Source organism: Glycine max, chromosome 19 (genome assembly GCF_000004515.6).
Source record: "Glycine max cultivar Williams 82 chromosome 19, Glycine_max_v4.0, whole genome shotgun sequence".
Lineage (NCBI taxonomy): Eukaryota > Viridiplantae > Streptophyta > Magnoliopsida > Fabales > Fabaceae > Glycine > Glycine max.
The window spans coordinates 43074005-43126137 of record NC_038255.2 but is presented as its reverse complement, the minus strand read 5'-3'; the positions used below and the strand labels follow the sequence as shown (position 1 = coordinate 43126137).

Below are 52133 nucleotides of genomic sequence, written 5' to 3'. Positions count from 1 at the left end.
GAAAATAACAGATACTGAAAACATTGTTAAAGTAAAACCTCGTAAATGGATCAAACCAGGTATTAAAAAATATATATATTATATTTGAAGATGCGTCACCAAGGAATTAGAAGTCCGGTTTTAATTCTAATAATAATTAACGTCTTAGCATTGTTTTTTTTTTAATTGAGAAATGTTAGTTGATTAAAGATGTCAGTCTTAACGTCATATATCTTCTTTGTGTTGATAATGTGTGAAAACAATACTTGTGTGTTTCATTTTAATTTTTAAAATCTTGAATAATTTTTTTGTAAAAATAACATACTTATGCCTTAATACATGGAATATTATGGATGACTCATATTTGAGTTAGGATTATAGAATATATAGAAGAAGAGGCTGATGAGAGAACATTCCAACAGTTTGGTTTTTAAAATATATGTTAATTTGTTTTTCCATAAAAAAATGCTTGTTTTAAAAATAAATTTTAAAACTTAATAAATTTTTGGTTGAGACGTTGACTAACCTACAATTGTTTTAGAAAACAGTTTAAAAACTAAAAAATAAGAAATAAATGAAACAACCCCTATGTTAATTATTCCATTCAAGTTTTGGTACGTTAAGCTTAATTTATATCCTTAAATTTTCTTTTTTAATTACTCTGCAACTTAATCAGTTTAATTGGAGCCTCCAAAACAGCCAAACCCATCATCATGAGTTTTAACCGGTATTATTATATTATGTTACTATAACTAACTTGTAGTTAGTCCGAGCAATAACATAATGACTAAAAAAAATACTATGTCACCATTAAAATTGTAATATTTTAGAAGGACATGTGGAGTATGACTGCATCAAATTAGCTTTATTGTAATGTAATACTCTCTCTTTTTAATCAATTATTGGTTCTTACGTATAATAGAATTAAGAAGTAATTAAGGAGAGTCCGTCTCAAATCCTCACCTTCACATTCAAAGTTCTCAAACGCGGACAGATATATAATAAAAATAGGTATCTTCCGTGTCAAGAAGAAGCTGCATGGGTGGTGAGGTCTAGTTCAGACGCCAGCATAAATCATTCTTCAGCTCCAGTACTCCTGCATGGGTGGTGAGGTCTAGTTCAGACTCTCTCACTAGTAAAAAATTACATTTTACAATAATAAAATGAGGTTCCAAAAATTATCTTAAAATGTATGTGCAGTGATGATTTTGTAATATAATCGATTTCGACGACGATGATTTTATAAAGATTGTTTACTTTTCAAGACAATTTTATAATCAATTAGTTTGATCACGATGGTCTTAGAATTGATGATTTTTTTAAAAATCATGTTAGAATTTTTAATTTTTTAAAGAAAATAATTCTAAAATGATTTTGAGATAAAATTGTCTTAAAAATTATATTATTTTAAAATAAATTTTGAAAATCATTATGTTCATGGTAGTTTTAATGATGATTGAAAATCATCATAAAAAACATTTTAAAATCATCATAAAAAATAATTTTTTTAATAATGTCTCTTTCTATTGTGATCCGAGTTATAGTGTAAGACCCTAAAAAAGCATTAATCATATTGTTTTATATAATAGATCATATTAGTGAGGTAGGGTCTAGAATTGAGTTTGTTAGGATTATGTTTAGTATATATATATATATATATATAGTGTAATGCTCTATGAAAAGGATAATGAATTCAGTTTAATTTTTTACTTTATGATATTTCTTGGAGGTTTTTTTTGCCGAAAAAGGTTCGCAACACTTTCTTTCCCTATGTCCACATTAAATAAATATAAAAGAAATTCACTAATAATTAAAAAAACTCACTCACAAAAATAATGTATTTTTACTCTTATATATTCAATATTCATTGGGAAAAGGCAAGAAGAATGTGACTAAACTTCGAATTAAAGATTAATCTCATAACTGATTTAAGAGTCAAAACTTATGAAAATACATGAGATTCCTCCAAAAAATCAAATATCCTAATTAAGATGGTTATAAAAAATTCTTCAAAGTTACATCCACATTATAAACTAAAATATACAACTTAAGGAGTGGGGTCTCACTCTTCCCTAGTACCTCACTCTATAAATTATAATATCTATATTGAACAAGAGTATTTTTAATTATTATTCTTCAATGATAGCATTTTCAGGAGCTTTACTTCAACGAGCATTTTATGAAATTTTTCTTAACTTTTTATCTCTTTTAATCTTATCATTTCCAATATCTTTATTTTTAACTTGATTTTTGATAATTAAAAATAACATTAATTGTATCACAATATAAAGTATTTATCATAAATCTAAAATATAATTTATATGTTCAAAAATATTCATTTATTATAAATTTCACTTATAATATAATATATTTAAAAGCATTTATTAATTATAAATATATATAGTGATATAAAATAAATATCTATTTGTTAAGTCATACGACGAATTATGATCCTCAATTATTTTTATTAGATACAAATTAACATAAATAAAAAAGATTAAAAGTCGTATTTATGCGCACTCAAATGCAAACTATTTTATCTGTTGAGTTTGAAGTTTTAGATAGAGACATGCATATGTTATAATTTGATGCAACATATAAGATACCTTTTAAAATTTCATTTAATACTTAGTGTCTGGAATTTATTTTGCAATAATTATCTTAGAAACATTCTCCTATGATTTGTGAAAATTCTAATAAGCATAAAAGAATTATCAGCGCCTTCAAGTTCAAACATTATCAAAAGATGTGCTTTGACAAAAAACACATAGTTTTATTTTGAATTATGCTTCAAGAAAACTAAAGAGAGTTCTCAACATAGAGACAACATGCATTTAATGCCCAAACAAATATTTCCTGATAAATAAATCTATCCGTTTAGAAACAACAAACATCTATTGAAAAAGACCTACAAATACATTAAGCTTTGAAGAGTTGAAGTAAGTAACGAACCTATGCGCAAAAATTTGAATTCTCTTGTTCTCTCTTCTTAAGCTCTTTATGTGTATTTTGTAAAGTTGTAAAACTCTCAAAACATATTGTATATCCTAAGAGAAGAAAAAAAGTGTTTAAGTTATACATTCGTCTTGTAAGATAATTAAGAACTAGTCACTGAATAAACCAACAACAAATCTTCTTATTTGTTTTATAGCCACTAGTGACTTGGTAAAATAACAAATACTAGATTTTAAAACTTGGTGATAGACATGGGTTGTAAGAATTAGAAGTGAGAGTGAACAATACTTGTAACTTTTAAAGTTGGTAAAAGCTAATGATTTATCAAGAACGAGATGTAATCTGGGTAGTTGAAATGAACCAATAAAGTCTTGTTACTTATATCTCTATATGCTATATACTAATTGACTTTCGGTTTGAATTTGATTTGTTGTGCTCAAAAACATTTCTATAAAATTTGTCTCTATTATTTGATCGTGTCTGGTATGAAAATTTGTTATTTGTTTTCAAAACTGTTTCAAAAGATATCTTGGTGTTTGTAAAAAAGATTTAGAAAAATTCAAAATTTATAATTCAACTCTCATTCTCGTGATATTTATTTACACTATTCTATGCTATCATATACTAAAATACTAGTTCTTAATATTCTCCTTCTTTATTCTAGATGTACATTGAAAATTATTGGTATAATGTATTATTATTTTCGTTCCTAAATAAAGTTTAATTATTTTTGCATATTTGTTTATTCCTTTTTATAAGATTATTTTTAAGTCATCTTTGTATTAATTATTTTTTGACCAAAATATCTTTTATTATTTTACAATAAATGCTATGAATTAAATAGACAAATGCATTCTCTCTCTTATAAGGACCGAAGAAGAAGATTAATACACATTCTAATAATTTGAAGGATAATTTTAAAAAAAAAGTATAAATTGTTAAACAATCCAATGTTACTAATTAATTAAATTAACTAATTTTCTTAAATGATGTAAATGAATTAAAAAGAGTCTTATATTTAAGAACAGATATAGTAGTTCTTTTTTTATTAATATATTTTTATATTAAAATAAACTAGAGTATGACACTTTTTCAACAATGAAGTATATATGTGTTATTGTTTTAACGGTTAATCACACAAGATGCTGAGTTTTTTTAACCCTATATCACAAATATTTTTTAATGAAGACAATTCTGTTTAAGTTAAGTAAAATTACTATGTGTGATAAAATTTCCACTATAAATATTTAATGTAATTGTATACCTAAGAAGCTAAGACTTAAATTTGAGATTACTGTTTAAACTGGAATAACCTTACACTAGTTAATTTCGATAGTAAATGTTGAGTTATTTAATTATATACATTTCGTAACATATTATTTGTCAATAATAAAATATTTATTCGACAACATTAATTTAACTGATCATACCATGGATATATTTGAGCATATATATAATAAAGGATTTACATGTTAACTTTTTAATCCCTAATTTTTGTTATTTTTGGTTTTAGTTTATCATACAATTTTTGTTGGCCTTAGTTCTTATTTTATTTTTTTCATTTTTAGTTCCTAAATTTTTTTTGTCATTTTTATCTCTAAAAGATTCTACATTCATCAGGAACCAAAAGCCAAACACATTTTTTTAGGAACTAAAATCGAGAATCCACAAAAGATGAGGGAGAAAAAGATAACAAACCCTATAATAAATATGCAAATACAATATTATAATTCAGTATGAATGTGGTAAACTGGTACTTGAGTACCAAATCGATCAATTGACATAGAGTTACTAGTTTAATAAAAAAATTTGAGTTTGAAATATATATATATATATATATATATATATATATATATATATAATTATGTTAAATATTTAATATTTTTTTCATTCATATTAATTAATGGTCTTACTTCACTTGAATAAAATTGTCTTCCGTAAAAGATATTAATTTTCGGTCTATAAAAAATAAGTGCTACTTGAGTCCATTGTTAAGTCACAGATTCAAGCCTTATCATGCTGGTTCAATTACCTACACAATTAATCAAATAGCTTACTCAAACAATTTGCCGTCCTTAATTAATTTTTATCATTCAACTGGTTTAAAATTTAAATGGACCGAAAAAATAGTATACACATATATATAAAATTTAAATACTTCACCCATTGTTAATTCTATAGAACATTCCAAAATTTTAGAGATGTTGACGCTTAACTTAATGCGAGAGTTAAGCTTGTAGGTAGTTGGAGTGTTAGGCATATTAGCAAACAGTAAGGGAGATTGACGTTTTTCTTAAACAATTGCATATATAAATTGGATATTACTATTTTAAATTGTTCCATGGTAATTAGTGGACAGCGCAGCCTTTGAAGACATTCATACCATGCCCTCTTATGGGAAACATCAAACTTAAATGTATGGTTGGTTAACGTACATTTTTTTATGATAATTTTGAAAGTTTTCTTTAAAAAGTTTAAAAGAAAAGTTAGCAAATTAAAACAGCTAATTCAACCATGAATTATAATTATTTGTGAACAGTGCAAATTGGCAATATATATGATGGTTAATAACTACTATTTGACTTCTGTAAAAGAAACATTTATGAACGTGTGTGGTTTTCATATAATTATCTCAACCTATAACTCATCATTTACTGATCAAAAACCCTAACTCATCATTTGGGAATAATTATATATTGCTCAGAACGCAAGGATAAGTGATAAGCCCTGGGTTATCATGCTTGTGTGTATATTTATTTAGCTGTACGCGTCAATATATAGCTCTATGAGCTGTCTGTGATCAGAAGAAAGAAGTTGAGAATGAATATGAATGGGTTGTTAAGAGTCCAACCTAAGAAATTGACGAGAAGACAATGACTGTTTGCAATTGAGACATGCAATATGCCTTCTATGTTTTTTAATATATATCTTTGGCATATTAATTGTGCAATTTCTAATTTCTGTCATCTGTTAATTAAGGTGCTGTTGTGGAAATTACACAGTTTGCTAGCAGCTGGATTTGTTTGTTCTTTTTAGCCCTGAATTTCCAATCCTTTGGAGACATCCACATCTTAACCTATTTGAAATCTGAACGAAGAAACTAAAAATAATGCATTTACATTGAAAGCTCTCTGAACTTTGAAGCATCGCTGAACTCAATATAATAATTGCTCACATTTGCATTATTCGTTTTAGTCTTTTTTTTTCCCCTTCTAATTGAAAGATGTAACCCTCTACAACTTGCACACATTTTTATAATTTCTGGATCAACTACAACTTGTAGACACATTTTAATAACATAATATTTATCTATTATTTTTTTTAATCTTTTGAAAAAGAAAAAGAAGGATATGAAAATTAAAATAGTAGTTCTTACATGCATTTTTGCCATTTTGACAACGTTAAGATGGATAATTGTTTGCACTTTGCAGGATAACCAATTAATTATCCAATGTTTAATTTTTTTTATAAATTATTTGTTATATTATTGTATAGGGAAAATGGTAATATACTAAAAAAATCAAGTCCGAAATTTAGGTATAGTTAAGTCACTCGATATGTTGCTGAAATTGAACAATAATTGACAGGGCGAAATCGCTGCAAAATCAGGCCCACGATGTTGGTAGGTGTGATGTCGCATCAAAACCAAATACCCCGAACGAAAAAATAAATAAATTCAGCTATATTTATATAAATTATAAATCAGACCCACGATGTTGGTAGGAGAGTAATTCATATTCTTGCAAAAAAAAAAGTAATTAATATTCTAGTGGTACGAAAAATAAAATAGTTAATTCCAAGATGATTCAGTTACAGAAAACAGGATTCAGAAGGATTCAAATGTAAATTGATGGAATGCAAAACTAGACAAAGAAGCTCCAATAATAAGCTACTTATATGTGGCGCATAGATATACGAACATGGTGAAATGGATGCTGATGCTGCTGCAAATGTATAGAAAGTAGAAGGAAACAGCATGTATAGATACAATGACATAAATACCATTAATAAAAATAAGAAACATGAAAAACTAAGGATAGTTTAGTATTTTAATTACAAAAAGCAATTGTATTTGTAGCCCTTTCTCTCCAAAATGGACAAAATATTCAAATAGTTGCAGGCTTTAACTACTTTTTTAATTTATTTTTTTCCCCTCACGAAGTACCAAACAAAGGAATAATTTGTTTTTAAATTGTTTTGATTTTGTTCCTCTCTGTTTTCCTTTCTTTCTATCTTACTAAACTTGAGCTTAATCTCATAAAAAAACTTGAGCTTAATGTATGGGTGTAATTAGGTTTGTTGGTTGGGTTGTGCTTTGGAGAAAAATGAGTTCAAACTAATTAATTTAATACCTCAAGTTGGATTAAGTTTGACGTGTGTTTTAGACAACTTTATTAAACTTCTGTACATTATAAATATTTAATTGAACTATAATTGGATGAATTAGGACACCACAATAATTAGAATTTAGAAAAAGGTCAATGGGTACTTACCTTTGCTTCCTATTATTGTTTCCTTTGATGGTGTCCTATGAATGACAATAAATATCTTAGATTTGTAGTATATGATCTTCTTTTACTTATTACTCAAACTTGATGCGGGCCCGGGTAACTATATATGTTGACCAAAAGTTTCAACTATATGTCCTAGGACATATATTTATAAGAGAGTGAAGTTAATATGCCCTCTCATGAAAAATCACAATATTGGTTCCCTCATATCCCTTCATCAAGAGTTTTGTCCATTCAAACTATACATTTTCATGAAAAACTACAATAGTTTCACTCATCGTAATTTCATAATTAGTCTGTAGGTTATATCATTTAAAGTGAAAGTGATGATGAGGAAGATTATGATGATAATAATAATAACTAAAATAATAATAATGATAATAATAATTATTATTGTAGTTTTAAGTGAGTCAAACATCCATTTTAATTTAATGATTAAGATTAATCATTTTTATTTTTATGTAAGAAAAACATTTTCATAATATGCATCCTCTCTCTGTTTCAACAGTTTTCAAGCCAATTTATAAATATTTTAACTTTTACTTTTATATACATAATTAATTCCAAATTGACGGACACATATTTCTTTGCAACTTGATCTTAAGTAATTAATTTATACATATCACAAAAGTTTAAACCCATAAATATGTGTCGCTTTACACGTTACATGGATGCTCATTTACCACTAAAAGTTAACATATGAATATATTATTGTATCCATATATATATATATATATATATATATATATATATATATATATATATATATATATCCCAAATATGTGGTTTTGTTTTACTTCGGAATATGAATCAAATAATTCTGGAGGCTTATATTCAGTTTCAACTTAACCTGTAGTAACTATCCGATAAAAGGGCCACTTATTCATCCGGAATAAAATGCCTTGATTGATTGTGCTCTGATGATTGATTGTAACCCGTGTGAATGGTTTGTCAAAATATGTTGCTAGCCAATCATAATTCGATACGAATCATTCTGCAGCACAACACCAACACTGTTGCATGTGTTAGTATTATCATCAATTCATCATATAAATCCTCTCCAATCCAACTGGTTGGTAAACTGATATTGTCTTCCCGTACAAAGAGTGGTGATATATTGCATTCTAATCGGAGTACACGCATATCCCTTTCTCTGCGTGACTCTGATTATGTGTATAAGTATATAACCCTAATTACAGGAGCAACATTAATTGCATATTTGCATGGCTTGTCTGTCTCAGTCCCCCAGTATGTGTAATTCCTTACTTCTGGATCACGGGTTCTAATTAGTATCAGTCTCTGATAGTGATAGAAACCCTCTTGCCCAACCTATCTCCATTATTGAGACATGAATTAAGAGGTAAATTTTAATTAATAGTTTAATATACCATATGTAGCCCACTTAAATAAATAATATAGTTCCAAGGCTGATATAGTCAAATCAATGATTAATTATGAGGCTCTATTAGTTAACCTACAAAAATTCTCAAGCTTTTATTTATATTACTCCAGAAGACGGTACTTGTGTTAGGGTTCAAATCCACTCATGTCGGTAGTTGGTGATCAAGATCAACTCGCAAGGAAGATCTGCTAGGCCAAGTAATTAATTAGCGAACTAGTTTCGCGGGATGACCTTTTCTAAACATAACTAATTATTAGTCCAATCGCCATTTTTTATGCTTAAAATTTTTAAGATCAAATACATAACAATTTATTTATTTATTATTATTATATATAACCAACAAGGTCTATCTTAAATATGCTGATAGGTTTTACTTCAAGGATCATTTAGATATTACTAGCTAAATGGTTGGTATATGACAATTTGCAAACTAATTTAATGATAACTTTGAAAAAGTAACGATGAAAAACACGATCAAAATAAGACACCATGATAGTTTTTATTAAGTATATGTTTGAATTTTTTAAAAACAAAACCATAACAGTTTAAGTCTAGATGAAATGTTTGTTTGAAATTTTCAAAACTTGCAAACAAAACCCTTCCATATATAAGTTAAGAAAATCATTCATATTTTTCCTATCACAAATAAAACGGGAACTCATCCTTATGTCAAACGATCTCCTATGTCGAAGAGTCTCCTGTTTGGTGATTCTTGTCGAAGCCTTGGGAGTGTAAGTATCCAGTAGAGGGGAGGCGAGAATACCTGCAAAATATACTTCCAACGCTCAAATGAGGGTTCGACTCAAAGCTATTAATAATATATAATGAGTAGGTGAGAATGAATCACTCTTTTTACATAGGAATTTCATCTTTTTTATACTAACCTTGTTGGGTCTAAGGTTTGTGGACCTGTTACATTGAACAATACTTTTTCTAATCATGCTTAGATATCCTATATATAATGAGTAGGATGTGTTTGATTTGAGTATGTCAGGTGTTCCTTCGACTTAACCGTACACTTTATTCGGCATACATATTATGACCTTAATAATTGAAAGATCAAATTTATCCATATTATCTAGATGAAATTAAATAAATTTCCTTAATTTAGTTTGTTTTTTAAAATTAATTGGTATTGTCTTTCATAAATTTACATTAAACCAACAAAGGATAAAACTTTAGATTATTTTTTGTCAAAGATAATACGGATCACAAATGACTATCTAATGTATTACTACCATTTAGTGAATATAATGCAAAGTTTTTAAACAGGGTAAAGTTCATGAACTGATGAAAGTGTTGTTTTTCCTAAAATAATTACTCCCTTCGTCACATTATATAATTATTGTGTAAGAAAAAAATTATCTCAAGATATTTGTTATTTTAAGTTTTTAATATAGTATTAATTATCTTTTTTTACTTATATATTTTATGATATTAAAAGTGGAAAAAATTTATAAATAAATTAATAATAATATAAAATTAATTTTATAAAATTATTCTTCTCTTTCGTCTATTTATTATTTTTTTTCTTTGTAAAACATCATAAGACAATAATTATAATAAAACTTGGAGAGTAACTTTTACAGGGGACAATTTTGTGTGTGATTATGTGAACCTATGATTTTCATATTTTTAATATAAATTAATCACCTCTGAGATACTAAAATTATCCCTCTGAGCAATGTAATATCGAACCGCTGAAAGAATTGTTTTCCCTAAAATAATTCAATTTTATAGGGGCCAATTTTGTGTATGACCTTTGAGATGCTAAAATTATCCTTCTGAGCAAGGTAATGTCAAAGGGTCAAATCCATTACATTATAAAGAATTTTAATCACTTAAATTACTTAAGTTACAGCCTATTCGTATCGTGATAACGGTATTTAATTACCTAATGAAGAAACAGAGGGTAGTGCTAACTGGTAAGTCCTCTTATAATAATTTTCTATTTATTTTTAATATTTAATAGATATATTAAATAAAAAAAATATTTATTATATTAACAATATAAAATATATTTAGCATTTCTAATTTACCAAATGAAAGAATTTGTAAGAAAAAAAAGAATTTTTCAAAATATATATTTTAAGGCTGTGACTATCTCATGGCATGGCCAACTCCTTAAGGGTCTTATTCATTTATGTTTCTAAACAAAACTATATCATACAAAATTAATTTAATTTATTAGATAATAAATTTTACTATATTATTTATAGTTATTCTTATCAGTAATACCTCCAATTTAAAAATATGCACATAGATATTATTGTAGATTATTTAAGAAGTCTTATTACTCATTTAAAGAGTTATAGGAAAAATTGTTTTACATTTTTGTTGAACACTCAAGCAAAAGAAACTGACATTTAATGTATATATTGTTTAAATTTCATACAAAATAGTATAGTCTACAAAAAAGAAATTGATGAATTATAATGATGAACTCACACATTCAATGAAGATTAACTATTTTGATTCTGATTAAAAAATTAATTATTTTAATTTTAATTATTTTGTATACATATCAAATCAATTCACTTTCTTTTATTAAGATCTTATTTGAACAATTTTAGAATATAAAATCACGTTTTATTTATTTTTTATTTTAATACCAAAACTGAATTTTAAAAGTGGATGAATTGAAAAAATTATTACTTTAATCTTAAAAAATATAAGTTTTAGTGGGAATTAATTTAATATTGATGGTCTTAATTTTTTTCTTTCCAAAATTGAATTTTTTGAAACAAATTCTAACAAAAGAAGTGAATACCCTATTAAAAGATTGTTTCTTTTTTAAATTCATGTAATGTTTATAAAATATCATCAAAAATGTGAAAACTAATTCTTAAAATTACTTTTCTAGATCTATTTTATTAACTAAGTTGCTAGATAGTGGTTAAATAAATTACAATAGAGTTAGATGTTGAAAATCAATTATAAAATTTGTATTCATAATTTTACAATTCAAAAAGTTTGGAGAAAATGAAAATTCGCAATTACGTTCGATTATTATTCAAATATAAAATTTGTCTAAAGTTAAAAAAAATTTCCCACGGCTTTATATATGCTTAATTATGATAACAAAAACAAATTTTATATCATTTCTTATGACAAAAGAAAAAAAATGCTGCAAAGAATATGATTCAAAATCAAGTTATGTAGCAACGAGTGTGTATCACATAGTGTACACCAGGTGCAGAGAAAATAACTATAATTTTCAGAGATTTAACTTTCAAATGCTGCTCCACATTGTGATCGATCAGGCGGATACAAACAAAATTAACGGTAGAAGCAAGTTGAGTAGGCCTAATTAAGTGTTTAGTCTCACCAACCAAATAATGCAAAGTGTTACAACTATTACCCAGTGTAAAAACAACCATACATTCTATCAATAGGTCCACGTAAATGGATTCGAGAAGTCACATTAATAATCTTTCCAACGCGTTAGGATCCTCTCCATTTCCCCTCAGAAGTGGACATTTCCACCATACACGAGGCATAGAAAGTTTGAACGACTGAGATTTTTGGTGCTTTAATTCGTTCCTTGATGGCCCTATGGTGTTTCATTCTTCAACAAAAAATATAACTATTCTCATTTCTCAATTCTCACCGACTCACGCACTTCTGGCGATTACTGTAGCAGTTATCTCATGTTCTGATTTTTAAATAAAAAATTATGTTCAAAACACAACAAGTACTTAGCACTGCTCAAATAGATAATCCAACAAAATGTGAATAAGTTTGTATTTGTATATAACAAAGTTATTTTCTAACTTCAACTGAGAGAAATGAGTTTTGTATTGTTCAACCAAAGAAAAAATGGATTTCCAATTAAAATGAATTCAAAGAGAAATGAATGTGTTTTCAGTTAATGTAAGTTTCAAGATGAACCGAAGAAATGTAGAGCACAAATGGAGACTTGTAGAATAAATGGGAAGATGAGTCTTTGCTTATGGTGGGAAATGTTTGGACTGTTATGATATTTATTTTTTATTTACTTACGTTTTTCATCGTTTGTCAAAGCGAAAGTTGCATCCCCTTTTATATTCATTTCATCACTTTAAAATGTAAATAAATTTCAGTCGTTGATAAATCTTCTAAACCACGTGTCAGTAAAAGCCTCGAGGGACTGCATATGTCCATTTGTTCACCAAAAGTATTTTTTGGGTGAAAAAGTATTTGTCGATATGTATTTATATTGATTTATTGAGTTAAGATTTAATTTTAGTCACGATCAAATACTTTTTTAATTAAATAATATAAGTGTGTTGTTAAGTAAAATTATTTATAAGTGATTCAACAGAAAATGGATATGGTTGCCTGAATATGGCTCAACAAGGAAATTAATGATGCAAAAGACATAGTGAGTTTGGCGTGACAATTGGATCAATTCAAAGCAATCTCTCCTCATTTAAGTTTGGTCGAGTGGTTGTCATGAATTGCCATGAACTATAGTATTAGTAGGTCACCAGTAAATATGTAGCTACTCAAGTCAACGGAATTTTAAGCAAAAAGATTAATTATGTTTTTATCCTTAAAGTTTTTAAATTTTTCATTTTTAGTCTCTAATTAAAATCTTGACTAGTCTTTAGTCTCTAACGTTTTTGTCCTCCATTAAGTATCACCATGATGTGGTGGCGGCAAGATATGTCACGTGTTAATACTTTGCGGCATTCATTTCTGACGGCCTAAACCGCCAGAAATTGCTTCTCCTAAGTACAACCCAGTCACAACCCCGGTACACAGTTACGCACATTCATGAATCAAGTAGAGAACTCAAACCCGCGACTCCCAAATCCCTTTCCCTCTTCCGCCAAGTCTGGATCTCCATCGTCATACTTCGCACTGGGGACACCTTGCGCCGCCGTCCCCACCATATCGGCATCGTGTACATCACTGTCTCAAACAACACACCCACCGACTTCACCTCCTCGATTATGGCTTGCCTCAGCTTACAAATTCAATAGCCTAGCAAGAACCCCGAGAGGTTTCCATTTATTCCAGTGAGTACACTGTACCGCTGTGACCAAACTCATGAACCCAGCAGCACCGATCACAATCGTCCTTCCCCGTTCAGATCCATTGGTCAAATTAACAATGGCGGAAATAGGCGCCAGCTCAGGTTTTGATTTTTATTTTTTTTTATTTCACGCTTTAATATTAGGATTTGAACTCCTTGGTTTCTCTTAATTTTTGATTTCGCAATTTGATTTTTGTATTTGATGAGATTGTTGAGTTAGGATAAATAGTCACTTTTTGTTTCTGAATGTGTAATTTGCTGACAAATGCGTATTTAAAAGATGAAAATACAAAATTTAATCTTCAAAGGTGTAAAAAGTGCAACAGATATATTTATTTGGTCGTTAACTTTCTGTTTATCACTGTTGTTAATAAAATAATTTACATGACATAGGAACGAATTTTTCACTAAAATGATGGTCAATGTGACAATCTCTAATTGTAAGCATATGAACATATTTGTCATATAATATTTTCTTGACTTTTTGTCTTTTTATTCTCTGGAAATATGAATGAATAAATAGTCACTTTTGTTTTTTAAAGTGTAATTTGTTGACAAATGTGTCCCTCAAAGATAAAAATACAAAATTTAGTCACTGAAAGTGTAAAAAGTACAATAAATATATCTGACCGTTAACTTCCGACCGTCACCGTTAATAAAATAAGCAAGATTCAAAGAAGTGAAATATGAGATATATTTATCTTTTAGGGTAATTTGGAAAAATTTATAATGATTACATTGTTATAATATTTTATTTTAGTAAACTGGTACAATATTTATTTTGAATAATTTCTATTGTGACAGATCAATTATGATTGATAATCAATATTATCGTTATTATTATGTTTGTCAATATATTTTTTTAAGTGATTATTATAATGTTATATTTGTAACGATAAAAAATGACAAAAATTTATCCTAAGATTATATTTTAGTCTTAAATAAAATGAAATTCAAAGTCTAAGAAAATAGTCCAATAGAAACAAACTGATATTTAGGTCCAATAAAAAATTACTGATATTTTCGCTCAATAATGATAACTTATTAACATTTTTTGTCCAATGAAACTTACTGACATTTAGGTAAAAAAAAATTATTAATATTTTTCTCCAATAAAAAAATTAACATTTTTGTCCAACATGACATTTACGTCCAAAAATGATATCTTACTGACATTTTTGTCTAATCTAGTTAGTATGATCGCGTTGATAATCATTTTAGTGACAAATTCGTTCTTTTATGTTACGTATGTTATTTTATTAACCGTGATAAAAAAAAAGTTAACGACCGAATATATTTATCGTACTTTTTACACTTTCAAGAATTAAATGTTATATTTTCATTTTTTCAGGAACACATTTATCATCTAATTACACATTTCTTTAAATTTGGATATTTCTTGGTTACGCGTTAGTTTCAATGTACGTGAATGAGTTTAGCGTGAATTGGTTCAACATGGATGTTTCCGGATTACACATTATTATGATTTTTCTTTTCAGTTATTAGAATTGGATATGCTTAGCTGTTAATTGGATTCATGTGTGCGTGAATTGAAATTGTTGATTGATAAGCTGCAACTAAAAGGGGAAAAGGGAAGAAGCAAAATGTGAATTCTTAGTGAAGTATTTTCTGGCGGTTTCTAAACCGATAGAATTTGTTTCATAACCATTGAAATGCATGACAAATTATTCAGCCCCGGCCCACAAATATCATTCAGAAATTAATGTCGCATCAATTTAACAACAAAATTTGAAGACAGAAACTAAAAGGATTGACGGATAAAAACATTAAAGATTAAGATCGATTAGTTTTTTATTTAAGGATTAAAAGTAAAAATATGAAAAAATTTAAAGAATAAAAATATGATTAACACCAAGTAAAATAATAGAGTAGCAAGAACGAGTGAGTTCATGTAGGAGAACTTCTCAGTATTTATGGATGAGAAGTGGTGTTACATAAGTATAAGATGGATAAGGGTGATAAAATGAGTTGCATTCAGCAGGGCGACTTGTTTAACATTTTTTTTTCCAGAACCACACCATCCCATTTTTACCTATCCCGCTTAATTTGCCAAGAAAATGGGTTAGGCTGGAGTTGGGGGCAAGTTGACCAACCAAATTCCTCCTTTTTTTAATTAAGAGAGCAAACAATGTTCTTAATTTGGAAGATGATTAAGATTAATTTACTTAGCTTTATTTATTTTGTTTTTATGGAATGACTTAAGGTATTAATACTACTATTTGAACTTTGTTTTATTTATTTAATATTTTGACTTTGTGGATAGTTGACTTTTCTTTGGTTGGTGATAAGTTGATAATATACTATAGTGATGTAGTTATGACTTTTTTTTAATATGGGTTTCATTAGAATTGCTTTAGAAATGCTTGCATGTCGTTTATTTTCTCTTTATTATTGTTGTTATTTTTAGGGGGTTAACATGCTAACCCATTTTTTTCATTAATTTTTGGCGGGCCAATTACTATACAGTAAGACAAGTTAATTAGGATCTTCAACCTACATACTTTGTCATTTGTCAATGTGAGTTAACTTATTATTCCTTGTTTTTTCACAGGTAAATGGCAGAGCAAAACATAAAAAATCAATCCATTTTACCACCTCTAACAGCGTCTAGGCGTTTAACATGCACCTTACGAAGTCATTCCCTTAACTTTTGGGTCTTTAACAAACTCATCCCAAAGCATACTTTGAGACACATTACCTTGGCCTTCCTATGCATACTATATTCATTTTACGAATTCTTATATTTTTTAATGAACAAGCTTAGTAATTAAATTTGTAATCATGTAAATAAAATAATATTCATTTTTAAATTCTTAAGATATTTCAACATTTATTTTATTTAATATTTTTAAATACTTAGAACAAATTTAGAAACTTATTATTATGTAAATATAATGTTACTCGACTTTTATTAATGTTATTGCATTATAATTTTTTATAAACGATACCATTATTTTCAATTAATCATCAAATACTTATTATTAATTTTTACTAATGAATATTTAAATTTCATTACACTAGATATCAGACCAAAAAATATATATTTTAAAATAAATTGTGTACTTCAAAATATAAATTATAAAATTAATACTATTGATGAGAAATAAACAGTTTAAATTTATAAAATAACATAATACATCATGAATACATACAAATTTATTTCATAAAATTTATTGCCACAAATTATTTACTTATGCTTAATTTTAAGAATACTTTATTTTAGAAAGTGTTCCGCTTATTTTCATGTATTGAAATCCCTTGCAAATGAGAGACATGCCACATATATATTTCTTACTCCATTTTCTCCTTTCTATTCATACAAAATACGTATGTTTTAATTGTATTTTTGTCGTACCAATGATTAGTTTGTGCACCAAATTTGTATAATAATTTTTTAACATAAACTAAATCATTTAAGTATTTCAGATCTAATTGTTATGAAAAGGACTCATTTGTTATAAGTATTTTTTTTTCTCTTTGAATCAGTATGATTTTATTTATATTTTAACAAAAATTAACAAACATTAACTGGTAAAAAAAGTGTGGTTTTATTTATATTTAACCTAAAAATGTATTTTTGGTGGGAATACTCAAAGATGAATTATTTTGGTAATGGAAAAAAGACGGACAATAGACTTTGAGGTTATAAAATATTTTACTATTTTTTCTCTCATAATAAAATGATTTCACCTTTTTAGTTAAACATATATAAACTTAAAACTAATTGTCAAATTATACTAATTAAATTATGAATTTTTCTAACGAGTGTCTTTAGCATATTGATTAAGGAACTAAAAGTAAAAAAAAAATATAAATCATAAGAGAACGTAAAAAAGAAAAATCATTGAGTAATATAGTTTTTTTTTATCTTCCAATCAAATATTTGTACTTTAAATTCTTTAATCAATGATTTTAGGACACCGATTAACATTTTTCTTAAATTATTTTGTTTTTGTATTCTTGTTATCATTTATTAATTTCGACGGCCTGCCACTAGTAAGCTTTCCATACGGTGTCGTCTTTCGTCGACTTGTCAAACTAGTTGCTTGGCAAATGATTAACGTACTTTGCCTTACCCCGTGGTTCCAAAATTGCAACTAATTAATTAAGATGATTATATAATATGTATGATTATATGGTTTCCTTTTAAAAATATGATGCTCGCGTTTCTTAATGATACTTGAGGTCTCTGTACGTGATTGACGATGCTTATGCTTGTAGAAATCAATTTCCTACGTTTTCAAGCTATCACAAGAACCTTTCGATGAGGTTCCGTTTTATTTTTTTTCTTAGTTTATATTTTTAAATTGTACCAAATTATTAAACAGAAAATGACATAACGTCTTAAAATGTGGGTCACAATCATTTATCCATTTCAGAGAGCCATCGATCTCATTCTCAAATCATCAGTTACTGTAGTTTGTAGGTGCATTCGTGAAATTTATATGAAAATAAACTTCCTCACAATGTTACTGAAAAACTAATAAAGGACACGCTACATTAGCTTTGTTGACAAAGAGGAATACCTACTGATTCTGAGGCTAGTCTGGTGCCTTTCATAGACCATATTACCTCTTAACAAAATGACAATGATCAAATCACACATATACAACTAGAAGAAAAAAATGACATAATTTTTATTTTCACACATCTGTCATGTGAACGAAATGTCTAGTGATACATACTTTAATATATTCTTTTGAACATATTTTACAATTAATTAAAATAAAATAATTTATTTCTTATTTAATGAATCACTTTACTAATTTTGTATTTTTCAATAAGTTTGAATGAGTGATAAATATGTGTTAAAAATAAAAATATGTTGTTCTCATAAAAGAAAAGAAAAAACTTGTCTTCTCTAGCTTGAGCAAATGAGTTTTTAAAATTTACACCATAGTGTGCATGAGGAACTTGAGTAGTTTGCATGAGATCATAAATTTAAAATTTCATTATCATTGTTGTACTGAACATTCATTAACTTGAAATTAAGAGAACTTTTGCTTAATTTCCATTAATGAATTTGCTTGTGGATAAATAATATTGCTAATCAGCTATTTTTCATAGAAAGGTACGCTTATATGATCACCCAAAGGAAAACATGAAAAAGGGAGAAATCCTGTAAGTTAATCCGCGAGAGAGAACACACTATATTGGATAGTTTTCTTCTAAAACAAAGCAAGTTACTTTCATGTCGATAAAGTAAGGTAAAAGTAATGGAGAGTCATGAATTCCCGATCAAATCAGGCAAAATAACAAGATTTTCAAAAAGCGACAAATATAAAGTGAACAAGATATTTCTCTTTTTAAAAGTGGGTTTTGGGATTGGAGTGCGAAAAATGCCATTTTTATGGTTAAAGTTGTTGTGGAAACGCTTTCTCATTAATACGCATTCCGGTTCAACGTATCATCAACTGCTTTCTCTCTCTTTTTTTTTTTGAAAAAATGTATGATATTTGAAGTTATAACTAATTAATATAAATTATTTAAACTCCCAGCTAATCATTTTATTCTAATCTATAGATGAGTTTGAATCATGGTACAAATTTAAACGTATATAAAATATTTATTTTATTGGGTATTGACAATTTAAAAAGAAAAATAAAAATAAAGTTAGTAGCTTGACAAAAATTACAGGAGAAGCTGTATGTCTGTCTTTCACGGGTCTAGTGAGCATGAGATTGGATAATGTGAATTTGATGTAGTGCAAATCGTGAATTAATATTTTGAGTACAGGATTGATATTTCTTTTTAATTTATTAATAAAAGTTAATTCTTAATTTGTTAATTTTTTATTAACAAAAAAATTTGAATTCACAACTTATTTTTATTTCTTTTATCACCAAGTTAATCTTATATCTTCATACAAGTTTGATTTCTAGCAATATGTTTTATTTTTCTTATTCAAATATGCATCCTTTCCATTCTCTCTACTAAGAATTATAACGCTACATAGCATCCAATTGTGTATAAAAATTGGTTAATTTGTTTCACAATTGATATATTGGATGCAAGGGTTACCTTAATTTAAGGAGATGCAGTACTGTTCAAGGGTTATCCAGGGTATAATCTGCATTACAGATGATAGAAAACTGCTAAATAGTGCTTGCAGCGATGTTTATTTATTTTCTATGTAGTTTCAAGACAAGTACCCTTTGATGTTTATGCTTTTAACTGCATGTATGTTCCTTGTGTAAATATGTTGGGTACCCCTTGTACTCCCATAAAAAAATAAAACTGGATGCAAGATTGGTCAATGTTTGTGGAGGTTGGTCATTATTTTCAAAATTGACTAATTTTAATATTAATAGGACAAATTTGAGAACATATATATTAACTAATCTTCATTTATATTGATTACTATCAATTCACTAATTGTAAACAAATTATCCAATTTCTATATATCCTTAGATATAGTGTATACATAATTGCAATTTTTGTTATATAGCTAGGGAGGATTCGAATTGTTCACATTCCCTTATCCATTCTTCCTTCTAAAACTTACTATAAACTTCAATTTAATAATATAGAAAAATTTATATATATAATTAAAAAAGTTGATAAATCTCTTTCTCTCTTGTCCCACGCCCCTTGTCTCTCTCCACTATCATATCCCCCTCCTTTCTTTCTTCTGAATATGAATATGATCTGAGAATCATTGCCAGTGTAAAAATATAACTTCCAAAGAATATATGCTCTATATAATTTTCTTTTTCTTTATCTGAATATGATGTTAAGAAAAGTACATGAGAATCCTACGTACTTTTTTTGCTTTAACGTTGAGCCTGGGCCGGAACTGGGAATTTTTTCAGCTATGCCGCCTTAGAGTGTAATAGTTAATTAATAAATTAACGCACTAGTTAATATACTACTATAAACTACTAACAATCATGGAATAGTATTAAACTAAATGATTTGTTTGTCACGCGAATCTTAGGACAATCGTTGGAAATAGTTATTTAAAATGTTAAACAATAAAAATAGGCTGCAAATAACATACTAACACTATTTGCGGGACCTGGGAGAAGTGATGTTGATAATGATATCCCACAGGAAAGAAAATAGTAGGCCATTGAAAGTGGGAGAATGCCACGTGGGTGTGTGCGCAGCTTCATGCTTACTTGGCTATAATTGATTGATTACTGTTTATAGGCTAAGCCGATACCAAAAAATTAAAAATCCTTCGAGACTGATCAATAATAATCAGCCAAGCCCCACTTCAAATTAAATTGAGTAAATGATCATATACAAATAATGCAAATTAGAAAATGAAACATGGTTTACTAAATAGCTCAGTTAATACAGGGGCTAGCTATATAGCTGGATTCTAATCCAATATGTAATGTAACTTAAGCAAGTAAAATTAACTATATTAGTTAGCTTGCTATGCCAAAAAGACTTGAAAGACACACCTTGGAAAGAGGTAGCTAGCTATGGATGAAATTAAATTATTGGCCCTAAAGAGAGGAGAGGAATATTAAGCCGTCACTCATTCTCCAACATCAGCCTCCTCCACCCAACAAAAGTTCCTTCATTAGACTAAATCCCTAACCTTCGCAATCATTTGTATTATCTTTTACTTTGGCAGGGATAGTCATAATTTTATTTTATAATAATAATCTTCTGCATCACGCTCTCCCCATGACGTGTATATTCAATATGTGGCACTCGTATTACATAGGTGTCCTCTAACGCGTGCGCAACTCCCGTTGATTTAGGGTTTCGATTTCAAAGAAAATATATTGTGAAAAGAAAAAAAAAAAAGAAGAAGAAGATATTGTCGTTAGATTTTCTGTGTCCCCTGTCAAGACCCTCATTGACATCCTCTATCCATGTTTATATAATAAAATATATGAAAATATAAAATTATATAAAATAATTTTATTCAATAAACATAAAAAAAACTCACATAGATAAAATGCTTATATTCGTGTTAATCATAAAATTAAAAATTTATCAATTAAGGATATGAAAATATTTTCAACTCAAAATAAAATTATTAAAATTTATAAAAGAATTCAAGTTAAGTACAAGAATAAAATAAAGTAAAATGACATGTTTGAAACATCATGCAATTAAAACATAAATTCATGTCCCAATATCACATCCTATCAGAGCATTGTATTTTGATGTCCTTTAACACGAAATTCCCTAAAGTAAGGTTTGAGATCATCACAAGATCTAAACACAAACAAATAAAGGGAGTGAATTATCATATTCCTAAACAGATAAAGATAAACGAAGACACAAATATATAGTAAAATTGTAACAAACTCAACTTAGCATAATTCGTATCACTTTATCACTCATTGCATAACATCACTTGTCTGAAGGATTTAATCACAAAATCACATTAATCACGTGTTTAGAGCAACAAATCTCAAGTACAACACAACATCTCACACTCTCAAATTCATTACCCACCATCACGTAGCAAGTCACAATGATCATTACACAGGTATTATGCGACAGATACACTAAGACTCAATCCTATATGCAATACGGTACCATGTCATTAAGAATCTTGTCGGACGCCTAGGAGTACATGACAAGGCATACCACACACTAGTAAGTCAGGTCACTCTTACTAGGTAAAATCATAGGGAGACTAGTCAGGGTCACATTGTTTTACGAGAATGTTCCAATTATGTGGGATCGACACAGGTTTAAAGAAACATTCAAGCCAAGTGTATTTACCCCTAAGGCCTATACTTCAAATAGTCCATCAATGTCTCTCTCTCCTGATTCAGGTCCAACCCAAAAAATATTTTAACACACGGACTCTATCTATGAACTATATAAAACATATAACCCCTTAATTATTCTCAAAATAATTTTAATTCGTCACGCCTCAAAGTGATTAAACTCGTTGGGTTCCCACAGTGGATTCCATCACAATAATCGTTGCACATTAACTCATCGCCCTTAAAGAGTCTTACAGTCGTGTGATTGTATGATTCATAGCTCAAAACTCAATGCACACAACATTTCAATACATGCATGATTTCACAATTTAACACATACTTAACTTATCACATACGCCCAATCTCAATCACAATGTTATAATCCCAAAGTAATATATTATCACACCTCATGAATTATATACACATCACACAATATTAATATATACATGACACAAACACAAACTTTACCTATGAATTATGCAATGCACACAACTACTCAATTATTTTCAAAATCATTTTAACTCGTCGTGTCTCAAAGTGATTCAACTTATCGGGTTTTCACAGTGGATCCCATTACAATACTCGTCGCACAAAAATTCGTCGCTTTTAAAGAGTCTTATAGTTATATAATTGTACAGTTCATAACTCTTAACTTAATGTCATCACTTCTCATACATCATATATATATATATATATATATATATATATATATATATATATATATATATATATATATACAATAGCAATCTTTCAACATTTAAGACATATAATCATTCACTTATTCATTCGGTAAATAACATAGAACATGTGATCACATCATGGAGAACAAAACTCTTCAATCAATTTCAAGAGAACATGCAAGAATTAAGAATTCTCAAATTTCTAGGTTTCTAACATTCAAAGTAAAAAATTCAATTAAACCATCCAATTCACATCAGTGACCCGTCAAATATGAGTAATTTGTAGTTATCATTGTACAAGAAATATTAAAACGCATAAAACACCCAAAAATTAACTCCAATTTGATTCTCTAAGGATCCCTACACATGTTCATTCTAATTCTAATTGCGATAAACTCATCCCTTACCTCTAAACGGACTCACGTGTGTAGTCCGACAGCGATAACGGCGTCTCTAGCATTTCCCTAAGATTTCTCAAGCTTTTTCTTTGGTTGTTTTGCTAGAGTTTCCAAGCGTTAGAGAGAATGAGAAGAAATTAAAACCTCAATTTTATTGTCTCCATGTGAGGGATATTTCTCTCTCTACAGACATTAGTTTGCAAATCCCAATAGTGAGAATGTGCAAAAATGAGTTTCCAAGGTGGTGTCCTATTTTCAAGATGATCCAACGATTAACATGTCCATAATTATAGTTTTACTAAGGCATGTTTGGATGTATACGAGTTTAAGAGAAGATTTTGAAAAAGAAAGAAGAGAGAACGAATTTGAGAAAAAGGAAAAACGTAAAAACCTTTTTCTAAAATATCATTATAGTCTATTTATTTCCTAAAACTATGAAACCTTTATTTTAATTAATAAAAATTATTTTTTCTCATTTATTTAATTTTTAAAAACTCTATTAATTTTTAAATATTTTTTTTATTTTAGCAAAAAGAAGTGTTACATTAGTCATTTTCACTTTGCATTGAACCTAGCTAGCCTGTCATCAAAAGGATTTAGTGAGACAAAAAATCTTGATTTAGCCACGGTTTACAAATTAATGTTATGCTGCTACCTCTAACTATAGCTATGGAATAGTAGCATTTATAAACCTTCATTATTTATTTTTAGCTTATATCATTAATTAGATTCATATTAACCATAATAATTATTTGATGGGCCCTAGTGGTGAGTCCCCACTTACAACAATATCACTGTTTCTCCGGCAGGGTCATATTAAACGATCAATGATCAAGTTCTCATTTCATCAATAACTGTCTCATCGTCCATGCCATATATAACTTCACAACGGGACCACACTGATCAGTTCCCCTTTCTTGCAATGGCGAAAGAGGCCCGTCATCTGAATGTGCAAAGTGACCAAATTTGCAAGTAATCCTGGTAAATCTAATATCTTCCTCGGTTAGATCACATTAATGTAAGATTCTAAGTCCTTTTTCTCCCCTTTTGTCACACTCATTTATACACAAAGTTGATCTTGCATAAGCTTAAATGAATGCGATATACTTAAAGAGACATAATAATTAAAAGACAGAAGATTTACTCGTACATATTCTAAAGAACATATATAGAACTTTGACCTATTTATATAAACTAACAAAGTGTGTAAATAAAAATGTTTTTTAGTGTAATTAAATGGAATACGTAAATATAAATATTATTACTCATAATTGATATGTGTGGTCAAATAGTAGAAACGAAAGAAAAGATCAGGAAACTAGGAATCCAATTGTTGTCATCATCATCTATCACATAGGCTCCCCTAATTATTATATAATTTAGATGATACATGTTTTGACAAATATTCATTTTGTCCTCATCTAAATTATTATTATTATTATCGTTGCGGGGGCTTGCATCCCTCATCACCCAGCCAGAAAAATATAAAGCAAAGAAATCATCCATTAGAAACTCAATTTGAGATCATAAGTGTACAAAGTACAACAATAAAATGGCCTTATTATAATTCACTGTTGGGTCCTCCATGACAAGGGTTAAGGGTCCCCAGATAGAAGACAATTAACCAGATTACCCCACACCACCCCGCATCATTCCAAATTATCACTCTGTGATCGAAAACGGAACAGATGGGACCTGCAAGTTCATGATTGGCATTAAATTCTATTTCCAGCTACATGAATTATTTCCTCTCTTTTCATATATGGAGCTGTCCATGTTAAGCTCTGGGCTCAGAAATTTATCATCAAATACTCACGTGCGTGCCCAAATATTGAATCTAGGAACTCCCATAATTAATTTATTGCAAAGCAATCAAAGACACACACACATGGATAATTCTAAATTAATAAACTAGTTCTCAAACTTTTCTACTATGGTCTCTGATTAACATCCCTGTGGAGCTTTTTATTTGTTTCCTAACCTACCATGTGGAACAAACAAATACAGCCACACTTGTCCATTGTGAACTGGAGCGAATTAAAAAAGTGCACAACAGAGGACTTAGGATATATATATAAAAGAGTGCATGGCAAAAGTACCGATAGGAAAAAAAGACGAAAAACGTGATTTTAGGACGATCTACAAGTTATAAACTTGATTCAATGTATGTACCTTATAAAAATAATTAATACTTAACTAATTGATTAATTAATAAGATGCGTCAATCTAAAAGCCAAAGCCATCAAACTGATCAAAGTGTTGGACTACTTCCAAGTTCCAACTAGGTCTCTTAGCTTGATATTTGGACAAAATTATACACCTCAAAAGTACTTCCAACTAGAGACAATAGATGCTGAGATTAATGAACCTCGTTTAAGAAAAGAGAAGAAAAGTTATTGAAAAAGTATTGGATAGATATAGATTAGGAAACTCTAGTCATAGAAAGGTATAAAAATGTAATGTAAATTTATATAGTTTTAAAATAAATTAATATAATTATGCTAATAAAAGTCGATAAATGTGTAAGAAAAATACACGTCCCCTTGATTAAAAAATGACATGTTGTAAACATGTAACGTTTCCTCCTGATTATTTTAGGCTGAAATATGTTTTTTTAATCAGAGGAACACCTTAAATAAGATAAGGAACGAGAACGGGGATTTGGTTTTCTATACGAAACGCAAGTGTCTTGAAACCTGTCAATGAAAAGTTACTCTCTTTAGTTTCTAATTAGTTATAGCCATGCAATAGTTTTTCCCCTAATTAAGGGAAGATAAAGGAGAAAATTAAGAAATTTATCAAGAATAATAATAAAATGATAAAGGCATTTTGGATGGTGTCTGTCAGTTATATTATTGTTCTACCCTTGTTTGTCAAGGTTTCTTGTAACTTTGGTTTTTCTTGAAACTTCCTACTATAACTAACCACTTGCACAAGCATGCCCCTGCTGGAATATGTATCAAGAAATTCTAATTAAAAAGCAAAGTCCGATATCTTTCTAACTATATATATATATATAGGCGACACCAACCTTTCTGCCTCTATACCTTAATATTTCAAATACCCAGAGGGAGTAACCCCTCCAAGCTTCAATTATCTACATTATCCACATTCCTAGCTAGCTTTATCCACATCTACAAAATAGTCCTTAGATTTCCCTCTCTCTTTCTTTTGTATAACTGTGTCATATCTTAGATCTCCTTTCACTTCCTTCAAACAACAAAATCATGGGTCTGAGAGACATTGGTGCTTCACTGCCTCCTGGGTTTCGGTTTTATCCGAGTGATGAGGAATTGGTCTGCCATTACCTCTACAAAAAGATCGCAAATGAGGAAGTTCTGAAGGGTACCTTGGTCGAAATTGACCTCCACATATGCGAACCTTGGCAACTTCCAGGTAAATATATATTCATTCTAAATTATATATATATATATATATATATATATATATATATATATATATATATATATATATATATATATATATTCTTATAAGCTATTCTGAATTATACACCTTCCTATAGCTTGATCTCTTTGGTTTTAGTTTGTTTCTAAAATTTCTGAAACACCTATGTTTGTTTACGTCGTTTCCCATTTGTTGCTTCCTTTCTGTTTGTGTCTTTGTTATAATTAAGGAATGGAATGATTTCATATATGGGGTTACTTCACATTCACAAAAAGTCCTTTTTCTGCTCATAAACCTGTGTCTATAGCTATTCATGTGTTGGCTGCGTTCATAAACCTACATATATTGTCAAATTAATACGGAGAAGTGACAAGCACGCTTGTTTGATTCCTGTAGAGAAGAGAGAGATGAGAATGCAAGAAAATGAAAGGGTGAAGGTAAGAGGAGGGGGTTATGTTATGAGGTTACAGGAGATATATGATTGGTAAAATAATTAAAAAAGAAAAAAAAAGGAAGTGGTTGAATTTTGTCTTGTTAATAACAATTCATAAATTAAAATAATAATTAATATTTATTAATAAATAAAAAACAAAAATGTTATGAGGTTATCACATTCACAGACACGACAGTGGATTCAGTTCTTCAATGATTAACGCAAAGCCAACTTGTTCATGAATACTCTGCCTCTGTCAATAAATAAAATAAAACATCCGGTACTTCATACTATTAATTAATTTATTTATGTAATTAATTTATTTATGTAATTAACATATTCCACTTGATATATTTGCCGGTATTTCAGTTTTTGTCTTTTGCATGTATTGTTGGGCCAGTTTTTTTTTTTCTCTCATTGGCTCATACCAAACATGTTTTTTTCTTTCTTTCTTTGGCAATTTAAATGAAGATCCAAACGATGCTGCTGAGCTCTATATGCTACTTATAATTAATATTAGGATACATAAATTTTTCTATAAATATTAATGAATCAAAAATTTAAAATTAATTTCATATGCAAATTAAGAATCAAATACTTATTTTAATTCAAAAGTCTCGTTAACTTAAAAATTAATCCCAAAACTAGGCAATAGTCTTATTTTTTTATTAAAAGATATAGGCATAAACTTTTTAATAAGCACTTACAAGAGAAAAATTAAATTAAATTTCTCAAATAAATTAAAATAATTCTATTCATAAACTAATTAATAGAAAATTTCTCATCTAAATTCTTCGTGAATTAATTTTAACTTACAAATAAATTAATTTAACTTGTGGGAATATTTTAGATCATTTAATTTTTATTTATCTTCTGATTTTCTTATAAGTACTTATTGAAAAGTTTACTTAAATAAAGTCATACTCTCTAATCTGTTTTTTTTTTCCTTTATTCATTCCATTCTCTTCAATTCCCTTTTTTTTAAAAAAAAATAAGCCCGTTCTCAAAATTCCTTTGTTCCTACTATTTTCTTCTTCCTGTTTAAATTTCTTCTAGCTACAAGCCTACAAATCAAATATAAACTATATGCACGCATGCACTCTGCTGTACGTAGTACTCTTCATTTCATATAAAAACTATTTGGGTTAATTCTTTTTGCATCAAGATGAGTCAGTCTGGGCCATATATATTTTTAGAGTTATCATATTTTTTTTATATAGAATATACATTGCACATAGCTGGATTCGTTTGCTGCTAATTCTGCGAGTGATAATTAGCTTTCCCCCTCGTCCTGAAATAGAGGACTCCAACCCCTAACACAATATAGAGCCCTAGCTGGCAGCTTATAATTTGTAGGGTGGCGTGGAGCACAACTCTTGATATTCTAGTAGTTTATTTGATTCATGCATAGAATCGTGTCCTTTCATTTATTTATCGATCTTTTGGTCATAGTTTCCCTTTAATTTTACGCTTAGGATAAATATATAAACATTCTTAGTGACTAGTATTTTTTATTATAACAAAGTTGACAAAGCAATACTTTTTCACCAAGCAACAAACACTGCTGATGTTAATATAAACTGTTGACACACACTTACGTGTATACATATGCGCCTCAGTTAATTACCTTTCTCGGACCTGACTCACCCTAGTTAATTGATTTTTAGTCGTTAGCATTATTATATTGTGTATGTAATTATTAATAATATTTTCCCTCGTGAAATATAAGAAGAGCTACTATTTTTTTATGCATGAAAGGGCATACATCATGATCTTTCTTGCGTAGATTATTTAGTCCTCTTTTCATGCACTATATTATGAAAGCTACGAAAGGCGGTGATAAAGAAGAGAGAGTAAAACGGGCTACGAAATCACAAATATAGCAAAACAGTAGCCAAATACGTTGAAACTTCTAAGAAGCAATTACCACTACTGTATGTTGGTGTCATCTTTGTCGGGTAGGATTGGAAAAATTGAAATTAATTAATTAATTAATTCCATTTCATTAATGAACTAGCCGACACGTGATAGTGATTCAACACAAGACCTAACAAAGTGTAGTATTAGTAAATATGTGGATCAACTAATATATGTTTGTTTTAACTTAATTATGTGTCTCAAATATAAATCTAAAATATTTTTATAAAAAACTTTATCATTTAGAATAATCTTATTTGAGTAAAAATAATTGATTCCGATGAAAGATACATCTTATATAAACAAAAAAAAAGAAGAAGAAAGTATTATTAATTCCGGGACACAATTGATTGCACATGCATCCTATTTTAGCTTACCTTAGTCATGTGTTGTCTGGTTGTTGGTATAAGAAAATTGACGAGTCATGCATGTGTTGATGATGCATGCATGCGCAATATTAATGCACAGAGGTGGCTAAGCTGAATGCGAATGAGTGGTACTTCTTCAGTTTCCGGGACCGCAAATATGCGACGGGGTTTCGGACCAACCGGGCAACTACATCGGGGTACTGGAAAGCAACGGGGAAGGATCGTACGGTGGTGGATCCAGCCACGCAAGAAGTTGTAGGGATGAGGAAAACACTGGTGTTCTACAGGAACAGAGCTCCAAATGGCATCAAAACCGGTTGGATCATGCATGAGTTCCGTTTGGAGACCCCACATATGCCTCCAAAGGTACGTTCGTTTCTACTTTGCCTTTTTCAGCTTTGCTCGTGGGGTACAACTTGTTTAGTTGTTTGATTTCGCTTTTGTCCATTTCATTTTAGTACTATAATTTTTTTAGTTCATATTTTGGTTGAATTTTATTTTTAGCTTGTTGGATTTTTTACATCGTATGATTTAATTCCTGAATTTTATAAGAAAAAGTTTTTGATCCTTGAGCTTTACTCCTATTTTTTGCACATTTTTTAACCAAATTTTGAGGAGCAACAAAACAAAAACATGTTTCTTTATAACATTATGTACTAAATTACATGATATGTATGAAAGTTTGAAAATTAAAAATAAGATTCAGTAAAAAGATATAACAACTAAAAATATTATTTATCCTTTTTTAAAAAAATTATGTAATTAATTTGTATAAAGTTAGTTTTAGAACATGATTTTTAAAAAGAAATTAAATTGCTCTTTTTAGAAACTTGTTAAAAATAAAAGATGGTTTTTACTATTGATTTGACACCTTATAATATTACTAAATAAGTCACTACCAAAAACAATGTTTTTTTTACTAAAGATTTGTTGTTAGATTAATCTTTGTCAATATAACTTTTAACAAACAGAGATTAAATGGTTGTCATGTGGTTGGTTTGATTGATGTAATTAATTGAGGTCAAATCTTGAGATGATTTGCGGCTAAAGCTAGGAAAAGATTCTTTGCCCTATAGTTGCTCAATTCATTTATGAGGAAGTATATTTCCAGAGCAGTTTTGCTAATATGAGATGTCTAATTACTGAAATTTATTATGTACATGAGTTATATACTCTATTAATATTATTTTTCTTATAAAATATTAACATAGATGACATGGTTCATCTATACTAATTTAAGATATATTTCAATAGTAGTAGATTTATCTAGTTAGAAAGTTATATATATAAGCAATGATAATAAATCTGTAGTCATAATATTATATATAAATAATCAAAATTTAAAAAGTAATTAAGATCACACGATCATATATATAAAAGAATCATGTAACTTATTTATATTAATCTTGATTCTCTTCATCATCTATAATAAAAATTTGTTGTTAATATTATTTCATTAATATTATTCTCACATAAAATATTCTTTCACTAAATACATTTTATAAATACATCAAATGTTAGTAAAAATTCATCATACTATTTAATAATTTAGTTTTCATTAGACAAAGACTTATATTAATGAAGGTAATTAATATCCTAATGCTTGATTAACATTTTTATGCAACAATAAATGACATGTTTTTTTACGAGTTGAGGCATAAAATTAATGTTTTTAAAGATTATAAGATAGAAGTCATTGTTAGCACTAAATTAATCGTTGATAGCCAAATCTTTATAATTTGCAATCAAATTCTTTTCATGTTATTTAATATTTAATCACTGGATGCAAAACTTTACCAGCTGACTTTTGTTTATGTAACATGCAAAATATATCACTCCTATAGCTAAATCATATTTTGTGCATAGAACTTTGTATACAAGCCTTAACCAAATAGGCTGTTTTTGGTATCCACAACTTTACTAAAATTTATCAAAATTTAAAACATACTAAAATGGTCGAAGATCACAATTTTATACAAATTGCATTGTTCTGAAAATTAAATTTAAAATCATATCGATCAAATTAGTAAAAAGTAATCAAAAGTTGTACAACACTAGTAAAAAAATCTTGGGATGGGGCTTTGGAATATATATATATATATATATATATATATATATATATATATATATATATATATATATATATAATTACAATGTATCTAATGAGAAAATCACTTTATATGAAAAAGAGAGAAATAAATAATTTGGATTGAATAACTATTACATATACATATGAATGTTTAGTATTGTTTTTTTCTAAAGTACCTGTTAAATTTTTTACATGAATTATATGTTTTACACTCACACACTTAAAACACATTTGACATGTCACATACATACACTCACACACTTACACACATTTTCATTTGTTTTTTTAGATGATATTGTGCATTTTTAGGAATATTTAATTAATACAAGTTGTAAGTTGTAACTAATTGAAATACTCATTTGAAAAAATTAAGAATATATTAAAACTCATGGATGCAAAAATACTATAACTTATTTTCTTAAATATTTTAATATATTACGTCAAAAAAATATTTTAACAAATCTAATTAAAGTCATCACACATATTTCCTTTTAAAAAATAATATATATATATATATATATATGTGTGTGTGTGCGCGCGCGCAAATCCACACGCCTGTAATGAAAGAAGGTATAGCGAAGGAGGTCTATATATATGTCCACTTGACAGGCCTTTTTGGAGATAGAAAATTGATGACTAAACAAGTGGAAATAGATTATCCCTCAAAAAACATGACATATTTTCCAATCTCTCTCTCTCTCTTTTTTTTTTTTTCCCCTCATGTGCCTTGGGAGCTGGATTTGATCGACTTTAATTAGCAATAGGGTGGGGAGGGGGGAAAGATAAATTTTGTTTAATATCTTTTAGTCTTTAAATAATGTTTTATTTGATTTAAATTTTAATTTTTTTAAAATGATATTTATTCATCAATGTTTAATGATATAATATATATTTAGTCATGTTACATCATGTTATCATAGAATGTAACATGAAAGTGATTATGAAGATTTTTTTAAGAAATATTAGAATCAAAGTTAACTAAAAAAAAAAGCTTTTAAATGGACAAAATAAAGAGTAAAAAGAAGTAAAGTTAATTAGGCAAAGTTTTGTAATAAGGTCATATAGTCTAACTTATTTTCTAAATCAAAGATTCAACCTTATTTACTTGATATAGATTCTTTAAGGTCTAGCATCTTTTAAATTATAACTAGTCTTCAAAGATTATTTTATTAAAAGTCTATATAATAAATTTTATTAAATAAAATTATAAACATATCTTTAAATAGAATATTTCAATTATTTTTTTAAAATATACTAAGAAGTATATATTTTCAAATTTTATAATAGATTTAATACAATAATAATAATAATAACGTTGTCATATTATTTTTTTTATTTAAATAAACTGCTTATTAAAATTAAGTAAATTTTAGAATGATTTGAAATTTGATTTTTTAATTAAATAAACTTTTAAAATAGGTTTAATTTAACTTGAGGTTAATGTGGACTGTGATAAACTCTCAACAACGAACAATTTATCCCACCCCTAACAAAAATCAAATAAATCCCCATTATTACAAAATAAAAACACATTTGAATCCAAATAGAATGTATCAACTCCTTTTGTTACAGTTTTTTTTTTTTTTTTTGGGTAAATGTCTCCTTTTGTTACAGATGAATATGTTGTCAGCAATATATGCAATAAATTAAACAATTCACGGGGGAGGAAATAAAGGGTGTTGTGTTGCCCTTAATTGCCTTGCATTTTACTATTTTTGGCGTGAGGATAAAGTTTCTTTACCTATGCTAATGAATTAGGTCAAACCGTTGGTGATTTTCAGGAGGACTGGGTGTTGTGTAGAGTCTTCCACAAAAGCAAAGAAGATGACAACATGAGTTCCATACTCGTACAGTATGAGACAATTACACCACCTCCATCATCCCTAACTTTGGCTTCGTCATCTCCCACCAACCAAGCCATGCCTCATGGTGGGTATAATAACCGACTTGCCTCTTTCTCTAATTCCTCCATGTCAACCCACCAATATCATCATCACTTCAACCCTACCCAACAAAACGCTAATTCTTTGATGGATCTCCTCCACTTCTCTCGCGAAACCAACACCAACAATACCTTTCTTACTCAAATTGGTGCCAAAGGTGATGACGGATATGGTTTCTTATGGGACATGGATCTAACCGAAAATAGCCTAGAGGATGGCGTGGCTTCAAACTTGGACGCAATAAGATTCGAGGTTGATAATAATAACAATAATATGGTATTGCTATAATTAAAGATGTGTTATGTGTGTACATATATACACATATATGTGGTTCATATCTCGTAAATTATGCCATCAAGATTCGTTTATTTGTGGTGCATTTATGGTGTTTCGTTATGTGAGGCAAGTCACATGATAGATATTGGGATTAGTTCTTACAAGTTTGTGTGGTATAATGTTCAAGTACGTAGTAGGGTAATCATGTTATGGTCCATTAGGCTTTTCGTAATTACCATTATTTACTTCTATTATTGGGAACTATTCCTTTGTATACAGTTTGTCCATATGTAATTAGAATTGGTGATATTTTCTCTTCTTTAATTTCTTTTATTTTTTGTCATGATCCACTGAAAGCTTAATTTTCCGGTGAGATGAAAGTTCATATGTGTAACCTGTTAATTGTGTGGATCAACCGATCAAGTGCCTAGCATGCTGAAGCTTTATCAGGCGATTTTTATTTGGAAGGGACATCATTATAATCTCCTCGTACTTAAAGACATATCTTTTGTGAATGAAAAAGAAAACACTAGGCTGCATTACAAAAAAACAAAAACGTTAGGCTAGAAACAGAAAAGAAAAAGGTGCAGCCACTTAGATTATCAATTTCTTTTTCTTTTTTTTTTCATTCTGCTTCTTTTCCTCGTGTCGTGATTTATTTTTCTTTTTCTTTTTATGTCTAAGGCACTCAATATATCTATAATTATATTATATCTCAACTAATTTGATGGTAGATCTACTTAATTAAGAGAACAAAGCTTTCTCAACTCAACAATATTAATTTATTTATATAATGAGTATAATGTTAAAGTACACTTTTACAACACCCACCTAATAATCAACACCCGTATTATTTTTAGGAATGAGCAACTGGATGCTGACTTGATCTTGGGCATGGATTTCGAATAGATTAATTAGGAACTGCCACTTCTCTCTTTACGAATGGAGCTCTTGTCAGAAGGTTTGCTTAAAATCGTTGTAGCAATATTATGGCTGACCTGTGTTTTTTGGATCCTGTATACGTTGGGATAGGGGCATATAACTATAGCAATATGTGGGATTAATTAAGTAGAACATTAAAGACATGGGATGTAACGTTTTTTGCGGGGTTGGCTTGGGATATGCATGCATGCCCAGTAACTTTTATTCATCAGGCGGTAATGACTTTTGAGTGGCACTCAGTATGGGATGATACTTGTCTTCTATACTGGACCTTTGTATAAGGGTTGGGGTATCCTTGGTATCCTCTCCATAGTGCATGAACTAAAAGATAAACTTTATGTAATTGAAGAGATTAAATAATTATTTATCATTCATTTACAAAATTTAAACTTAAAAATACACATAAATTTTAATTAACATGTCATTGGTTGATATTGAGTTTGAATCCTTTAAAAAAGGTTGAACTTAGTATTGTAGATGGAAAAAAAAAGTGATAGAAAAAGAGATATAAAACCATGATTTTTATTAAAAGTCCTTTAAATAAAAAAATGTGATTATAAGAAGGAAAAAAATTTCAAACCTCATTAAAAAATAATAAATTAAATTTTCTATAAAAATTAATCATTTACAAAATCAATAAATATTATACATCATGTCATGCGGATGGGACTCAAATCAGGTTTTTTGGCATTCCTCCTGTGCTCTAGCCACCAATTTCGCAACTCGATCAAAGCCCCAACTTATCCAATCTCGGCAATAAAACTGTCATATCCATGGATAGGATAGGAAACTACTTAACTTGCCATGCCCAAAACCGCAGAACACAGACGTGTAGATCGATCTTAGGTACGAAAAATGTTTTCGTCAAACAAAGGTTGAAAATAAGCACATTTATGTTTGAAGCATGCATGTGAGAAAAGCTTGACAAATGAAACGGGAATCTTCCGTCTATTCATGAATTAGAGTCCTAATTAGATCTTTTGTTATGGCACATCTATTATATATTATTATATGTGATCAACATCTAATGAAGTGCATGGACAACACACATCGCATGACAAATCAAATATAAACTACTAGCTAAGAAAAAAGTGCACGTGGTTGATGCAAACATATATAACTTTTTCACGAGATTAAAGTTAAAAAAGGGGCAGAGATCAAGGCAGACACAGCTTGAGATCTTAATTTGTCTCTCCTATTTTGCCTTTTAATTTCTATAGGTAGTCACTTCAATTTTAATCAATGAATCGCTAGTCATATGGTGCATGAATTATTTCTAACGTATTTCACTGTGTGTTAGTTATTTGTCGGTACATTAATTGATTGACATTGAAATGTGTCGCATATGAGGCTATTACTATAGGCCCAGATAAAAAGAGATTCTTTCATTCCACATCGTAGATATTGTTTGCTTTAACTAATTTGCTTCTTTTTTTTTCTGTTTCTTTAATTTGTATTCCAAAGGCTTTCATTTATTGAATGTTACGTTGAGGGAATGGATATGGCCACTGCTTCACGCCTTCATCCACATAGCTAGCTTTTTGGTGATAAACAATAATTAAATATCGGAAGAAACATAAATAATTGAGGCTGAGGCCCATAATTGAGAGATGATTTTTTTTGTACAGTAATTGAGAGGTGATTTGAAAATTAAGATGATTTTTTAATATTTTGAGGAAGATTTTTAAAGAAAATCTTCTTAACACATTGAAAAAAATCCGTAGGTGTACCAATGAAACACAAATGCAAGAATTATTAGTTAGATTGGTCCACAGTAATGGAGAACGAACTCTTACTCAGGGGAACAAGAAATTAGGATGGAACTGCAGAGACACGAGGCCTAATAGCAGTAATACATATATATGAAGACAGGTTCTTGCTGGCATTGGCATAAACAGCATGCAATTGTAAAATTGGCAAATTATCAGTTTTTCCGTTTAGCACCTGTCATTTTGCATTGCTGTGCCAAATTGAATAATTCCAATGAGTTTATCCACTTTAAACTACTTAACATTTGTTGTCTATACTCAACCCTCATCAGCACCTATATATATGTCAAATTAAATTTACACTGTATCCCTTGTATATAAGGAATATTTGTTCCCAAATTATATATATGCATACACTTGTCTCATCTCATTCGTATACATTTTAAACTCTCAAATTATCTCTTCTCTTTAGCTCAGCCATATTTCTCAACCATAATCACTAAGCAAATGGATTCCATAAGATTTAGGTGTCACTTAGATTAGTCAAACTTACCCGATGTTGAAACATGAATATGTCTCGTTCATAAACCTCTCGCAAAAACAAAACAAAAACATTGGCAACTAGACACAAACTAATCATGCAAACATTGAATGAAAACGTACTCAAGTGTGTGAGATTAATCTTCTAGCTATATGCCTATACTCAACCCTCATCAGCACCTATATATATGTCAAATTAAATTTACACTGTATCCCTTGTTCTGTGACTATTCTCGATCGCAAAAAAAACTCTTTCTTTTGAAACTAGGCGTTGTATATATTATTATATTGCAATCATGTGTCCCCTGCTATATATATATAAAAAAAAAAAGGATAGTCCACAGAGCAGTGATGAATATAGTTACTCATCGGCCAAGTAGGAAACGTAGGAAAAAATCTCACACACTTGAGTACGTTTTCATTCAATGTTTGCATGATTAGTTTGTGTCTAGTTGCCAATGTTTTTGTTTTGTTTTTGCGAGAGGTTTATGAACGAGACATATTCATGTTTCAACATCGGGTAAGTTTGACTAATCTAAGTGACACCTAAATCTTATGGAATCCATTTGCTTAGTGATTATGGTTGAGAAATATGGCTGAGCTAAAGAGAAGAGATAATTTGAGAGTTTAAAATGTATACGAATGAGATGAGACAAGTGTATGCATATATATAATTTGGGAACAAATATTCCTTATATACAAGTATGAAATTAAATAATAAAATTAACCTCAACACATTATAACTAATTTGCTAACTGTAACTAATCGATCTCTAATTAGTTGTAATACACTCTATACAAACTACAAAGTACATATACTAATAGTTACAACTTGAGATTGACTACACAAGTAAATTAATACATGTCTAAAAATATAAACAAAGCTTGAGCACTCTGAACTTGAGCAAACACAGTATGTCTAATCATTTTGACAAAATAAAAAACATAGCCAGATAAGGTTAATCAGATTTGAAAAATGAGCACGCAGACATGTATATATATATATATAAAAAGAAGAAGCCAACTTTGAAGTTTGAACTAGTTACCTAACTGAATCAACGATGATAGAGAAATTCAACAAATCTCCAATATGAAAAGAGAAGGCATGAAGAAAGTAATCAATCCAATCCACGTCTAGAAACTTTGGGCCTTACCCAACAAAAACAGAAGCCATTTTCTTCCGGCCAGGGAAAAATAAAAAATATCCTATATTAAAAAATAATTAATGTTGTTGTATATAATTAACTAAACTACTAAATCATTTATGTTAAAAAATAATTAATATCATTATATATAACATTAAAACTTTTAATATATATTTAATACGCATATAAATTTAGATAATAAATTTTGATATAATAATATATTTTTTATATATATAATTTTTTATTAAATTTATGATTTTTATTTAAAGTTTTTATTGTCAATCTTTATGAGCTTATGGTAAGGATTGACAATCTCCATGGACTATAGAGATTCACCTCACAGATTGTTAATTTATATAAATTATACATAAGGATAAAGTTAAAATTATAAAAAAAAAATGCTTAGATGTAGAAAAAAGAATGGATTGTGGAGGAAGAAAATCACAACAGCATTGTATTTCAGTGCAAGAACCGTCGGTTTAATACAGTCCATGATTCGCATGGGTGTGAAGCCTAATAAAATCTATTTCATTTAGTCTTCTTCTTCTTCTTTTTTACTTTTTCTTATAATTTTTAGGAATCTTAAACCTATTTCCTTAGTAAACTACATATTTTGGATTTCTAGTTCATATAGTTGTTTTCTATGTAGGAAGAGAAATTTAATTTTTAGAGAAGATAGAGGCCAATTGGTATCAAGTGGAAGAACAAAATATGAAGTTAGAGGCTACATCTTCTTATGGAGAGGCTACATTTTCTTATAGTTGATTTTAGGCTTTATTATGTTTTTTTTGTCCTTATTTGAGTTTTTTATTTTATTGTTTGATTAATTGCACTTTTAGTATTCAGGTATTATAATTATACAATTTTAGTTCTTTCATGTTACAATAACATTAATTGAATCTCTCAAATATTCTCTCATTAACAATCAAAATTTCTTTGTTAGTTATTTCTTAAATATTTATCAAGTTTTACTAAAATGACTATGTGGCCAGACAACTTGTGTAGACAAAAAAAAATTCTATTTAAGGGGTGAGAAATTTTTTGAGTCCCGTTAAAATGAAAAGAATGATATTTTATTTATTTATTTTTGGAAATCAAACTTTATAATAACTCAGCCATTATAGATTCGTGTATTGCATTGAATCATAATTAATTACTATTCAAGCGACTGTTACAATCACTTTTTCTTGAGCAATCTGCGATGGAAGTGTTATAGTACTTGTACACATTTCACTAGTATGCAGCAAAAATTGAGCTGCAGAACATAAGATAAATACAAGTCCCATTTTTATTTTTATTTTCTGCAGTTCACATGAAACGCATTTAACCGAGTATGTTACCAGTATTCATTCATTCTGTCCTTATACGACTTGCTGCGAATCCTTTGTTCCTTTATAAAATGAATTGTCATTTAATTGAAATATTGGGGCCTAATGCTAAATTTTTAGGGTTTTATAATCCACATTCTTCGGGTTCGGGCAAGAAGAGAGAGAAGACGCAATTTTGACCCTCAATTTCACAGACCTTTAATCATTCACGCGATTCTTCTTGGTAACTCCGCCTTCCTCAATCCATAATCTGCTTTTATAATTTATTTATTTAGTTTTTATTTTGATTTTGGCTTGCTGCAAGCTAATTTACGCTCTTCAGTTCAATATTCCCCGTTCATTTGTTGCAGAAATCTGGTTTTGGGGCAATCTCCGTATTTCGATATTCTGGGTATGTATCAAAACTGCACCTTTTTCCCTTGTATATTGTTTTGAAATGCTTCTTAGTTTTAATGACTATACTGAGCTTTTACTTCAGTTTTTTCTGTTTTTCTGCACGCCTTTTATGTTATTTTTCACCTTTGAGGTCTCTTTGAAATTTATGTTTATGTCGATTTGTGCAATGATTATTGGCAAAAAATCAAAAACAAAAATGACTTCAATTCCTCATGTTTCAGCCTGTGCTTATTAGAGAGAGTAGGAAAGGTGAAGAGGGGCTGAAAATGGAATGCATGGAATGAATTTTCATTGAGATGGAGTATGGAACAAAGCATTATGCTTTCCTCTTACTTGGTAGGATTGAACATTATTTTGGGAAACTCATAATTAGAATAACCTGCCCCTCAATTTCACACTATTTTTGGGAGAGGTGTAAACTTGTGAGCTAGAGTGGGAATGAGCTGGCCTTCACTCTCAATCAGTTCCACATTTTCCTTTTTGCCGAGCAAGTGAAATGTCATTTCTAAACCATTCCAATTCTTCTATGACCTCATTTACTTCCTTCTTTTACATATCCTTAGTAATTTGCATAAAAATAGTTTGACTTCTGCTAGTGTAGAGTTTTCGGTTCTGCTTGGCTGGTTGGGTTTCAAAGTTTTTCTGCTCTTTTTGGGCTTCTAGAAACCTAATCCCATAAACCCAAGCCCAAAAACCAAGTGTTCACTAACCCTTAGACTAAGAGAACCTAGAAAAACACTTCTTTCTCCGTGACTGTCTTCAACCTCTTGCAGCTCTCCCCCAAAACTGCTGCACAAATTCGCTGTGATTAGAGCTCCTCTCCGCCACATCCAGAGCTTTTCTCCACCACATCCGAGCTCTTTGTTTTAAACCAGTTATTTTTTTGTTCATCTGCGGCTCTGTTTGGCTGGTTCTGTTTCTCTGTTTCTGTAAGCTATTGTTTGTGTTCTGGTTCTGTTTGTCTGGTTCGGTTATCTGGCTCTGTTCATGTCCTGGTGTTTTGTACTTGCAGTAGGCAGTACTGCAGTATTTAAGTTGTTTTGTTTGCCATTTATGACCTTATTTATTGACTTTCATCTGCTTACGAATTTAAGCTTAATTAAGTATTTGGTGTGTGTTATAAAGGTTCCCCCCCCACCCTCCTCATATTTATGCTATGTTATATCCATATAGGTGATTCCCCGATTTATGATTCTGTTTTCCCTTTCCAAGTCTTAGTAAAATCTTGTGTTTGACTACTTTGCTTCTGATTTATTCTTAACTTAAAACAGTGTCTAATTTTTTTATCACTCATTGACACATTATTGTAAATGTTGCTTCTGTGTCCTCTATGTTGAGATGCACAACTTCTGTATCATCAATACTTACAGTTGAATTTTGTTAGCTTTTGGTTTCTTTGTCCACACTTCCCCTCTTCAGTCTTCTGTCTGCACTTCTATTCTCCTATTGAAATGTTGGATGTTTTATTGAGTTGTTGTACTGGTTTGAAGTTCAAGCTGTTGAGTGAATAATAATTCTATCAGGGTAGTAAATTGTCTGCAATCATGTTTAATACATTCTATCCCAATATTTCATTTTCTATTCCAAGTACCCATTGGTGCTAAAAATGGTTTTCTAGATAATATTTGCTTGGTTTTTGCCTGCAGTGATTATGGAAGCAGATTATGGAAAGGATTGCACCAAATCTGAGAATAGAGAAAATCTTTCAGTTCCCCCTGGTTTTACGTCCCTGACATCTTTCATTTTGAAAAGGGATGGAAATGTTAAGAAAAGTGATAAATCTACAGCCTTTCAAATTGCATCCGAACAAGAGCCAATATTCATGGAGACTATTCCTGAGATGAATGACATTAGTGCTTATAGACAGGTTCTTATGCATCGGCCGTGGATAATCGCAGACCAGAGCAATCACCACAAACTTGAGGAATCTCACATAAAGCATCTTCCTATGGTTAAGTTGGGAATCTTGCATTTTTTTTGGTTAGTGATTAGATTACTAATAAGATCAAACTAGAAAGGCATAGTCCTAGACAAGATTATCAAATCAAGATTCAAATTGTGAATCATGAAGCTAATTTTTGAATTGTGAATCATAATATGCTGTAAGATTTGATAACAATGAAATATAATTTCAAATATATCACATAGTTTATGCATAGTGTTCAATCTAATAATTTTAAACTTGAAATAGATAACAAAAACTTAGCCATAAGTCTCATCAACAAATTATTAGTTATATCTAATTTTATGAAGTCTCTATTTTAGAAGAATGGAAACGAATCAATGAAACAACAAAATAGAATGCATGCATTGGATGAGTGAGTGAAAAATAATTTTGTGAAATAATCCAATAGGATAAGTTCAGATGTGTTCCTACAATCCCTTTCCATTTAACAATTTAAACTTATTTGACTTTTCAATTTCTTTCATGAGAATTGGTGAAAGAAAAGTACAAAAAGAAAAAATAACGAATTGTTGGATCATGTGATTCATATCAATGATACAAAACTGTACAAATTCGTTCATGTATTGTAAGGTTCAAAGACATTTGAGATTCATCTAATGATACAAATTGGTAGTTAGCTGAATCGCATTGAAGCGAACAATTCAAATCATGAATCATGAGATTCTAATAACTATGGTCCTAGAGCAGACAATGGCCCTTGCTGCACCATAAGTTAATTGTATTCATACTTTATACCCAGAATACTGAATCTGAATTCTGAAATGAGATGCATGAAAGAGAATATGGCAATATGAATAAATTTTAATGATTTTGTTCATTAAAAAATTGGTGTCCATGTTTTTTTTATAGAGTAATAATTTCAAAAATAAATACAAGAATCAAGATACTTTACATGCCCTTAGGTGGTGGGTAACCTACAATAATTGGAATGGAATCTTGCTTCTTTTATATTGTTCAAGTTCTGCATTGTTATTAGGACTCATATTTAGATGCAGATAGTGTATTTAAACTGCCTATGTTCTTGTGTGATTTATCTGGTGGTTTGGCTCAGGATTGCAGGATTTCTCAGATGTTTGTTCTGTAAATAGGTGTGAATTAGGCAATATCTCGCTACTGACATTGGTAGAATACACACACCCAAACACATATATGTGTGTGTGTGTGACTACAATTATGATTACTTTGGATAACTGATTCCAATTTTCCACATGCTTTTGTGAGCATAATCTCTTAGCTGGTTTCTCTTCTAACTATAAAGGAATTAATTGTATGTGTTTTCTTTTTTCAGGATCCCCCTTTAAATGATGGTCGTCCAAAAGGGATCATACATGGATGTCCAAACTGCAGTAATTGTGTGAAGGTATGTACCTTTCACTTTACCTTTCCACATTGGAACAGTCATGACTATGTCTCCTTTTTGTTTGTTTGTTTACCCAAAAAGACTATAAGAGAGGTTATAAAAAAGGATCTCGAAATTAATGGTTTGAATAGAAGTATGGTACTTGATAGAACATTATGGCGGAAGTTGATCCATGTAGCCGACCCCACCTAGTGGGATAAGGCGTTGTTGTTGTTGTTGTTGTTGTTGTTTGTTTATCAAAGTCTTGAACCAGGTAACAGCAAGGTGGCATCCTGAGGATGCTATAAGAGAAGTTTTGGAAGAAGCTCCTACTTTCCACCCAACAGAAGAGGTACCTACCACCCAACAGAAGATGTGCACATGGAAACACTCCTGTGTTTTCATGTACACATCTTGATTTATGTCATCAAATGTGGATTCTTATGATTGTTGAGATTGTAGAATAAAGTTTTGAGGAATTGTGTTCATTATGAAGGAATTCAAAGACACACTTAAATATATTGCAAGCATACGTTCCAGAGCAGAACCTTATGGAATGTGCCGTATTGTCCCTCCTACTTGCTGGAAACCACCATGCTCTCTTGAGAAAAAGAACATATGGGAAAAGTCTGAATTTGTTGCTCAGATTCAGCGAATTGATGGACACCAACTTCAGCATGCACAAGAAATTATGGCTAGTGCTAGTGGAAATACAAAAACCAAGAGAAAAAGAGATGTAAAAGTAGCTTTAGACTCTCAGCTTGGTAATAGAAACACCAGCACTCCAAATAACCAGAATGTTCAAAAATGTGACTGTGAGTCTGAACCTGGTCCTAAATTCAGTCTCAAAACATTAAAGAAATATGCAGACATATTTAAGAGTCAGTACTTTGATTACAAGGATAAGAAGAAGATTATAGGTTCCAATATAAAATTAGCTATACATCAGCAGTGGGAACCATCTGTGGAGAATATTGAAGGTGAATATGGACGGATTGTTCAAAATCCAACTGAAGAAATCAAGGTATATTGAAGAATAAATTGAAACATGCAGTGCCTTGTCCATCTTCAGTCTTTGATACATTGTGAAAATTCTAATTTATCTCATGCTACCTTATGCTAGGTGCTTTGTGTTAACACTTTGGAGGCCGGAGTTTTTAGCAGTGGATTTCCGACAGTTTCTGATCCTGTGGAGGCATACACTTACCCTGAATATTTGAAATCTGGATGGAACTTGAATAATATACTTTCACTCTCAGGATCCCTTCTTTGTTTTGAAAGCTCTGAAGCTTCACGTAATTTTGCCCCCAAGATTCACATGGGAATGTGCTTCTCTCCACTCAACTGGGTATGCCATTGCTTTATTGCCTTATAATTGTATGCACATGACATCTTTGTTTCCGATGTTTCTTTAATCTCCTAATGGTATTCTGGGGGAAACTTCCCAACTAATTTTCAAATGTAATTAATGAACTCCTGCTTACTTTTCTTTCTGATCACTTGACAAAAACAGAAAGTTGAAGAGCACCACTTATACTCATTATATTACGTGCATTTGGGTGAACCAAAAGTGTGGTATGGCATCCCAGGAAAATTTGCTATTAACTTTGAAACAATTTGGAAGAAGTATCTCCCTGATTTGCAAGCAGGACAGCCTGATATGCATGATAATATGGTGAGAATATGATTGCTTGTTATGAACAATTATTTTTCTTTGAAAAGTAACTGTGATGCATGCCTAACAACCTTTTATTTCTCATATTTATCTTCTATTAGCCCCTTCAATATGAATCCATGCATATTTTTCTGACAAATATATTATTGGTCAGATGGATTCTGACTCGACTGATTATTTATATACTAATTCCACCCATTCTCCAGTCAATATCTCCCAACTATTACCATTTATTGAAAATGTTTCTGCATCCTGAATGTTTTATTGTCATAATTCTCTCTTTTTTTAAATCATCTAGTGAATTTCAAAAGTTTCATTGACCATAAAAAACACTTTTTATTTAGTCTTTTGCTTCATAACTTTTATAAGTTGTTGATTCCTAGGTTTGAAGGGAGAATAAGGGTATGCTCATTTGTTTCGTCAACTGAAATCCACTTGTGCAATAGGCACTTGGAGAAGGAAGCATAGGCTTAACTTATAGGATCTCTGTTTGCACTTGCTTAAGTATAGCTTACATTACTGTAATCAACCTGGTTTTGCAGTACCAAATTTAAAATGCAATGTCCTCAAGTTTAGGTTTTTTCTTTTTACCTTGAAAATATGAACAACACTTTCTGCTAAATGTTCAACCTCAGCAACTCAACCTTTTGCTAAAGCTGTCATCATTCACAATTTCTTTGGCTGAATTGAAGTGTTAAATATAAGGGTCTATATTGTTTTGGAGGGAACTACTTTTTTGATATGTTAAACTTTGAGGTAGGTCTTCATGCAAATATTTTGTACAGGTGATGCAGCTATCATGCTCCATATTGAAGGCAGAGGGCATTCCTGTATATCGTTGTATTCAGTATCCTCGTGAGTTTGTTCTTGTCTTTCCCGGGTCATATCATTCAGGATTTGATTGTGGCTTCAACTGTTCTGAAGCAGTAAGTTTTGCTCCTCTTGAGTGGCTGCTTCAGGGACAGAATGTTGTAGAGCTATACTGTGAACAGAGGAGAAAGACATTACTTTCATATGATAAGCTTTTGCTAGGAGCAGCAAGGGAAGCTGTGAGGGTCCAATGGGAAACTAATCTGTGCAGGAAGAGCACATCAGATAGCTTAACATATAAAGATGCCTATAAAAAAAATGGGTTCTTAATAAAAGCTTTGAACGTAAGTCATTCAGCCCCAAATCCTAGTTTTTGTGAACTTATTAATTACTCAACTTCAAATCCCGTTGGTCATTAACATGTATTCAATCATTTATCTTGATAAATTGAAATGATGAAGGAGGCACAAATTTTTCGTATTAATAATATAAGAAAGTTCTGAAGGCCTTCTCTCCCTCCTTCATTTCCTTTTTTTTTGTTGTTCAAATTTGGCTGCATAGTTTGCTTCATTCAGGTCGCTTCATTCTTATTATATCTGTTTCCTTTGTGCAGTCTCGCATCCAGAGTGAAAGTTTGAAGAGAAAATTTCTTTGCACTTCTTTGGTATCACAAAGAATGGATGAAAATTTTGATGCCACTTGTAAAAGGGAATGTAGTATTTGCCTCCGTGATTTACACTTGTCTGCTGTAGGTTGTTCATGTTCAGATAACTTTGCATGTCTTGATCATGCAAAACAGCTTTGTTCTTGCACTTGGAGCAACAAAACTCTCTTCTACCGTTATGAAATCAATAATTTGAATGTTCTTTGTCAAGCTTTGGATGGGAAATTAAGTGCAGTCTTTAAATGGGCTAAAGAGGATCTCGGATTAACTCTGAACTCTGTTGCCTCCAAGAGATCAAAACAAAGCTCAAAAAACATAATTGGTTCAACCCACCCTTCGCAAGATTTGCAGATGAATGAACCTGTATCGCAGACAGCATCAGATGAATCCTCAAAAGGGAAACAACGTCAATTGCTAGATATATTGAATTCATCAAAAACAAAAGAAAATGAAGTGGTTCCGAATTCATCAAAGAAAAAAAATGAGGTGGTTCCGAATTCATCAAAGAAACAAAATGCAGTCGTTTCCCAAGTTGTGCGGACTTTTGGTGGCACTCACAGTAGTTCTTATGACATTCGTTCAAAAATGAAGACAACTGTACTTCAGTCAACCTTTGCAGATGATAAGAAAGGAATCAATTCTGTTGGTGCCAAAATTGATACGAAGACACTTGGGCATAAGTTTACAATTTCAAAGGAAGTAGGAGATCCAAAAGTATCTAAAGTTCCTTCAGTTACAAACGCACGTTACTTGCCTTTTCTACAAGACAATGTGTTAGCTGATGTTTCATCTGATAGTTCGAGCACATCTATGTCGTCAGATTCTGAAGATGAAGATGTGCAAGTAGCTAATGGCTAAATTTTCATAGCGGAAAGATGTTAAGAGTCTTTTGTAGGTTTATGTGTAGGATAACCATTTTTTCATGCAAAGATTGGCACTGGAAATTTGGATGATACATCCATCGTAGTAGGTAGTTATATAGTTACAAAAAGGTTGGTCTGTAACCCAATTTTCTTCAACAGTTGATAAGAACCCAACACTATTTTGGCAAGTAGACAGAACAGCAAATCCATTGGTTCATTTTGTATCCCGAGTTTTTCTAATGTCATTCTTGTCTCTTTCTCTCCTATGTCTTGGTGTTTCTGCGTGTTTTCTACAGCACTCCACGGGTAGTTGCTTTCTCCATAGATTAGACTGGCAATGGTTGAATAACTTGAAAATGCCAAATTAGATTTGGCTGTTTTTCTATGTGTACAGATTACATGTGCCTTTGTTCGACAGGATTTGTGCAGTGACATTTATGATGTGAGGTGCTTGAAGGGTTTTTTTTTTTGGGGTTTTCCCTCTCAGGAATCTACTACGCAGGAAGTGTGTCTTAGCCTGAGTTATTAGAAATCGCAACATAATATTTCAAGTCCTTTAAACCACATCGCATTCTTATTGCCTAGATATTGGTTTAAGTAACACAGACTCGTACACTTATTTTATTTTATTTTTTTGAGAAAAACTCATACTTATTTATATACATATATTGTATTATATACTAATGAAACGCATTACACGAGTTTTTCAAATATCATTTTCACATCACAATGTTCTAGCTGGAATTGTTCAACCTAGTTACATCAATAATTAATGCACGGAAACTCCTAGTAGAAACAACCCCGCAATGTCGGCAGGTGCGAAATGGCAAAAACAACTGGTATCCTTTCGGAGCAAAAGAAGAAGGGGGCAAAAAAAGAATGCTTCTGAATCCTATCCTCTGAGATGATGATACAATAAGTACACAAGAACAGGTGAATCCCACTTGGAAATTGGGTGGGACTCAAATGCTAATAGGAGTAAAAACTACAAAGAATAAAGCGATAATATATCCAATATATAATGACAGTGACACCACAATTCACAAGCCAGCTGAAACCAAACCATGCAAGGTCACAATCCCAATCAAGATACTTTCATCGTTTATCACAGGCAAAAACTGAACCGGCGATGGAGGTGCCTCCATCTTCTTCATCGCATCCACCGCCATTGCCTCCGGACCAATAGTTCTCGGATTCCTAACATCCACAAAACAGTGTTATCTTCATATAGTTGCATCCTCCACAATAGAGCAATGACTATTATAAGTTATGCACAAAACATATGTACAGTTTCTGATCTAGTGGTGTTCTCTGATCAGAATTGATCAAAATTAAAGTTTTATCTCACTAATTTACATTGACATTTCATGCAAACTTTTGTTATACATAGAAACCAACCTACAACTCTAATTCTGATTAGAAAACAACACAAAAAAGCAAGTAACGCTAGTTTTTTTTTTTTTCCGTAGAATCGAAGACAGTACTAACGAGTTTATAACAATTTTACATACTTTGCGCAACCAAAACTAGTCACGACATACATCTAAATTGTTGTCCTTTTGAGTTATTTGTGTACGATATATTGATATGATGATGATTAAGTTACCTGTTGCACATTTGCCCAACAGTGAGTTTGAAAATGGCTTCTCCGCTGGCTCGGAGAGTACGACGGAGATCACCGTCGGTGAACGTTCCGATCAGACGGTAACCGTCACCGATAACGAGGAGGCATCCGCATCCTTTAGTTGTGAGTTCCACGAGCTGATCCATAATCAAATCCGATTCTCTGCAAATTGGAAGCTCGTCCTGTTTCTTCATCACATCCTTCACCTGCAATTCAAATTCGGATCAGAGCACAATAAATTAGGGCAAAACAAATGCAAATCGAAGAGGAAACGGAAAAGGACCTTGAAGATGAGGCTCTTCCCGATCTTGCCGGCGGGATGGTTCGCGGCGTACTCCTCCTTGGTGAGATTCCTCGCCTCCATGAGCGCGATGGCGACGGTGTCGCCGAACACCATTTGAATAGCGGTGGATGTCACCGGCGCGAGGTTGAACGGACAGAGCTCTCTCTGGAGCGGCAAATGCACGGACATGTCGCACGCCGCGGCGAGCGCGTTGCCTTCAACGGAGGTGAGCGCGATGAGGAGCGCGCCTTTGGCCCTCGCACACGGCACAAGGCGGAGGAGCTCCTCGGTGGCGCCGGACTTGCTGAGGAGGATGAGCACATCGCGATTGGTGAGGATTCCAATGTCGCCGTGGAGAGCGTCCACCGGCGAGAGGAACGCGGAGCGAACGCCCAGAGAGACGAGCGTCTGCGAGATCTTGTGCGCGACGAAGCCGGATTTTCCGACGCCGGTGAAGAAGACGGTGCCGGCGGCATTGAGGAGCGCGCGCGTGAAGGCTAGGGTTTGGGAGTGGTCGATGTGGTCGAAGAAGAAGTTCAGGTGGCTCTGCTGCGACTTGAATAGCGCCGAGAGGGTGGCTTCGTCAATGTGGCTGCTCTCGTCAAGGCAGTGTTTGGATGGAAATGCGGGCACAGGGAGAGAACCCATAGCGACGAGCTTCTCAGGAACGACTCTTCGTTCTCCTCGGATCACAAGAAAGGAACATCGGCCAAACAGGTTCTTTCTCTCTCTCTCGCGACTAATAATAGCATCGATGGTGGAGTTAGAATTCCGTTTGATTTACGCGGTAACAAAAACGAGCGTCGGTGCCGCCGTTAAAATTAAAACTAGAGATTTTATAAAAAAATTGTCATACTAAAAAAATTCTTTCTCTCTCTCTAAAAAATTGTCATATTATAAATATAAATTATTACTACATGTACATATTTATATAATTTTATTTATTTGAATAATAATAATGTTTAAATATTAGAAAAAAAATACATTAAATAAAATATAAATTTGAAACTAACTTCATCTAATTGTAGATCATTAATAACTTATTGTTGTAATAAATGAGAGGTTGCATGGTTAACAAAAATGAATAAATTGATTGCATGTATAAATAAGAGTAATAAACATTTAAAAATCTCAAGTGGGACATTGTTATTTTATACAAAATACTAACCTAAAGAGTGGTAAATTTATATAAATATGCTTTAGTGTGAGTAATGTAATATAATTACATGGGCCAAGGTCTTTCCCATAGATTTCTTAATGGCCATTGCAAATGAAGTGATTTGAATGGCCATGGAGAATCAGTGCCTGCACTTGTTTTGTGGGAATTTTTTTTCATTGTAATTATTTGTTTTATTTGAATAAATTAAATTGTAAAAGTTTAATTTTAATCTTTTATATTTTAAATTACATTTATTAATTATTTACTTATTTTTTATTTGAAACATTAATCTTATGTTAACATTAATCTTATTTTTTTAACTAACAATTAAAATATCTAACTCTTCAATTAAATTTTGAAATATCTTCTCTTTGATTCAAGTATGAAACTTATCCTTGATAAAAAAAAAACTAACTACACATAAAGATTTTTTTTTTCATCTATATGAATATGCTTTAGTGGGAGGATGTAATACAATTGTACATGGGTCAAGGTCTGTCCCGTAGACTTCTTAATGACAATTTTTTTAGAGTAAATAATCAATTTCGTAAAAAAAACACATTATCAAGTTATTCCTTGAAAATAATAAAATAATAAAAAATTTCTTAAAAAATAATTTATCACTCGTCTAAGTTCACAATTCAAAAAATGTTAACGTATAAGACAATATTAATATTTCCGAGAGAACTAAAATGATAATAAAATCATTCGCTCATTTTATTACTTTGAAAATTAAATCAACAGTAATAGACAATCTTATTATAATTAATTTATTATAATAATAACTAAAAGCACCATGATAGAAAAATGTATTAGAAATACAAGTCTTGGGAACAGGAAAAATACATTCGAAAAGTAAAGAAAAACACATTAAAAAGTCAAGTTTCGGAAACAGAAAAATACATTGGAAAGATAAACATTTGGAAACAAAATACAAATAATTAATTATTATATATTTACATTTACAATGCAAATAAATGAATAAATACATCGTAACTCGAGCAAAAGCAATGCAAAAGACAAAAAGTATTAAATGCACAATGTGAGTGAGTGTGGGTGCTGCCGTTAAAATTAAAATTAAAATAAAATAATTCCTCTTCCTGATGGAGATGGACCATGTGAGTGAGTGCTTTATTCCAATTGTACTTTATGGCCCAAGGCCCGTTTCATTATAGAACATACTTCTCAAACGGCCCACTTTCTTGAAATTTATAGATGTTGCTTTTAACAAACATGTGCACATGTCAAATCTAAACCTTTTTTTTTCCATCATCATACGCACACAGATCATGTATCGAATTCCTCTTCATATCTTTAAGAAATAAAATTATTTATTAATTATGTTATACTTCTATTATTTTGTTTTAACTAAACTAACTTACATGTTTTGAATTTTCAACAAATTGATGAAGGTAAAATGAATTATTCTCTTTCGTGGGACAAAGTAATCCTCGTTCTCTCTGGGCTAACTTTACAATTTGTTCAATTGTGCTGCCTAAATTCCAGATCGATTGTCAATAAAAGAAGAAAACCCAATTGCGCGAACGGCTCCTATATAGGAAAGCTATCTTAACGGGAGCATTTTAGTGAAATATTATTAAGGATATAAA

General features: G+C 30.4%; 3 protein-coding genes across 9 annotated transcripts; 2 read left to right on the top strand and 1 right to left on the bottom strand.

Annotated features, from left to right (window-relative positions):
- Positions 1 to 26594: 26594 nt before the first annotated feature.
- On the top strand, positions 26595 to 34386 carry NAC182 (NAC domain-containing protein). Its single transcript, XM_006604433.4, has 3 exons — positions 26595 to 27046; positions 29874 to 30139; positions 33644 to 34386. Exons 1-3 carry the CDS (start codon positions 26878 to 26880, stop codon positions 34091 to 34093), a joined length of 885 nt encoding a protein of 294 aa, XP_006604496.1. The 5' UTR covers positions 26595 to 26877; the 3' UTR covers positions 34094 to 34386.
- Positions 34387 to 39579: 5193 nt separating this feature from the next.
- On the top strand, positions 39580 to 47681 carry LOC100804864 (putative lysine-specific demethylase JMJ16). Of its 7 annotated transcripts, none has more exons than XM_041012590.1 (12): positions 39580 to 39747; positions 39865 to 39967; positions 40095 to 40135; positions 40362 to 40476; positions 41787 to 42091; positions 43395 to 43466; positions 43720 to 43797; positions 43942 to 44469; positions 44569 to 44793; positions 44959 to 45120; positions 45906 to 46274; positions 46544 to 47681. In XM_041012590.1, exons 4-12 carry the CDS (start codon positions 40437 to 40439, stop codon positions 47450 to 47452), a joined length of 2688 nt encoding a protein of 895 aa, XP_040868524.1. In that variant the 5' UTR covers positions 39580 to 39747; positions 39865 to 39967; positions 40095 to 40135; positions 40362 to 40436; the 3' UTR covers positions 47453 to 47681. The 7 variants fall into 7 exon arrangements, with proteins under 7 accessions (XP_040868524.1, XP_040868526.1, XP_040868529.1 ...); XM_041012592.1 differs by having other exon boundaries at positions 40067 to 40135; XM_041012589.1 differs by lacking the exon at positions 39580 to 39747 and having other exon boundaries at positions 39762 to 39967.
- A 604-nt stretch (positions 47682 to 48285) lies between these two features.
- Positions 48286 to 50170, bottom strand: LOC100805755 (probable arabinose 5-phosphate isomerase). The gene is made up of 3 exons (XM_003554241.5): positions 49365 to 50170; positions 49064 to 49287; positions 48286 to 48654 (listed from the first exon to the last, which is right to left on the bottom strand). Exons 1-3 carry the CDS (start codon positions 50010 to 50012, stop codon positions 48498 to 48500), a joined length of 1029 nt encoding a protein of 342 aa, XP_003554289.1. The 5' UTR covers positions 50013 to 50170; the 3' UTR covers positions 48286 to 48497.
- Between the last annotated feature and the right edge of the window lie 1963 nt (positions 50171 to 52133).

Excerpts from the sequence above, each read along its gene's own strand:
- NAC182 (XM_006604433.4), top strand. The coding sequence starts at position 26,878 with ATGGGTCTGAGAGACATTGGTGCTTCACTGCCTCCTGGGTTTCGGTTT. Across the intron at positions 27,047-29,873 it reads CGAACCTTGGCAACTTCCAG|AGGTGGCTAAGCTGAATGCG; the intron begins GTAAATATATAT and ends ATTAATGCACAG. Across the intron at positions 30,140-33,643 it reads CCCCACATATGCCTCCAAAG|GAGGACTGGGTGTTGTGTAG; the intron begins GTACGTTCGTTT and ends GGTGATTTTCAG.
- LOC100804864 (XM_041012590.1), top strand. The coding sequence starts at position 40,437 with ATGGAGTATGGAACAAAGCATTATGCTTTCCTCTTACTTG. Across the intron at positions 40,477-41,786 it reads TTATGCTTTCCTCTTACTTG|TGATTATGGAAGCAGATTAT; the intron begins GTAGGATTGAAC and ends TTTTGCCTGCAG. Across the intron at positions 42,092-43,394 it reads ACATAAAGCATCTTCCTATG|GATCCCCCTTTAAATGATGG; the intron begins GTTAAGTTGGGA and ends TTCTTTTTTCAG.
- LOC100805755 (XM_003554241.5), bottom strand. The coding sequence starts at position 50,012 with ATGGGTTCTCTCCCTGTGCCCGCATTTCCATCCAAACACTGCCTTGAC. Across the intron at positions 49,288-49,364 it reads GGAAGAGCCTCATCTTCAAG|GTGAAGGATGTGATGAAGAA; the intron begins GTCCTTTTCCGT and ends TTTGAATTGCAG. Across the intron at positions 48,655-49,063 it reads GTTGGGCAAATGTGCAACAG|GAATCCGAGAACTATTGGTC; the intron begins GTAACTTAATCA and ends TGTGGATGTTAG.